Below are 61,121 nucleotides of genomic sequence, written 5' to 3'. Positions count from 1 at the left end.
CCATTTTGTTCAAAACTTGTGTTGATGACTAGTTTGTGGTAAAAATAACATTTTAAAACCATTTTTGTCAAAATATCATTTTTGGCTTGATTTTTGTGGAAATACTCATTTTTCTGGTTTTGGGCTTTTCCCACCTAGTTTTTGGAAAATTTGTAGAAAAATCATCGTAAGTCAAAATTTGGATCCAAAAATTCTGAAATTTTGGAAATTTTGTCTACTTTATTCACAATTTTTCTCATAATTTTTAATGGCTTCTAACAAGTGTGAAATTGCTCACCTTCACAGGTTGGTCCGAAATTATTTCAAATCTGATAGGCAGTTTGTAAAATTCGCCAAAAATTGTAGGAAAATCGTATGAAAACGTGAGAGTAGTCATTTTAAACGTATAAATCTGAACTTTATCCATGTAAAGCAGTTTTGAAAAATACTTCCATTAAGAGGGTCAAAACAGTTCGAGATTGGGCTAAAACTTTCCTGTCAAACGCTGATTTTTGAGTATAAGTTATAGATCTTTGAGCACAACACTCATTTTTGCTATTTTAAGTGTATAATTCCCAGATCTACAAGTTTATATGTAGTATATGTGATAAAACATACTTTTCTCAAGGTTCTTATGAAGATCCAAGTGATAAACTTCAAGTTATTAACATCTTTTTAGATTTATGAAGTAATCAACACATAATCACCAGATAATTCATGGAAAACACACATAGTCATGCATATACACATAGATCTACACAAATCAACTTGTATTATCCCCTAAAAACAATTAAAAATCAAAAACAAAGGGGTATGAACTCACCTTGGGGTGTTGGATTTGGTTTTTGGTGAAGAGATGAGAAGATCTCGACCCTAGGTGTGTTCTTGAGGAGATCTTTGAAGATGATATGATTCTAGGAGCATGAACAAGAGATTGATGATGTTTGATGAAAGATCTTAGCATAAAGATGAAGTTTAACATCCTAATTATGAAGCAACTTACCAACAGGATGAAGTTTGTTGACAACTTGTTGAATCACCCACACCACCTCACGATTTTCTTGAAGATTTAGAGGGAATTAGTGTTTGATTTGTGGGCAGAATGAAGATGGTGATGGGGGCTCCTTATGGCCGAGAATAGAAGGGGAGGGAGAGAAGTGAGAGAAGGGGCAAGATGGATACCTTGGAACATGAGATTTAGCCTAAATATATGATGGATAATTTGCATGGATATCCTCCATGCAAATATTATGTGTCATCTTAGAATTTATTCAACCTTTTCCTCTTTTTTTTGTTATTTAGGCTGAGAATTGGGCCAAAGAAGAGTGGAGATGAAATTGTTTGGGCCCTTCCTTATCTTAGCTTGAATTTATGGTGCACAATAATAATTTTCGGCCCATTGGGCCCTTGTGAGGGTTCATGGCCCAATGAAATAAAATGAATGGGTCTTACGGCCCATTGGGGCTAATTAAATCACATATGACACATCATGGTCCATTGGAGGTAGAATGAATCATTCTAGGCCCAAATGGCCCAAAATGTTATAGATTGATGAATTGATGATTTATTGGTCCCTTAGGCCCAATAAGAGAATCCTAGTCCATAATGAACTTGAGTCAGGATTACTAGGGTTTCCAACCCTTAGTTGAACATATGAGATGTATTTGAATGAGTATAGAGTATGATATTCACTTAGAATAAATGCCTTACAATAAATGAATGTTTACATGAGAATAGAATTTCTTAGCAAAATGCTAGTTGTGACATAATCATAAATGTTATAGTCATATATGTTTAAAATCATATGTGATTTATATATGTTATTGTAATGACCCAAATTTTCATTTTTGATTAACCTAGAAGTCTTTCCATAAACCATAAATTCTCAAATACAATTGTTTTTAAAATTCATATCATATACAATTTTACTTCAAATCATCAAAGTGCCCATAAAACGTCTGAGAGAGAGTGAACGTCGCGCCATCAAGCCTTGCCCTTGCCATTGGGCTCAAAAGTACCTGAAACAAATTCATAAACTGTAAGCTAATGCTTAGTGAGTTCCCCAGAGCATACCCCACACACAATCCACATATCACATATCATATTAGCTATAGAAGCCACATATATCACATAAGCTATGCATACAAACATATAAGGATGCCATGGGCTCCCCCACATGGTCTTATACCAAAGTGGCATGGGCTCCCCCATGGTCTTTAACTAACAAGCCATGGGCTCCCCCATGGTCTTTAACTAACAAGCCATGGGCTCCCCCACATGGTCTTTCATACGACTGTCATGGTCTCCCCCCATATATTATGTGCTACAATACACCAATAAGAATATAGGAAAAAAATTAAATTATTATTTAATAAAATAAAAATAGATATTAAATGATTTCCATAATTATATGTATATTAAATGATATCCATAATTATAATTCATTTTTATAGAAACTAATTAAATTCGTCATTAATATCAACAATCATATTCTTTTAGAATGAATTCACATCTAGGTTATCATGTATGGGTTCATATTTTGTTTCATAACCCACTCACTTAAAATACAACAAAGTTGCCTGGAACATAAAGAACGATAGTGTATACTAGCAGAATGAGAGTTTATTTTAGAAGAATGAGAGTATATTCTTACAAAATGAGAGTGTATTCTAGTAGACTACACTCTCCTTCTACATATTCCATACAACTTTATTGTATTTTAAGTGAGTGTGTCCATAAACAAAACACGACTCATATATGAAAACCTAGATGCGAATTTATTCTGAAAGAATGTTATTGCTGACATCAATGACGAATTTAATTAGTTTTTATAAAAAGATAATTATAATTATGGATATCATTTAATATCTATCTTTATTTACTTAAATAATCATTTATATTTATGAACAGGCACGCTTCTGTCTTCAGTTATCTTTGTTTCAAGAACATCGTTATCGATCTTGATTCGTTCGAAGACAGCATGAAGTCAACAGAGAGGAATTAGTGGGTCTGGTATTTTGGTAAGAGGAACAAAGATATGATGATTTGCGATGAACTCGATCACAACGTGAATTGATTTGTCAAAGTCTTTTGGATCTAGGGAGAACAGTTGGGTAGTGTCCCTGAGAAAGGGTTCTGATGACATAGAAGATGAAGAACCTTTCGATGATTTCTTTTTGTGTGAGGGTTTTGTGGTTTTAGGAGCAGTTTGGATGGACGCCATTGTTGTAGGTTGAGAGCTTGAAGAACACTTGAAGTGAGAGAGAAGAAGAGAGATAAGGGTTTTGAGAGTTTAACGGGTAAAGGAGGTTTCGATTGGCTTTTATACGTTCAGGAGATCAACGGGTCGGGTCTAAAAGTAATGATGATATCCATATTAGGAAACGGTTCGCATTTAATGTGTTGCCAAAAATGGGGCTGAGTTGACTTGTTTTAAGGAAAGTAACCATGATTTAATGTGAAGAATGGAAACTGCCGCTTATGACATGATGTTTGCTTTTTGCACACGTGTGCAAAAGTTGCGAGTTTCAAGGGTAAAAGGATAATTATCAATTAAGAAGTAACCGTTAAAAAAGTTTCACCTTAAAACCTTTTAGACTTCATCATGTGTTTTGATTTCGAAACAATGGGGTTCCGAAATGTTTTGAAAACGGGTTCTTATCATGAAGAGTCTGGGATGAAATTTGGTGATCTCGGGACATGAATGATTTTTGAGACTTATTCCAGAGTGAAGCATTTGAGTTAAAATGGTCCGGAGTGATTTTTGAAAATTCCAGAGTCAAAAGTCTGGAGTGAAATGTTAATGAAGTTTCGGAGAAAAAATTTATGATATTCCGAAATGAGTTTTAAAATGTTTCGGGGTGAATTTTGAAAAACTTTCAGAGTGAAACTTGAAAAACTTCCGGAGTGAAATTTGAACAACTTCTGAAGTGAAAAGAGTTCAATACCGTTCCGGACTTGAATTTTGGGATGACCTTATGAACTAAGTTCCGAGGTGAGTGTAGTACTAATCTGATTATATTGGTCATGAACATCATATGATAAGATGAGTTGTACAACTTAAAACTCCAAGAGGTGGTTAGAGAAAAAGACACGTAAAGTTACCCTATTTATTTCGCAAGGAAATAGTTCCGAGATGAAAAACAATTTGGGTTCGGAACTAATTTTCTTTCTGATGTTGCCATCAGAGAGTGCAAGCCTCTTGAAAGAATTGAGGATCAGGCATGATCATACCCATTTAGTTTAGAAAACCATTGAATTTGGTTTCGTCTAATGCCTTAGTAAAGACATCAGCAATTTCATCGTCAGATGGAACAAAAATAAGTTCGATATTACCATTCAAAACATGATCTTTAATAAAATGGTATCGTATGTCGATGTGCTTCGTCATAGAGTGATGAATTGGATTGTGCAAGATAGCAATGACACTTTGAGAATCAAAGTAGATTGGGATTTGTTGAAACCGGTAACCATAATCCAGGATCTGAGATTTCATCCAGAGAACTTGAGATGTGCAACTAGCAGCGGCAATGTATTCTGCTTCGGCAGTTGAAAGTGCAATGCGGTTGTGTTTCTTAGATGACCAGATGACCAATCGACCATCTAAAATTGTCAGGCACTAGATGTGCTTTTTCCGTCCAATTGAATACCACCATAGTTTGAATCAAAATATGCTTGAAGGAGGAAACTCTCATTTGTTGGGTACCAGATTCCAAGATTCTTTGTACCTTTGAGGTATCAGAATATTTGCTTAACAATCAATAGATGAGATATCTTTGGATTGACTTGAAATCTGGCACACAAACATGTTGAAAACATGATGTCCGTACGACTTGTTGTGAGATAGAGTAGGGATCCAATCATTCCTCTGTACTTCTTTTCATCAACGGCTACACCTGAAGGGTACGGAAAGATCTTGTGTCCGAAACCCATAGGTACCTTGGCTGAGGCATAGGTGTCCATTGAGTACTTTTTGAGAAGTTCCAAAATGTACTTCTCTTGGTGAACGAAAATTCCTCTGTTGGTTTGTTTCACTTGGATACCTAGGAAGAAGCTTAGTTCCTTATTCATACTCATTTGAAATCTACTGACCATTAACTTAGCGAAGTCAGCAACCATTGATGAATCGGTGGATCCGAAAATGATGTCGTCAACATAAATTTGGACAAGCATGAGATGTTTTCCATGACCTTCAAAACAGAGTAGGATCGAGAGTACCTCTTTGAAAACCTGAACGCTTGAGAAAGTCGGTGAGGGTCTCATACCATGCACGAGGAGCTTGCTTGAGGCCATAAACTTCTTTTCGGAGTTTGTAGCAGTAGTTTGGATATGAGATATTGAAAAAACTGGTAGGTTGTTGAAGATACACTTCAGTATCAAGTTCACCATTTAAAAAAGCACTTTTCACGTCCATTTGGTAAACCTTAAAGCCTTTGTGAGTAGCATAAGCAAAAAAGACTCTGATAGCTTCAAGACAGGCAACAGGAGCATAGGTCTCATCGTAGTCAAGCCCTTCGATCTGTGTGAATCCTTTAGCCACCAATCTTGCTTTATTCCGAATAATGACTCTTGCATTGTATAATTTGTTCCGAAACACCCATCTAGTACCAACAATGGGATGATTCTGAGGAGAGAGACGAGAGTCCAAACTTCATTTCTATCGAATTATGCCAATTCTTCTTGCATGGCTGTAATCCAATCGACATGTTGTAGTGCTTCTTTGTTGGATTTGGGTTCAACCATTGAGATAAATGCCAAAAAATGACATTGATTTTGAACATTTGTGGTAGAACGAGTTTGTACACCAACATTTGGGTTTCCAATAACTTGGTTCGGAGAATGATCCTTAGTCCAAACATATAGTCTCGGAAGTTCTTGTGCAGCAGATGATCCAATATCAACAATGAGGTTGTGTTTCTCCCCTTGAATTGTTTGAACTTGAGGATGATGCTCCCCCTGAACTTATGAACCGAATAGGTTGACATCATCATTAGGTGGGAAATCAAATAAATTTGCACCATCATTGTTGTTGATAGGATTAGAGTTGAATTCAACAGTTGCATCTTGGAATCCATCCACATTTGATTCAAGGGAAGATTGACCATTGTCCCCCTCAACGTGAGAAGGTTGAAATGGTTCGAAATCATATGGAGGAAAACTGGGTGTCGATCTAAAAACATTTTGGGAGACCGGAGCTTCGGTTGATGAGGTGTGTCTTGTTTGAGATTCCGAATCAAGAGCTATTTATGAGGGTCCGAACAAGGTTTCAAAGTTTACTTCATAGATTGTTTGATGGTTCGGAAATTCTGGCGCTGGAGCATCAGACTCCACGATGTGAGTTGTAACATGGGTTGGGCCAAAATTCCAAACGAAATTGTCATCAAAGGTAACATCAAAACTTTCTTCCAGAACGCGAGTTCTTCCGATTAAGAACTCGATAAGCCTTTGATTTAGCAGAGTATCCAAGAAATATGGCTTCATTAGCTTTGGGTTGGAACTTGGTAAGTTGATCACGATTGTTCTTAATGAAGCATCTACATCTAAAAATGTGAAGAAAATAGATACTTGGCTTCTGACCGTTCCTGGCTTCATATAATGTCTTATTGAGGCATCGATTGATGATACTCCTATTCTAAGTAAAGCATGCAATAGAAACAACTTCAGCCCAAAGATAGAGTGGAATAATTGCAAACTTAAGCATGGATCAAGCAGCTTCAACAAGTGTTTTGTTACGTCGTTAGATTACACCGTTTTGTTGTGGAGTGTATGGAGCAAAAAATTTGTGGTCAATACTCTTCTCGGTGAGGAAGTTTTCGATGGTGGAATTTGCGAATTCCAAACCATTGTCACTTTGGATTAGCCTTACTAGGAGTTTGATGAGAACTTCAATTCCTATGATAAAGTTGATGAGTTCGGATGCTGTTTCTGACTTAAGCCTTAGGAAGAAGACCCGGGTGAACCTAGTAAAGTCGTCCACAATCACATGAATGTATTTTTTGCGACGCAAACTCTATACTGTTGAGGGTCCACACAGATCAATGTGTAGAAGTTCTAATGGCTCCGAGATTGATTTTTCAATGATGACGGGATGACCCTTCTTTGACTGCTTTCCACATTCACATGCAGCACATAAATGATCATTTTTGAACTTGAGTAGTGGCAAACCTCTTACCATTTCACTGGAAACAAGATCATTCATATATCTAAAGTTTAGATGAGCAAGCCTCCTATGCCACAACCAATTGTCGTAAGTAATAACTTTTGAGAGTAAGCAAAGCTGGGGCTTGCTGATGATCATGTTATTGTCAAGAGGATACATGTTCTTGTTGCGATTTGACTTGATTAAACATTCCTTCTGGTCTTCTAACATGACATAGTTGTGTTTCTTGCAGAATTCAACTCATCGATTTGCATCAGTGAGTTGAGCCATACTTATCAAATTATGCTTCAAGTCAGCTACATATGCCACGCTTGAAACGGAGAAGTTGCCATTTGTAAGGATGACATAACCTCGGATCTGAGAATTGGAGTGGTTTCCATACGTCACATAGCTAGTATTTAGTGAAAGTTTGAGATCTCGCAAAAAATACTTATGCCTCGTCATGTGCATGGAGCAAGCACTATCAATATACCATATTGTTTCTTGCTCCGAATCACAGAGTACCTGCAAAATTAGTGAGTTGTGGATTTTTTAGGCTCCGAGTTAGGTTTTGGGACAAAGGCACGAGTCTTAGGCTTCGATTGTGACTTATGAGCAACAAATGGTTTGGAAGGTTTGTTTCGAGATTCCTTAGGAAACAAACAGAAGGCCATGGTTCTTTCACCTATCCAATAATCATACTCAATGACACGAGGATTTGGAGCAACTTTTCTTGGACACTCAACTTTCGGAGCAGTGAGAACCACTATGTCTCTCATAATTGTTGTTTCACCTTTGTGAATTTTTACTATCCACACAAAATTTTGTTTTGGAGATTTTTGTGAAACTGTTTTCTTTAAAATTTGTGCTTTGGTGAATGGTACATTTGATTTTGAAAGTTGTGGTATGAAAATTGTACCATCAGATTTGGTTATGAAAACAAATGAAGTTGTCCGAGGAGAGTTGGTTTGAGTAGATTGAGTGCCTACAATGGACTTTTGTGTATTAGGACTAACCACTTTCTAATGTTCTACAAATTTGGAAGGAATGGGAGGTCTTTTGAGAATATTAGTGGGTATGAAGGTGTTCTGACTCTTAGTTCGTGAATTGGCAGGCCGAGATACACTCTTTTTGGAGTTCTCAAGGAATCTAGAATTTTGTCTAGACTTAACTTCCATTTTGTGAGCATTCTGGGCTTCTACCTTAGGATCAACAACATCTTTCCTATTCAACATGGGTTTCCTTTTGGAATGAAGTAAAGATTTAGAGGTTTGTCCTACTGAAGGGTTGTTGAACACAGGCTTAATTGGAACTAGTTTTGTTTTGGAAATCACTTAGGGTGCAGAATCACATGAGATTGACGAATCATCGACTTCACTATCTAAAGATGCCCAAAACACTTAGAGAATTCAGGACCAGTTGTCTCCAGAAAAATTTCCTCAACAACACAGTTGTTAGGAGGGTTGTGGTTCGGATTTTGAACAACAAAGTTCAGAATACTAAAGTGTGGTTCCGAGTTCCGATTTAGGTCCAAGTTTATCAGAGGTGGAAGAGGCATGGAATCGGGACACTTGGAAACTATAGGCTTAAACTTAGGAATCAGTGGTGCAAATTGATCAGAAGTCTCAGGAAGGGGTGACAAAGGCGAGATAGGGGTGTCCGAGTGTTTGATGTTCAGAATGTTTCCCATAAAATTTAGGTTTTGTAACTCCTTCGAGGGACGAGAAATAGGTTTCGGAAACTCGCTTCCGAGACCAGGAGCTTTTGACCAAGGATGACGAAAATTGTGAGTCATCCGTTCATTTGCTTCAAGAATGTCAATGGAATTGTGCAAAGCATCTATTTTAGCATTGAGATGTTTGTTGTTAGATTTTAAAACATTTCTTTCAGAATAATTGATTTCACATTTGTCTTTAGGAATGATACATTCATCTTGTGACATTACAAGCTCTCGTTCTAAAGACTCTATTTTCAACTTCTTATCCTCAAAACATAATCTAAGACAACTTAATTCACTTTCCTTTTTCTCACTGGCTTATATGACTGACTCATAGGCTTTACAAATGATGTTCATATATGATTAGATCTGGGTTAGATATGGTTGCCATGTAGCAGTAGTTTGGCTCAACATATTCATCGTTACATTATGACCCAGACGACCAGTAGCCTTCATCACATTCTATTTCTTGTCGATCCATTAGACACATGTTCCTCCCAGTGGTTACGTCATCATCATCTCTAGATGACCAAATGACCAATACCCTTCTACATCCCTTGATACAATGGTAACAAAAGCCTTTTCACTTTTTTCCATTCTTGAGTTTGACGTGCATAGTAAGCAGGGTCCTTGATCTTGGGTTTCTGTGGGACTTCGGCTAAGCAATCTTTGGCAAAGTTATTTGCATGGCCACATTTGTGACATACAATCTTGGGTTATTCCAACTTCGGAATTTGTGATGATTCCGAGGTGTGATTTGGTGTTGGAAGGTTAGGATTGTAGGATAGTGGGTTTTCTAAAGGTTTGTTGAAAGGTTGAGGATTGTTTTGGTAAGGTTCCTGGAAATGGTTGTTTTGGTGAGAAGCATGGAAACAATTGTTATACGGCTTGTTGAAAGGACGGTTGTATTTCATGGAAAGTAAGGCAGAATCCTGTTGGAAATGGAGTTCGTAGTCCATTTCTTCAGATTTAAGGTCACCCAATTATTGATAGTTGTTAGTGGTGGGAGCAGGTATGGTTGGAGGTGAGGGTTGAACAGGAGGAATATAAGGAACAATAGCAAAGAGAGGGTCTAAAACAGCAAGGTTGGGAGTTTGTGGGTCATAGGAACTTACTAGAGCTAGATGGCCTCCAGTGAGTTCACGTACGGTTTGTGCAACATTTGATTCATGACCATAAAGCTCATCGAAAAATTAATAGAGCTTCGGCTTTTTCAGAGATCCATTACTCTGAAGACATGATTTCACATTTTCCCACCCCTTTCCGAGGTTGTTGATGAACTTGAGGTTGTACTCAAGTGGAGTTTGGACTATCCCATGAGTTGTCATGTTGTTGACAACGATTCGGTATATGTTTGAGGCTGAGACAACAGATTCACCAGGTGTTGTAGTGAAAGTGTCAAACTCATTGACAACCGAGGTTAGACGCTTATCCTTCATGTTCTCTGACCCTTCGAACAGATCTTGAAGTGTGTCCCAAATCTTTTTTTTCCGATTTACACAGTTCAATGTGCTCAAAGAGAGAAGGCGGAACACCAAACACCATTTCGGAAAAAGCAACTTGATCTGCATGCAAATTTTCAAGATCATCAGCAGTGAGCTGCTCTTGACGTTGTTCATCATGTCCCATGATAGTTGTAGTAGCATCTCTAACGATGGTTCGAACTGGAACATGAGGACTTTCTTTAACGGATCTCTAAATAGATTCACCTTTTACTTTTCCAAGTAAAAAATTTTCCATTCTGACTTTCCAGTGATCATACTCTTCAACAACTAGCAGTGGGGCACGTGTAGGGCAACCCACGCTATTTGCTATTTGCATTGAGTACATTTGTTGAGAACTAGAAGCAGCCATTGAAGTTCAGATATCTTGAGCAAAAGTGGTATGTAGAAGAAATTTTATCCTGAACACAGAAATGATCGAAATACCAAGGTAATCTCGAATCAAATATAATATGTTCTTATGGATTCAAAGGACAACCACTCAAGCTATGATACCAATTGTGAGAATGAGGAACTGATTGCGCATGGACAAGGTTTGAAAACTCAAACCTTGAGTTAATGCTTAATATCATTGTCTGCTTCTGATTATAAGTTTCAGTCAAGTCTGGCAAGACCAGTCAAGACTTGAAGATGAAGATCAACAAAGTACTCCAAGTATTAAATATGAGACTTTGAGAATAATCAAAGTAAAGACAATAGATGAACATGTAGAATGTTTGAAAGAGTTTGATTTGAGAGAAAGATGCAAGTGAAGTAAATGTGAAAATATCTATCTTTAGAGGAACAATCTGTCTACTATTTTTGTTATTAAAAGCTCCTTATATAGGAGAAGGAGTTACATCGGATAAACCAAGTTACTTAGTGTGACAACCCAAGTTGTCCCGTTACATTTCCCCGTTACCGTTAACGGAATATTCCACTGTATAAAAGTTCCGTTAATTAGAGGGCATCAATTTAGTAAACACTCCATTTGATTAACTTTAACATACAGTTAAGTCGTGATAAAAGGGAATAGAAACACAGGACACACATTTTCATTGATTTGGAAAATGTCAAGTTTTATTATTACGACCACTAAATCGGGTGCGACCAAAAGCCCCGTTTAACGGTAGTATCGGGTAAAATTTCACTGAGCCCCGACTGTGAAACCTATATATAGGTGAGTGGAGTCCGTTGGAGACTTTTTACACTCTCTCTCTATACTCTCTCTCTAGACCCGTTTTCGCCCCGAATTCGCAACCAAACGCTTCCAAATTGTAAGTCCGCTTACCCTAGCTTATTCTAAGCGTATTGATTTATGTTTAAAGCCCAAAAACCATCCAAGAAGGCATAGGATAAGGAGTTTACGGCCCAGGAACATCCTAGGGCCGTAAACCCCTAAAAAGGTGCTAAATATGCCTTTAAACTCGACCATAAGCTTAGAATCTATTAAGGGATATAGCCTAGGGGTGCTTAAACACTAAAAGGCATGGATTTAGGACTCAAAGAAGAGTTTACGGCCCAAGCACATGCTTAGGCCGTAAACTCCACAAGTCATGGTCCCAAATGTGCACCAAACTCATCCTAGGGCTTATTACATAATTTAGGGACTTATCCTCTTGAGTTTAGACCCTTGAAACACTCCAAAATGAATTAAAGAAAGGAGTTTACGGCCTATACATGATCAAGGCCGTAAACTCCCTAAATCATGCCCAAAAGTGTGATTTTGCCCCCCTAATGGCCTTAGACAATTACCATAAAATACTAGGAGGGGATCTAAGGACTTAAACCCAAGAAAATGAGGGATTTCTTGGAGTTTACGGCCCAAGCATTTATTTAGGCCGTAAACTCCCCAAAACCCCCTCAAATGTTGGTTTTAATCACCCATAATAGCATCAAACTTCATATGAAAATTCTAGAAAGGCATTAGAGGCTTGAAACTTCACAAATCACTAAGGGTGAGAGTTTACGGCCGTAAACTCCCTTGGGAGAGTTCTTAGGCCGTAAACTCCTATAAAATACCCTTAGAGGCCTCAATTCCACTCATGCCTTTTGGAAAAAGTGCTTAGAATAAATCAAGGAACAAGCTAGAAGCATCAAACACCCAAGAACATGACCTTGGGAGTTTACGGCCGTAAACTCCCTTAGGTTGTGCCGTAAACTCCTTGTTTGGTCCATATTGATGCTTTAAACCCCTTTACACACTAGATATGTGAGTATAGCAAAGTCCCACAGCTGATAGGAGACCCTTAGCACCCTTAAACGCTACCCGGGACCCCAAACACTCAACCGGGAGTGTTTTCCACTCCTTTGAGTGTGTATAATTGTTTAATTAGTATATTATATGCTAATTGTATGTGAACATATGTTATCATATGTTAAAATAGGTCCTTGTGTGTGTTCAAGTCCTTGCGTGACCCCGAACGCCTAAACGACACTTCCGTCGGACCTACTTACACCAGGTGAGTTCATACCCCTGAATGAACCTTTTAAATGCTTTTAAATGTTTTATAGGGGGGGATTACAAGTTAAACATGCCAGTTATCATATCAATCACATGTGATTGATAACCCACATGAACAAGATTTTACCACCATACACTGTTTTACCGAGTAGGACACTGTAAATGGCTTTCAAAAAGGGTTTTTAAATCGTTCAAGTTCTTACTTTCATAGCTTACCAAAGATTCATTTTCAAACTGATTTATAAAAGATTTCTAAAGGTTTTCACACCTATTTTGTCAAAGAATACAAATGCGAATTTTCCTGAGTAATAAAGTCTTCAAGGGTTTTCATGAATACTTTTAATTATTAGATACCGCTGCTTCGCCTATACTTATTTTATACTCCTACTCTGTAATGCTTTCGCTTATACCTGAAGTCGCTTATACCTGATAACACTTATACTTATTCACCCTCTTACTTAGTGATACGATCCTTCTTCGCTTATACTTGATAACAACTCTATTTCACTTATACTTGATACGCTTTCGCTTCACTTATTGTCGCCTCTACTTCATGATACGCTTATACTTGTGCGACACTTCTACTTCACTTGCGAACGCTTTACTTCACTTATTAGGCGCTACTACTTCACAAGGATCACTTCTACTTAAAACGCACTTAGTCATAATTAGATGTATGTCCGTGCTTATATAGGTATATATAAGTAATGATTGAAAGACTTAGGAAGGCTCGTCGGCCCTATTTCCTTTTCTTCGTTGAGATGTGGTCTGGTGGGATCGGGTAGCCGTCCGAAGGTCGTTTGGTTCATTAGTTAAATACTATGTATATGAGTATGGACATACAGGAAAATTCTCTAGTCAAGTCGGTTAAGAATCTCTACCTCCATTCTACACTTACTATAGAAACACACTACCCACTGTTTGAAAGTCTTTACCTCTAGAATATCACTTACATTAGAAACCCACTCCCCTCTAGAAAAACGCTATCCTCTATTTGGGATGCATCTTCGGGACGCAGCCTTCTCCGTCGTCTAGTTGGTAACCAGAGTCTCCTGTAGGGAGAGCGGACATTATGTGTATAGGCCTATATGGGATTGACACCCCCGCACCCTGACTGCTAGCTACAGTCCACGACTCACCAAGCCAAGGGGTGACAAATGTCACATTATATAGATGCTTGTAGGGCGTCTGGAACTCTAGTCAGTATGGTTACGAGTATCCTGGGTTGCCGTATAATTCATGGCTTTAAGGTAACGGTATTTCGTCAGCAAATTACACTGTATGCTGATGTCACTTTTCAGAGTCACACTGTTTCGACCTTGCTAGCTATATCTTTCATTTGATACTGTCTGGGGTCTATAGTCTCTGTTTCGACCTTGCTAGCTGTATCTTTCATTTGATACTGTCTGGGGTCTATAGTCTCTGTTTCGACCTTGCTAGCTGTATCTTTCATTTGATACTGTCTGGGGTCTATAGTCTCTGTTTCGACCTTGCTAGCTGTATCTTTCATTTGATACTGTCTGGGGTCTATAGTCTCTGTTTCGACCTTGCTAGTTGTATCTTTCATTTGATACTGTCTGGGGTCTATAGTCTCTGTTTCGACCTTGCTAGTTGTATCTTTCGTTTGATACTGTCTGGGGTCTATAGTCTCTGTTTCGACCTTGGTAGCTGTATCTTTCATTTGATACTGTCTGGGGTCTATAGTCTCTGTTTCGACCTTGCTAGCTGTATCTTTCATTTGATACTGTCTGGGGTCTATAGTCTCTGTTTCGACCTTGCTAGCTGTATCTTTCATTGGACATTGTCTGGGGTCTGTAGTCTTTTTTTTGACCATGCGAGATGTACTTTTCATTTAGTATCGTCTTCGGTCTATATTCATTGTTTTAGACCTTACCAGCTGTACCTTTCATTTGGTACCTTCTGGGGTCTATGTCTCCCTTTTGTTAGACCGAACCAGGCGTGACATTAATTCGATACCCTCCTGGAGTCTATGATTCTTTGCCTTAGTCAGCAGTCCTCACTGCTGAGGCATATATTATTCACTAATGTCTCCTGCTTTCTTGAATAATCAAATTCAGTATTTTGATAAAAATAGCAATTAAGGGAAAACTACCTCTTACCACAATACACTGAAACAGTCTTGGTAGAAGGCTGCTTTATTTAAAGAAAATATAGGATTTTCTGGAAAGAACACTGAAGCAACAAAAACACTTAAACTACTACTTATTAAAGTTATTTGACTAAATGACACTAAATGCTTATGAACTCACCAGCATTTGTAAAAATACTGATACTCGCTTTTCAAATAACTTGTAATCTCTGGTCAGCAATTAGACAGGTACATCCCCGGAGCTGCTGATGAAGATGGCTTAAGTACCTTGCTGCACTTTATATATTTTGTTGCTTGTATTACTTTGATACTATGTAATGTAACCATGTAAAATTATTACTATTAATGCAATGTTTTGTTGTACTTTGATTACTATATGCATGTGTTGTGATACTTGACATGACGTCATCCACCTCAGAACGTTTCCGCCGTTCCGGTTTTGGGGTGTGACAGATTGGTATCAGAGCATTGTTTATAGTGAGCTAAGTATATCAATTCATAAAAGATATACAACCTATAAATACAATGGGATAAAACACTCTGACCAAGAATTATACTTTAAAATATAACCATATTTTACCAAAGTATAATAACATCCAGAATCTAAACACTCGAACAAAAGTATCACAAGAAGAACAATAATAAAAGTCTTCGGATGTTGAGCACTACAGTCAAACCTGGGCAGTTATGTAATCGTAAGCTGGGATAAATGTAACCTGATCAACTACATTTATCCGAGATGCGATGAACGTGTGCTCGAGAGTGATAGTGGTGTGCAGCAGGTCTGAAACTTACCAACTAGGAATGCTAGAGCTAAACATAAAGTTAAAATACTATAGGAGTATTTTGGAACGCTAAAAGATCCACACTAATCCCAGAAGTCATATTCAGAAGATAAGAACACAAACAAGAGTTAAAATACCATATGGGTATTTTAGATTACATAAGCAACCTTGCGTGAATAACTAAAAAGATCCTTATCGATATACCTACAACTACAGAGGGTGTACTCCCAGGGTTATATATAATAAGGACCCCATAGGCTGAGAATGTGTGGTTTCGCTCTATTTCCTTTTCCTCGTTGGGATGTAGTTCTGGAGTAGTATCACATATTCGAAGGCCTATCAGGTCTAAGCTATATATGATTTGTATACCCTGTGTAATCGTAGCAGGACTCGATATGGATCATACAGTGAAATGTTAATAATCCCTTAGGATTCTTTAGACATTTCCATTCTCGCGCGAGCCCTGTAGAAAACCCTACCCACTCCAGTGCTTGACAGAAGAGTTAATTCCGACCCCGAGAAGATTCATTGAGAAGATTTCCTGTTCGGAAATGAATGAACTGGGTCGAGACTATTGAATGCATCAAGTGCCCATATCCTCTTAGGGACAGTGGTGAGAGATTCGCCTAAACTTCGGAGATTCCCAGTCATCCATCATGAAGTGATGACACCCGCAGTTGGAATCAGAAGGAAGGCGGAATAGAAGTTCAATATGTCCATACGAGAAGAGAACCCTAGGAAACTACCCGGAGGAAACCAACGCCGATTCCAGTCAAAAACACGAGGCAGACCGAGGGAGCCAGTAAATGGAACCCGGGAATTGTCTTTTCCTCGTGTTCCTCACGCTAATACACCCTTAAAATAATATAAATTAGTGAGTTAGTGTCTACACTACTCACGCTACGTGTTAGGTAAATCGTCGTTTCCCGTTGCCAGATACACGATTAGGGCGGATCCCTGCATCTCTATTGAGAGAATTTTAGCTATCTGCCCTTGTGAGCCTCTCTTTTCACGATTTCGTTCTGAACCGTTCTCAAATCTCTCCAGGCCGGAGAGTGAAACCTTTCCAAGTATAAAGGTAACTTAGTAGGAACGACTCGCATCTTATGGCCTTTTTCCGACACTCCTACTCTTACCTTGATTACCAGGACTACATCATAGGGATGTAGGTCGACGCTCAGACAACCAGTACCCGAGGCACGGGAGAAATTTATGCCTAATACGTTCAGGACAGAAATGTCCAGGGTTAACCATCGTCTCTCATTACCTTGTATTCCTTTCCGTGTAGGAAAAACCATGCCACCAAAGAAGTGTAACCAATCCGCAAGCAAGAAACCTGCCCTCCTATTCGATGAAGCTACGTTCCAAGCTGCAGTCTCGGCAGCCGTAGCAGCTGTCATGGCTCACTTGAATGCTAACAACGCCAATGTTAGCAAGGGCCCTGTCGGGATTTCCAATCCTGGCAATGGACAGCAACAACCAACACTTCCACACTCAGCCACCCAAGAACCTCCACTGAACCCACTAAAGAGAAAACTCAAGATAGAGAAGGGGAGTACCTCGGCTCCAGGACCTTCCGAAGGGCAACGAGTTGAGGTAGTCTATACCTCTGTCAATCCTTCCCTCCCGACCTCAAGAAGACCATACCTAGGAGACCTTCCCCACTGCAGCAAGTGCAGCTACCATCATCATGGTGCCTGCCGAGAACTCTATTGTGCTAGGTGCCACATGTTGGGGCATACTGCTCGCGTCTGCAGAACCCCGGTTGAGTTCATTACATCAACCACCAATGTGGCGACCCGTATAGTTTGCCACCTATGTGGTAAAATGGGACACTTCAAGAGGGACTGCCCAACCGAAGAGAAAGACAAAGACACAGAAGGAGCCTGACACTACTGCTTAGGGAGAAGCAGCAAGGAAACTCGTTAGATTTTGGTACGTCTCTCGATCTCGGATAACTAAGCTAAGAACAATAAAAGACTAATTCAAATATAAATTCTTTCCAGTAAGGCAAAAGTCGCAGCACTGTTATAAAATTTAAAATTCATTAGGTAAAACTATGATGGCTAAACATATACATTACGGCCATGCATATTTGAGATGGACAGACCTAGAGTGAGCGAATGCCGCCTCATTTCCTGTTCCTCGTTTGGTTGTGGATTTAGGGCGGAGTCGCTCAGTCAACAGTCCTCCCCACCTTAAATATACATGACTAGTATATGTGAGGCGATTATAGAAATGCCTCGTGAGAATCCATTCAAGAAAAGATACTCTATTCAGAAGCACTTAGAACTCACTATAGTTCCGCGTCGACTCTAATCGGTCTAATTACCCGCGGTAGGGATACATAGGACGAAACCCCGAGACGCCTAGAACTTGTGTGCCTGTTCGGCACATGACTCTATCAATCTTCACTTTATATCATGTCGAAGTGTGCCAACTTCGACGACTCTATTGAGCATGGTTTGACTTCGTGCAACCATGTGTACATTCGTAGTGCTGTGAGCTTTCTCCATAAGCCATATTGGCAAATAAAGGTTCTTCCGAACCCAAACCTAACACAAATAATCAAACCTAATGCGATTCGTCAACCGTCTATCTTATTTCAAACCTCCCGAAGTACCCAGGAGAGGGTACCGTTCGCTGTTGACCGACCTCTAGTAGTCAGATAGACACCGAAGTGAACAACACTGTAGATACTTCAGAAGACGACAACCATCCGAAGCATACCTCTTGGATTCCCTGCGAGATCCTCCGCATCTCGCACTTCAGGTTCGTGAACCCAGAGAATAGAACTCCGGAGGCTGATCAATATAACCAGGAATACTGCTGGCATCCATCAAGTATTGACGGTTAAGCCAAGCATGAGTTCTACCACAAACCTCTTCGCAAGACGTCTTCACTCTATTCCATAACATAGGAGTCGGAGTCAAGAGAACCACTGCGGGATGAACTAGTAAAGTCCCGAGGGATGGAGACCCTATACTCACTAGATTTGACTTAGGCCGAGAAAACTTAGAACCTTCAGAAGAGTAGTTGCAATTGATGCTCTAACTACTCAGGCACCTTGCCCACCCAATTATAGGCAGGTAGTGCTTATCATCCTCCACCCTCTCGTAAGGAGGAAATCGTCGTCGCCCTGTAGACGATGAATTATATTTTCCGAAGTAAACACTAGGATACCGAGAACCACAGGATAACCTTCGCAGCCAAGAATACTTGGACAAGTGCGAAGGTAGTTGCGTTAAATCTCATGACCCGGATCCCGAAGAGATTATAGACTCGACACCAGCCTTGGTGTTAGTTGAGGGGTTATGCAGGAGCACGCACTTTCCACGCTAGAATAAGCCACAGTCTTAGAGATTCCTTGGACTATTAGGTGTTCCACGAATACTATTTCGCGCAGAGATAGTAGAACCACCTCCCGAGATAGTCCAACACTCGTCTGGTGAAACCCTATCTCCCCGATTCTCAGGGTTTCCGTATCTCAAGCGTCGTTAGTGCAGGTCCATTTTGCACAAGCTTGAGATAGACACTCTATAGCAAACCAATGACCATAGTCGCGCAAACCACTTGACGATCTAGAAAGCCTCTATCAGCCAGATGGCAGGAAACACGAAACCAAAGACCCCTTGAGATTCCTAGGAACCAGCCCGAAGGACTACACTACCAGTACGAGAGAGAACGTTAGGAACTTCGGAATGGCGATCACGCCAGTGATGATCTTGCCATAGAAGTGCACTGTGTTCTAAGTACTGAAAGGCTCTACCCTTCCGAGAGCGTAGGACCATCCGAGAATACTCATGGAGGCTTGGTCCAACCCTTTCCAGGCTGCCACTACCTTCGGATATGCCACCAGATGCACACCCGATCGATCCACTTCTTAGACTTGATATGTGATTTCCCGACAACACTTTTCGTACCTCACTCATCTTGATAGAATCCATCGAGAACCCTGACTTCACAGATACACCAGTCGGAAACCGCTAGCTACACTAGACGGAATGCGCACCCCGTATGTGAAGATCTGTGAGAAGGACAAACACAGACTAGAGATCACTTGGGAATGCGAGGAGAACCGTATAGGAAGTACTCTCTTACCTACTCAGCCATTCATGCCTACTTCCTTGCCTAGACTTGAATTTCGGGACGAAATTCCCTCTAACGGGGGGATGATGTGACAACCCAAGTTGTCCCGTTACATTTCCCCGTTACCGTTAACGGAATATTCCACTGTATAAAAGTTCCGTTAATTAGAGCGCATCAATTTAATAAACACTCCATTTGATTACCTTTAACATGCCGTTAAGTCGTGATAAAAGGGAATAGAAACACAGGACACACATTTTCATTCATTTGGAAAATGTCAAGTTTTATTATTACGACCACTAAATCGGGTGCGACCAAAAGCCCCGTTTAACGGCAGTATCGGGTAAAATTTCACTGAGCCCCGACTGTGAAACCTATATATGGGTGAGTGGAGTCCATTGGAGACTTTTTACACTCTCTCTCTATACTCTCTCTCTAGACCCGTTTTCGCCCCGAATTCGCAACCAAACGCTTCCAAATTGTAAGTCCGCTTACCCTAGCTTATTCTAAGCATATTGATTTATGTTTAAAGCCCAAAAACCATCCAAGAAGGCATAGCATAAGGAGTTTACGGCCCAAGAACATCCTAGGGCCGTAAACCCCTAAAAAGGTGCTAAATATGCCTTTAAACTCGACCATAAGCTTAGAATCTATTAAGGGATATAGCCTAGGGGTTCTTAAACACTAAAAGGCATGGATTTAGGACTCAAAGAAGAGTTTACGGCCCAAGCACATGCTTAGGCCGTAAACTCCACAAGTCATGGTCCCAAATGTGCACCAAACTCATCCTAGGGCTTATTACATAATTTAGGGACTTATCCTCTTGAGTTTAGACCCTTGAAACACTCCAAAATGAATTAAAGAAAGGAGTTTACGGCCCAGACATGATCAAGGCCGTAAACTCCCTAAATCATGCCCAAAAGTGTGATTTTGCCCCCCTAATGGCCTTAGACAATTACCATAAAATACTAGGAGGGGATCTAAGGACTTAAACCCAAGAAAGAGAGGGATTTCTTGGAGTTTACGGCCCAAGCATTTATCTAGGCCGTAAACTCCCCAAAACCCCCTCAAATGTTGGTTTTAATCACCCATAATAGCATCAAACTTCATAAGAAAATTCTAGAAAGGCATTAGAGGCTTGAAACTTCACAAATCACTAAGGGTGAGAGTTTACGGCCGTAAACTCCCTTGGGAGAGTTCTTAGGCCGTAAACTCCTATAAAATACCCTTAGAGGCCTCAATTCCACTCATGCCTTTTGGAAAAAGTGCTTAGAATAAATCAAGGAACAAGCTAGAAGCATCAAACACCCAAGAACATGACCTTGGGAGTTTACGGCCGTAAACTCCCTTAGGTTGGGCCGTAAACTCCTTGTTTGGTCCATATTGATGCTTTAAACCCCTTTACACACTAGATATGTGAGTATAGCAAAGTCCCACAGCTGATAGGAGACCCTTAGCACCCTTAAACGCTACCCGGGACCCCAAACACTCAATCAGGAGTGTTTTCCACTCCTTTGAGTGTGTATAATTGTTTAATTAGTATATTATATGCTAATTGTATGTGAACATATGTTATCATATGTTAAAATAGGTCCTTGTGTGTGTTCAAGTCCTTGCGTGACCCCGAACGCCTAAACGACACTTCCGTCGGACCTACTTACACCAGGTGAGTTCATACCCCTGAATGAACCTTTTAAATGCTTTTAAATGTTTTATAGGGGGGGATTACAAGTTAAACATGCCAGTTATCATATCAATCACATGTGATTGATAACCCGCATGCACAAGATTTTACCACCATACACTGTTTTACCGAGTAGGACACTGTAAATGGCTTTCAAAAAGGGTTTTTAAATCGTTCAAGTTCTTACTTTCATAGCTTACCAAAGATTCATTTTCAAACTGATTTATAAAAGATTTCTAAAGGTTTTCACACCTATTTTGTCAAAGAATACAAATGCGAATTTTCCTGAGTAATAAAGTCTTCAAGGGTTTTCATGAATACTTTTAATTATTAGATACCGCTGCTTCGCCTATACTTATTTTATACTCCTACTCTGTAATGCTTTCGCTTATACCTGAAGTCACTTATACCTGATAATGCTTATACTTATTCACCCTCTTACTTAGTGATACGATCCTTCTTCGCTTATACTTGATAACAACTCTATTTAACTTATACTTGATATGCTTTCGCTTCACTCATTGTCGCCTCTACTTCATGATACGCTTATACTTGTGCGACACTTCTACTTCACTTGCGAACGCTTTACTTCACTTATTAGGCGCTACTACTTCACAAGGATCACTTCTACTTAAAACGCACTTAGTCATAATTAGATGTATGTCCGTGCTTATATAGGTATATATAAGTAATGATTGAAAGACTTAGGAAGGCTCGTCGGCCCTATTTCCTTTTCTTCGTTGAGATGTGGTCTGGTGGGATCGGGTAGCCGTCCGAAGGTCGTTTGGTTCATTAGTTAAATACTATGTATATGAGTATGGACATACAGGAAAATTCTCTAGTCAAGTCGGTTAAGAATCTCTACCTCCATTCTACACTTACTATAGAAACACACTACCCACTGTTTGAAAGTCTTTACCTCTAGAATATCACTTACATTAGAAACCCACTCCCCTCTAGAAAAACGCTATCCTCTATTTGGGATGCATCTTCGGGACGCAGCCTTCTCCGTCGTCTAGTTGGTAACCAGAGTCTCCTGTAGGGAGAGCGGACATTATGTGTATAGGCCTATATGGGATTGACACCCCTGCACCCTGACTGCTAGCTACAGTCCACGGCTCACCAAGCCAAGGGGTGACAAATGTCACATTATATAGATGCTTGTAGGGCATCTGGAACTCTAGTCAGTATGGTTACGAGTATCCTGGGTTGCCTTATAATTCATGGCTTTAAGGTAACGGTATTTCGTCAACAATTTACACTGTATGCTGATGTCACTTTTCAGAGTCACACTGTTTCGACCTTGCTAGCTGTATCTTTCATTTGATACTGTCTGGGGTCTATAGTCTCTGTTTCGACCTTGCTAGCTGTATCGTTCATTTGATACTGTCTCGGGTCTATAGTCTCTGTTTCGACCTTGCTAGCTGTATCTTTCATTGGACACTGTCTGGGGTCTGTAGTCTTTGTTTTGACCCTGCGAGATGTACTTTTCATTTAGTATCGTCTTCGGTCTATATTCACTGTTTTAGACCTTACCAGCTGTACCTTTCATTTGGTACCTTCTGGGGTCTATGTCTCCCCTTTGTTAGACCGAACCAGGCGTGACGTTAATTCGATACCCTCCTGGAGTCTATGATTCTTTGCCTTAGTCAGCAGTCCTCACTGCTGAGGCATATATTATTCCCTGATGTCTCCTGCTTTCTTGAATAATCAAATTCAGTATTTTGATAAAAATAGCAATTAAGGGAAAACTACCTCTTACCACAATACACTGAAACAGTCTTGGTAGAAGGCTGCTTTATTTAAAGAAAATATAGGATTTTCTGGAAAGAACACTGAAGCAACAAAAACACTTAAACTACTACTTATTAAAGTTATTTGACTAAATGACACTAAATACTTATGAACTCACCAGCATTTGTAAAAATGCTGATACTCGCTTTTCAAATAACTTGTAATCTCTGGTCAGCAATTAGACAGGTACATCCCCGGAGCTGCTGATGAAGATGGCTTAAGTACCTTGCTGCACTTTATATATTTTGTTGCTTGTATTACTTTGATACTATGTAATGTAACCATGTAAAATTATTACTATTAATGCAATGTTTTGTTGTACTTTGATTACTATATGCATGTGTTGTGATACTTGACAAGACGTCATCCACCCCAGAACGTTTCCGCCGTTCCGGTTTTGGGGTGTGACACTTAGGTGTTGTTTGTTTTTCCGAAGTGAAACTGTCTGAAGTCTGTGGACCACCTCTGCAGCCCTCTGCAGCAGAAGAGGTGGACCAAAGTGCTGCAGACTGTAATGAGAAGCATGTTTGTTTTTTTAACGGCTGCAGACTGCTGCAGATATTAAAAAAATTAAAATAAAATAATTTAATAAACTGATAATAGTTTTTTAATACCAAAAATTTAATAATTGTAATCTTAAAACATTGAAATAAAATTCAAACAACCAAATTAGTCTTACAATAACATTTTTAAATAAAATTCATACAACCAAACTTTAATAATTTTCATTCCATATTTTGCATCAATTGTTCGGCAATTTCATCTCTTAACTGAGTCGTATATTCACGATCCACTGCAGTACCATGTGTTGGAATCTCATCTTCATCATTATCAACGACTGCATTGTTCTTCCGAACCGAGACATTTGGTTTGTCATATCGTGCAAAAAACTCATCATGTAGTCCCTCTCTTCTTATGAAATTATGAAGCGCAATGCATGCTAGGGTAATGTTTCGTTGTGTAACCAATGAGAATGGTTTCATCCTCTTCAATATAGGGAATCGTGCTTTCAAGACACCAAAAGCACGCTCAATGACATTCCAAAGTTTTGCGTGTGCATGGTTAAATTTTTCTTTATTCGTTAATGCACGTCTTCGACGGAAATCTCCAAGCCAATACCTCACATTACGGTACGGTGCCATAAAACCTCGAATGTTTGCATAAGCGGCATCACAAAGATAATATTTATCTGTAAAAAAAAGTCATTTATTTTTTCAAGCTAAGATAAAACTATTTCAATAACCATAAATTTACATGGTGGTGGAAGCGGGAATGGTGCATGTGGATTTGCTAATGCTTCTGATAAAATTCTAGAATCGTGTGCTATCCCTTCCCAACCAGCCACAACAAACGTAAACATCATGTTGAAGTCACATATTGCCAATACGTTTTGGTAACAATCGCCTTTTCCCCTACTTCTATATAAATCCCGTTTGTTTGCAGGGAGAACATGTATCAAGGTGCCATCAAGTGCACTAACTGCTCCCTTGAACACCCGTCGTAGCCTCCTATTATGTCCTAGAATGTTTGGATTCGGATTAAAAGAAGTTGGCACTATAATGTCATGTGCGAAAAGCAACATTTTGTTCAACACTTCATGAAAAAACTTATGAACTGTTTGCTTTGAGTGTTGAAATCTCCGCTTGATAATCACATAACGTTGGTTATGACCGATCATCATCAAAAACACAGCCATCTTCTCCTCAACCGACACATGTTTGCTATCATTTAACGCGTAGTTTACTCTAAAATGAGCACATAGTCGGACAAATGATTCACGGGACATGTGTAGCACTTCAACACATTGTAGAGGATTACAGTGAAGTAACTCTAACGTAAATTCATGTCCCGTCATTTCTGAATCATTGTCCCGCACTCGTTTTACACCCCTTTTCCAAATGTAGCGGACGTACAAGTACATTAGAATTATGAGTAGTATCTTTTTGTCGTGATCCATTAGGAACCTATTAATCAACACAAGTACCAAATAACCACATACTACAAATAAAAAAATGTATAAAACTCAAGTACCAAATAACATTCAAGTATCAAATAACCACATACTACAAATAAAAAAAATATAAAACTCAAGTACCAAATAACATTCAAGTACCAAATAACCACATACTACAAATAACATCCAAGTACCAAATAACCAAAAAACATAACCACATAGTTCTAACACATGCAATTAAAACCTAAACAATTCAAATATGTAAACTTAATGGACAATCTTTTCATCCTTCAATACTCCTAAACTTGTAGCTTTCATCTCGATCCACCCTCTTAATATTTGTGGATCATTAGGCAAATTTACCCACATCTCTCTCATATTCATGGTCCCTCCAAAAATATGATAAGCAGCAAATCGTAGAGGGTCAACCGTGCCTAACTCGAGTAACTCTAGCTTCTCTAAACATTGGGGAATTGTTGGCCCTTGAGTCAAATGTCGTAGAGCTTTCTGCATCTCCAATGCTAAATCATCAGCAATAATAGAAGCTTTATGGGAGGCATTAGAAGGTGGCTCAGGTGAGGCACTAGCTCGAGGTATAGGAGTTGAGGGTTTAGCTCTTTTATTGGGGTTACCAAAAGGTGAAGCAGCAGAAGGTGGTGGCTGAGTGGTATGATTGGAAAAGATATCATCCTCATCTATGTTAATAAAAAGGGTGTCCATAAGTTGTAGTGGTGTGACATGGAAAGAAGATGATCCATGTCTCGATGGTGTTTGGGATGTGGCATAGCTGAGATTACCAGAGGCACTATTTCCATCAAAGAGTTCTGCACAAAGCTCTGGAAACAACAATGGGACAGTATTCTAAGAAGCGGCTTTCGGATGTCCCTAAACCCAATCAATGTAACAAAAGTAGTATAAGAATAAATGACAACTATATAAACAAAATACATATTAATATGTGTGTGTGTGTGTGTGTATATATATATATATATACCTTTTTAAAGTCCTCTCACTCCTCATTTGTTAGGTTAAAAGTGTTTGTTTGAGGATTGTAAAGGTTGCCAGTTTTGTTTTTCAAGTATAACCATCCCGTGTATTTGGCTTTAAGGTTGTCATAGGCACTTTTCAATTGTCTTTGACTCAAATCCACACCAAACTTTTCCTTAATGGTTGTTCCTAACTTGTTCCATGAATGTTTGTGCAAACTCAAACCTTTTCTACCCACATTTTGTACTTCTTCAATGCAAGTGTTCAGTAAGAATTTTGTTTGCTCATTGGTCCATGTATGTTTATCTACCATTGCTAATAAAAAAACCATATGGAATACATACTTTAGCACACATGACCTTATACCAATAACTTTCAGCATAATTACAACTTGTAATGATGAACATAATCAATTTCAACAAAGATTATTCATATTTCAGCAACAATTATGACACTTCAGCAACATTTTATGACATTTGAACAATATTACATGACGTTTCAGCAACAATTTGTGACATTTCAGCAACAATTTGTGACAATTCAGCAACAACTTGTGACATTTCAGCAATAATTAGTGACAATTCAGCAATATTTCATTACAATTAAGCAACAACATATGACATTTTAAGCACAAATTGAAGAAATTGGGGCAAGAACAAAGATTCAAGAACAACTATTTGATATAAGGCATGAACTATTTGATAAGATTAGCACCAACAAGCAAAATCAAAGATTCAACAACAAAAATCAAACAATTAGTATGAAGCATGAACAATGAAGTAAAACACCAATGAAGTTGCACAACAAAAATCGTTCATTGATTATTTTAAATCTGGTTCAAGTTTGATTGTTTGAGATCCCATGTTGTGATAGAGATTCTATTGACAAGCTTTAAAGGTAATCGATTCAGGTTCAAGACACAAACTAGAAAGGTTCAAGACAATCGCTGCCTTCAGCAGCCAAAAACGAAAAAAAACAAGAAAACTAACCTGGAAGGACGACCGACGGAAGAGGAGAGGCCGGTGGGGGTTGCGCCGGTGGGTGGTGGTTGCGCCGGTGATAACTGGGCTGAGAAGACGCGATGTCGAGTTGAGGTTAGAGAGCTCCTCACGATCGATTTGCTGGAAGAAAGGAGATGGCCGCTTTTTTTAGGGTTTAGTTTTGAAGAGGTTAGAAGCAATTTTCAAGTGTTGTCCCAAGCAGAGGACGAGAAGAGGTTTTTAATTTCGAAGGCTGTGAAAAAATAAACAGCTGCGGGAAAGAAAGTGTTGCGCGTGTGCTACGCCGCGCAGCACAAAGAGGTTTGAAGAGGTTTTTAATAAAGCAACTTGATCTGCATGCAAATTTTCAAGATCATCAGTAGTGAGCTGCTCTTGACGTTGTTCATCATGTCCCATGAGAGTTGCAGTAGCATCTCTAACGATGGTTCGAACTGGAACATGAGGACCTTCTTTAACGGATCTCCAGATAGATTCACCTTTTACTTTTCCAAGTAAAAAATTTTCCATTCTGACTTTCCAGTGATCATACTCTTCAACAACTAGCAGTGGGGCACGTGTAGGGCAACCCACGCTATTTGCTATTTGCATTGAGTACATTTGTTGAGAATTAGAAGCAGCCATTGAAGTTGAGATATCTTGAGCAAAAGTGGTATGTAGAAGAAATTTTATCCTGAACACATAAATGATCGAAATACCAAGGTAATCTCGAATCAACTATAATATGTTCTTATGGATTCAAAGGACAACCACTCAAGCTATGATACCAATTGTGAGAATGAGGAACTGATTGCGCATGGACAAGGTTTGAAAACTCAAACCTTGAGTTAATGCTTAATATCATTGTCTGCTTCTGATTATAAGTTCCAGTCAAGTCTGGCAAGACCAGTCAATACTTGAAGATGAAGATCAACAAAGTACTCCAAGTATTAAATATGAGACTTTGAGAATAATCAAAGTAAAGACAATAGATGAACATGTAGAATGTTTGAAAGAGTTTGATTTGAGAGAAAGATGCAAGTGAAGTAAATGTGAAAATATCTATCTTTAGAGGAAAAATATGTCTACTATTCTTGTCATTAAAAGCTCCTTATATAGGAGAAGGAGTTACATCGGATAAACCAAGTTACTTACATAGGACCGGATAAAGTGTTTACTTCTGACACTTCTGATTATCCATTTTGACAAAATAAACTAAGTCTTATGAAATGTTACATCAAGTAAAAGACAAAAATAATAAATGCAAGACGAAAAGATAAACTTTGAACAGCTTCTTCACTTCGGACATAGTCTTCCACTCTGGACACCATCAACACTTTGGACCACAAACTGATTTCGGATGCCATACCACTTCGGAACTAATACTGACTTTGGAACATACAAGGGGTAGTGATTGCTAGAGGTTCACTTTCAGGTTCCAATAGTGGGGCATGTTTTACTCATCTGGACGGGGCCCGTTATGGGAGTAAGGGTGGGGCCCGTTATGTGAATTGGGGTGGGCCCGTTTACTCATTGAGAAGGGCCCATTATGTGATATGTATATGCTTGGTATGTGGTAGTTTGGGGAACTCACTAAGCTTTGTACTTATGGTTTTCACTTTATGTTTTAGGTACTTCTGGTTCCAAGGGGAAGAGCTCGAGATGATTGCATCGCACACACCACATAGTTTCGCCTTTGTGATTTAATCTAATTTGAGATGATGTTTGATACACTTATTTTACTTTGATTTGTATTGATGATGTTTTCGAATAATGATTTTATTAAATTAAAAATGAAATTTTCGGGTCATATTTTTGGGACGTTACAATACTACTTGTTTGTTTTCTGTAAACAACACTTGAGCGTTGTAATATAAAAAATTATTTTGTTAGTTCATATTGTTATATTCATAAGTGTAATCACATTTGATGGATCCATGTTGAAAAATTATACTTAAAAAAACTTTCAATTATATGTGATTATGTTTGGTAATCACATGTGATTAATCAATGTTTAACAAGTATGTTTAATGTGATTATAATATTCATAACTTAAATCACACGTGATTGATTAATGTTGAAAAGTTATATTTAACAGAAAGTCTAATCATATGTGATTATGTTTAGTAATCACATGTGATTGATCCATGTTTAACAAGTATGTTTTAATGTGATTATTATATTCACAATTATAATCACATGTGATTGATCACTGTTGAAAAAGTATACTTAACAAGATTTTAATCATATATGATTATGTTTGATAATCACATGTGATTTATCAATTCTGAGCATGTGATTAATTAATGTGATTTTTCATAAGTGTTAATAACATATGCATAGCTTACTATTCGCTTCCTTATAAATTTGAAGAGCCATTCACCGAGAATTTCTTCATCAGATGTTAACTTTGTCTTCAAAGAAATGGCTCGTTCTTTATATGGAGACCTCCTTTTTCTACAGGATTTGTTTTTCTCTTTTTGCGAGATTCCTCCATGATATTTTCGTTCTTTGGAACTTCAGGGACGGTTTTTTTAAGCAACAATTTTAATTTTGGTTGGTTTTTAAGGTTGAATTTCTTCCACTACAACTTCCTTACCTTTGAGTTTTTGTTATTGAGTATTTTTCTATGATTTATATGTGATTATAATTGTTAAAAATATTATAATGATATGTGATTATAAATAAAATAAAATTAAATTTAAAATATAGATAATTACTTGTAATCACATGTGATTTAAAGTTTAAGAAACATTGAAATCATATGTGATTATAGTTATAAACGTATGATAGTGTACAAAACAAAAAAACAAGAAATATTACGTTTGGGGGTGTCAGCTTGCTTATCTTAAGATCATATGATGGTATGGAACTTCTCTCTTTATTTTCTTTGTATTCTATCATCGCCTTTTCGTAAATAAAAGTGACCTCATCGTCATTTAGCATTTGTGAGTCTTGGATTTGTTTTGTGTTAACAAGAATACTTGTGACAACATTTTGAATTGTTTTGTCAACAATTTTTGTATTTATATTTTCTATAAAAATCACACAAATGAAAAAAAATAGTATTCATCATCTATGGTTTTAAAAACTATACATTCGTCATATCATATATGCTTCAAAACCTATGGTTGTTTATGTGTATAGTTATATGTGATTTATGTAAGCTATATATGATCACATATGTTATAATCATATGTGATAATCACATGTGATTATAACAAAGGTTGTCACAATCATATGTGATTATAATCACATGTGATTTGTAACAAATATAATCATATGTGATTATAACATATGTAATCATGTATAATCATATGTGAATAAAATCAAAAATGATTTATAACAAAATATAATCATTGTGATTATAATATATGTAATTATATATAATCATACATGATTGATTACATATAACTATACACATATTATTAAAAACAGGTTAAGGGCTGTTTATTTTTATAATCATAGGATATCATAATCATTTGATCATTTGTTTTTATATTCATTTAATCAAATTTGATAAAATATAAATATTGATACATTTTTAAATAATTATATGTGATTATACAAAAACATATCAACTTTTGTAGACAATATTTATCATATAATTTAATCATATGTGATTATCAAATTATATCGAAAAGACTTTTAAATTTTACAACAACATAATTTGAAATTTTTAATACATAAATTACGAATGTATTCATTAATTTATAACATATTCTTCCCCTTCGCAACTGAATATTGTTATTTAATGATTTATAACACCTGATTGTAACATATTTTTCCCTTTTACAACTGAATATTACTATCTGATAATTAATACAATATTTTCGTTAGGTAATAATATTCAGTACCTTCTTCTTCTCCTACATTTTTTACCATCAATTATGTATATAAGTAATATAATGTTAATAATCATATATGATTGTATAAATATATTTTTAATAATCATACATAATTTTGAAATATATACTAATATTTACCTCCTCCAAAACATTGTACAAATATATTTTTTCTTTTTTCTTTATCAACATTCTTACCTTCTAGATTCTTCCCCTCCACACCTAAATATAATTAAAAAAAATTTATTAATCAATTGTAACTTGTAAAAAGATATTATATTGATATGTGAATATAATCACATATGATTATAACATATGTAGTCACATGTGATTACATTAGTATAAAAATGACATTTGGTTACACTTTTCCAAGACCGTCCAGCCACACTTTTTTCTAAAATTACGTCTAAAGGTTCTTCCTAAAATCTTGTCATTGTTTTAGCGACATTTTAAGTTGAATTTCATGACCATTGGTAATATAATTGAAACCTCTAGACACGCGTAAACATAAAAATTGTGACAATATTTAGGCACACTCGAACAATGTGGTCAAATGTCACAATATGTCATAGGTTTGTTAGATATATGGAAAAAATTGTGATGGGTTTTATAAAAATGATAGATTAATATATGTTCACATGAAGCAAATATTTATGTGCGTATATATTGGAGCATATATTGACATGTGAATTTAATGTAGCTAAAATGTAATATATGGCCACAATAATTTTTTTGGTGTCCATACGGTAGCATTTATTACACACTGATTAAGAGCAACGAAACAAGTTACTATAAGTATTTTATGGTCATGTTTCATTTATTATGTGTGTCTAAAAATGAATATTTGTCATGATAAAAGAGAAAATGTATAAGTATAAGTATGTTATAATCGTAGTTAAACTTGTTATGGTTGACTAAAAGGTAAATCATGTTCATGAAAAAGAAAATATGTGTGATTATAAGTAATTTGTTGTTACTTTATACAATTTGATGTATGTCTAAAAGTAAAACATAGTCATCATAAAAGAAAAAAAATAATTGTTTGTAAGAATTTAATGGTCACTAATTAAATTATTAAGTGTATAAAAGAAAAAAAATATGATTACATATAAAACATGTAACTCTGAGTATTTTGTTGTCACTTTTAAGAACACATGGTCATGATTTAATTTTTATGTGTGTTTAAAAGTAAGCAATAGTCATGATAAAAGAAAAATGATATGTTTGTTATTATTTTGTGGAAATTTATTCATTTCATAAGTGAGAGTATAAGTAAAAAAAATATTAATAATAATGATAATAAAACATGTGACCTTTAGTATTCTATGGCCACATTTTAAGGAAAAAACAACGATTATAAGTATTATATGGTTATGTTTTAATAAAAAAAACCTTGAACTACAAGTTGTTTATGGTGATGGTTTAAATTTTTATGTGCAATTAAAGTAAACAATCGTTGTGAAAAAAAGATGAAATGTATGACTATTAGTATTTCATGGTCACGGTTTAATTTTTATGTGTTAAAAATGAAGAATTTTCATTATAAAAGAAATTAAAACTTATGCATATAAGTATTTTACCATCATGTTGTACTTTATTGTGTGTCTAAAAGTGAATAATGTCTTATAATAATAATAAAAAAAACATGTGACAATAAGTACTTTTTTCCTATTGATAAGTACATTGGTATTTCTATTAAAATGATTAGTATGTGGATATTTCTATAAAAAAAATGATAAGTATGTTATAAATGATAAGATATCTTTCTACCTTTGTTATAAATGATAAGTACATTGCTATTTATGCTTAAAACTATAAGTACATTGTTATCTCTTTTCAGGTAGCGTTTGGTATATGAGACTGGACAATACTGAACGAAGTTGGATTGAACTGGATAGGATAGAACTGGACAAATAATTATTATAACGTTTGGTGATACTAGAACAGCACACAATAAAATATTTAAATTACTTAATTGTCCTTAATTGTTTACTAGGTTTTTTTTACTATATATTGTTACTATTACTTTTTACTATATAGTAATTACTTTTGAGAAATTCCATTCAATATTTAAAGTTTCACCCAAAAACTATATGGATAAAAAATTGATAAATACAAATACTTTATATAATAAAAAATAGAAAATTCTTTCATGTCTTCAAGATGTGCCCCTATAACTCATCAACCGCCACCATTATTTACTCCATCCATAAATGGTGCACTATTTCTATCCAAAAGATTATCATACCTCTATTGTTGAGCACCAATGGAAAAAATACACAAGCTTGATTAATTAGAAATGGAAAAATGATGTCTAATATCAAACCTGTGAATTATTTTTTTCTACAGTTCAAAATTTGTCTCGCCTGGGCCTTCATAATCAACTGAAATCACTTTTTATGGAGACAATGGTGATGATGAATCCCTAATGATGATGAAAAGAGAAGGGAGACAATGGTGATGATGAATAAAGAGAAAGGAGAAGTCCTCGGACATGATGAATAGGAAGAGGCGAGGTCTTATAAAAGATAAACAAGTACGTGAGTTTACAGGAATAGGGTATCGTTGTAAAAAGTAATATGTCCCAAGGAGTTCCACCCATCTAGGTGAGTTTCCAGTTCCAATCATGCCAAACGCTTCCAAAAAGAATTTTTTCTTATGTTATGTTTTGTCCAGTCCTACGTACCAAACACTACCTTAAACATGATAAGTGATTAGGGATTTACACTACAGAGAGGACAAAGGAACATGGAGGAACTGATAAAGACTCAATAACTAATTTGTTGGGGTAGATTTAGGAGAGGGGGGGGGGGGAGGGAGAAAAATATAATATTAACAAGGGAAATTGAAACTAATATTGGATATGTAAGTGAAAGTACACTGCTATTACACTTGTACAACACCAACAATTAGCATTGCAGTGAAATAGACATAACCAACAAATAATTCGACACCAATAGATCGTCAATGAAAATTTGAAACTTGATATTTTTTTTTCAATTAGTTAACTTCAAAGAATTCTCCAAAGTCAATCGTATTTGAATAAACAGTAGCAATGATTATTTCCAATACTACAAATACAATGAAAAAGCCAAATCCAACAGCACCAACCAAGCTGTGTAGAGTGTTTATGTATGAATTATACTCTAAAATTGAATCATATGCAAGAATAGTGAGTCAAGCTTGAAGAAACCACCAGATCCAGTATTAGTAGAAGCAAACAAGAAAAATAGGAGCATTCAGAAAGACTTATATATATTAGCACCTAATAGGGAATTTGTGTCATTCTTAATTTATGAAACAACAAGCATTGTTGTACTAGCCTATGACTAAAATTCAAAGTGTACATCAATTTTGGATAAAGACACTGACGAGAAGCTTTGTCATCAGTGTAGATTGATCACCAAAAAGTGTCATTTATATGGTAAATGTAACATCTCAAAAATCAGGATAAATTTTAACTTTTCAAAAACAACCCATTGACCATAAAGTGTGTACAAAATCATTGTTCCAAAAGTATAATCAAAATCAGAGTATCCCAAGATCCAATATCACAAAAACAAGAAGATGTACATGATCACGCCTTCGCTTTCCCACGATCATCTGAAGTACCTGAAAGAATAAACTGAAATCATAAACCAACGCCTAGTGAGTTCGCCAAGGTACCACCACACAACATACATGAGCCTTAAGCATGACTAGACCACCTTGCAGGCCTACAGACTATCTGGACCGCTCTCCGGGCCTTCAGCCTGACTAGACCGCCTTGCAGGCCTTCAATCTATCTGCGCTGCCCTGGGTGTCTTAGCCTTCAACACCAACTGGTCCATCTTAACCCATCAAACCATAACATGTCAACATATACAATAACAAACAATAATCAACAAACACAAGTGTCCTACAGATCTACCGGTCTAATCGCATAACCAGTGAACACATATCTCAGCATAACAATATGCAACAAAACAAGATATCTAATCCAATTGTCCAGCCTTGATGCCTTCAGCCTTGGTACCAGTCTAATCGCATAACCAGTGAACTCACCTCTCAGTCCAAACAAATAGTTGAATAGGTCTCTGCTCCGAATATCATCAATACCCGTCACCTATTAATCAAATAGTGACTAATCTTAAATACAACTCAAGTAGCCAAAATACCCTTAGGTCAAACTTGGTCAATTTCTGGTCAAATTCAAAAAGTCAAACATGGTCAACACAGCTGAGTACGCCCAACGTGCTCAGCTGGTACGCAAGGCGTATGCGAGGCTTGACCAAAACAGGTTGGTTGACATAGTACACCCGACGTACCTGGGTTGCGCCCAATATACATTGTCTTCACTCAAACCTTCCATTATAAGCTTATTCCTTAAGCTCTTTTGTCCAAATTCAAGATATAGCCCTAAACTAACGTCCTTAACCATAAAGTTGCCAAATTTATGGTCTCGTATGGCCAATAAGTGCCCAAACACAAAAACCCAAACTACTTAACCCATTAAGACCTTGTAACTCATGCATGGAAGGAATCTAACAATCAAGATTACATTTTTATGCTTCTAGATGCTTCAACACATCTGAAAGGACAACTTATATGGATTAGAGTAACCCATACTCATAATACCAAGCTTATGGGACCAAAAAAACACCACTTCATAACTAAACAAGATCTAAGAAACTCTTAATCAAGTTCAGAGCATTTTACCTCCAAATAATACCACATAATGTTGTTATTCTGGATCCAAAGAGTCCCATTCCTCCAAGATGATGTTCTCTTCTTCCTCTCTCCTTCAAGGTTACCGAAGCACACACAAAAAGCTCGAGAATACTCTAAAATGGATTAGGGTTTGCTTGGGGACGAAAGTGGGTTGGAGGCTGATGAAAGAATGTAGGTTGGGGACTTAAGGATGCTTAAATAGGGTCCAAACCCTAAAAGTTAGGGTTTGAGATTTTGGCACATACGCCTAACATACGCTATGTACGCCCAGCGTACGTGAGCTCCGCCCAATATTCACAAAATGCCAATATGGGCCATTTTGCAACACTTCTCATACATAAGGGCTAAAATACAAATAATATTCATACTTAGGGTTAATATCGGAAATACCTCATCATCGGGATGTTACGATAAATATAAGTTCTTACACTAAGTATCAGTTAACCACGAGATGTAATTAATTTGTTTGGATCAATGGATTCCAATTTGTAAATCTGGAAACAAAAAACCAATAAAGCTTCAACTATAACTACAAAAACACTACAAAGGAAATAAAATGGATTTGGGTCTAATTTATTTGATTTTAGGTATTCAAATCTAATTTTTCCCCTTATTTTTTGGATTGAATGTGCCATTGATGCCTTCCTCAATCGTGACAATAGAGGTAAGGTAGATCGGTGAAGGTTTCCAGCAAGGCGAAGCTTTGGTTAAGTGGTGGTGGGGCGTTAGACCGATGGTTGTGCATAGAACGACGAAGCAGGTTATAGGTGACTGAGAAATGCAACATAGAAGATGTGGAGCATCCATTGAGGTTTGGTGTGAGCGGGATCTAAGATCGATTTGCGGGTGGTGAGAGATTGGTCAAATTTTTGGGGGAACTTTGAAATCCAAACAATAGACAAAGTTTTGGGGGAGAGGGGTATGTTGGAAATATCCAATGGAATTAAAAATAAATGTCAAATTTTTAATTATTATTATTATTATTATTAACTTTATTATTATTTTTTTGTATTTTTATTATTTTTTATATCTGTGTAAATGTGTAAGTGTGTATATATATGTGTATGTGAATGTGTGAATATATGTGTAAGTGAAAAAAAAACGAAGCGGAAAAAACGACGTTCGTGCCAGAAAAAACAAAAAGAAGAAAAGAACCTATTAGCAAGAACTCTTTTGAGCTGGAGATGTTTTGTGATATTAAACAAAAATAGCATAGTTGAGGGAATACTCAAGCAATTGTGATATAAATATGTTATTATAAAACAAATAACAAAAAAATACTATTTTTGGAATATAATTAATAAATTTAAAACTATATTTATGATAATTTGCAACTAATAAATAAAAAACATTAATGAAATGTGTGAGTCTGTGTGTGGATGTGTATAAGGGTCTAGGTGGGAGTACGGTGATGTAGGTATAGGTATGGGTGGGTCAAAGTGGATATAAGGGGTGTTGGTGGCGATATGATTATATGTGTGAGTAGGGGTGAGGTGGGTGAATATATATGTGGATTTGGGATAGGGTAGGGTAGGGCAGGTGTTGGTGTAGGTTTGTATGTCAGGGTGTATGGTTGTGGTGGCACTTAGCATTTAGGGGTGGGTGTTGGGTGTAAGTGTAAGTAGGGGTGCTTGGGTGGGTATAAGAATATAATGTAGGGGTGCAAGTATGTGTTGATATACATATATGTAAAGGTGGGTTTGGGTACGACTGGTTGGATATAGGGATATGAGATATGGCAGGGTGTACGTGTTTGTTATAGGTGTGGATAAGAGACTTATGGCGAGCGAATTATAGTTTAAGGCTTAAGGCTTATGACATATGGTTTATGCTTTGGTCTTAGGTGTAAGGCTAATGGTTAATGGTTAAGGTCTTAAGGATTATCGATTATAACATATAAATTAGGGCTCAGGGCTTAAGACACATGACATATGACGTATCTTAGGGAACATGTGTTAATGGCTTATGACTTAAGAATTATGGTTCATGGCTTATAGTTGATGGATTAGGGCTTAAAGTTTATGACTTATGGCTTAGGGATTACGACTTATTTGAGTTATTACATAATCCATAAGTCATAAGCCATAAGCCATAAGCCATAAGCCATAAGCCAAAAGTCATAATTGTTAAGCACTAAACTATAAGTCATAAGCCATAATCCATAAGCCTTGAACCATAAGCCATTAGCCTTGAACTATAATCCATAAGCCTTATTGCTCATGGTTTAAGGCTTACCTCTCATGGATTATGTCTTACGGCTTAAGGCATATTGCTTAATGCTTAATCCATAAACCAAAAGTCATAAGCATTAAGACTTAAGCCATAAACCATAAACTTTCAAGGTTAGGTACTAGTGAATCATTACATTATACCACATGAAAAGTAGCAAGTTCATGGTGTAAATGCTTATGGCATATGGCTTATTGCTTATGGATTATAGCTTATAACTTAGGGATTTTGCCTTAGGACTTAGTTCTTAAGGAATATGACTTATGGCTTAGTTCTTAAGTCATATAACATATGGATTGAAGTTGATGGATTTTGGTTTAAGGTTGAGGGCATATGGATTAAAGAACATGGTTTATGGCTTATAACTTAGGGCTTAGTTCTTAAAACCTATATATTTTGGATTATGACATTTGACTAAAGACTTATGGTTCAAAGCTTGTGACTTAGGGCTTATGGCTCATGGGCGTATCTACTAAGGCTAAAGGTAGGTCATAGGACCTACCTAAATTTTCAATTTCATTTAGAATATATATAGCAAAAAAATTAGAAACTATCTTATAAAAAGTAAAGAACCTACCTTGAGTTTGTTTTTTTAATGTCTTAAAAAAACATTTTAAAAGTAGAAAAAAGCAAGTTACTATGGACAATTTATTATTTTAAATTATGAGATTGATAACAAAAAGTTAACCACTCTTAATCGACACTCTCAAAATATCAATAGATAAATAAATTGCCCTAATGAAAAGAAGTCCACATGCCTTAACTTTTACTGATTCTTTAACTTTTACAATCCAAAAATATAATTAAATAAACTAAAAGTGAAAAATAAAAAATCCCAATCGTGCATTTCACACATTTGTTTGCCGCTTTAGAATTGATGTAGACATAGTTAAAGACTTGCATTCTCCGTTCACCGTTTTACCAATGGAGTAATAATCCACTAATGTTTCATTAAACCATACGGGTTTTTTCTAGTTATATTTCAATCAGTTTTTAAAAAATTTTAAACGGTGGTACCTGATTGGTTTTAATCGGCTAAACTATATAGTTTTTTTTATTAAGGTAAACGACCTAATCCGACCCAAATCCCACAAGTGTTGTTGATTTTTTTTATTGGCTACACTTAATTTGGAAACATCATGATTTTTTGTCTAGATTCTCCAATGTTATAGTTTAATGTTTAAGCTTAGCATTTATGGCTTATTCCATATAGATTATTGTGACTTATTCCGTATAGATTACACAAATAATGTACATGGTTTCGTCTAACTTGTGTATTTCAATTGTCTTTTGTTTTTTTACAATCGGAACGTTCGTTATGATTTTTGTTCCTATGAAATAATTATAACTAGGAGAAGCTCCACACTTTGCGGCGGGCAAGGGAGGTCAGTGTACATATGGAACAATGTTTACCTACAAAACCATTTTATAAGTTTTTTAAAGAAAATTCGCATACATACAATCAGAGTAGGAAGTTATAAATATTTCACACTAAAACATGAAAGGATGGTATAATACAATGAACATGATAGGAAAAAAATAATGAGAAACAATGTTGCAATGAATGTTGGATAGTATAACACACTAATTAATAAGTACAAAATTGTTGATTCTTTATGTCTTCTTGCTCTTTAATCGTTGCTTTTAGGGTAAAAAAAGTTGAAAGTACAATGTTATATCCAAAAACGAAACCTTTATGCAAAAATAATCTGGTTACTAATGCACGAATTCCTTCATCTCCTATAGACTGCTCAGGCAATAAAAAAATCCTGCATTTTTATATGTGGTTAAATAATTTTAGCCAACAATCTGTTAGTATTAGTTACAAAAAAGAAAGGAATTCACTATATGCAGCCAATGTTTCATCCAATGATAAACCTCTGCAATAAAGGGGCGACTTCATCTAACAGGTACTTTGATACTGTTCAACACCAATGTAAAGTTTTTCAAAGAAAATTAAAGTTTCAACAATGAAAAAGAAAAAGATAAATAACAAAGTTGATTTATTTTGTTGATATAAAAAGATGTATTTCAACAACTAACTAATACTATAGTATACGTAAAGGAGTCTGACCTTGGAACTTGTTTCTGAAATTTTCATATAATTATTAGGGGTAAAATTGTAAAAATATCTCAAAACATATATGCTAATGTCATCTAAGTGAATCATGATATATCCATCCATTGCAGCAATTCATTCTGATGAAGTTACACACTTTTGAGAAGGAGATGGAACACAATTTAAGGCTTCTGTAGATAGGTGTCTGGTAAGATGCAACATAGCTCCTCTCTCTTGGTAATCCATGTACAGAATATCTGAAACACAAATTTGTAAAATCAATATATGAAATGACAGACACAAATTTTTAAAATCATAACTTTGCTATAAATTCAAATTGTACATGTTACCGAATTATGGTTTCTTTGGTAATCCGGAAGAGCTGAAACATAAACTTGTAAAATGAATATATGCAGACACATACTCACATACACACTTTCAGCAAATATGAACATATATGTAATAGAAACTGAAAAAAACTGATAATTTACCTTTGATTTTTTTGTCGATATTAGGATAGAGAGGTGAACCATAGAAGGTGTAAAAATTTTCATTAAAAACTGAATTTGAATAACTCGATAAATTCAAAAGGTGGGTTTCAAGCAAACGTACTGCTCCAGTCGTAGAACCTCCTGTGTTGCCATCAAATAAGCAACATAAAATGGAGATGATGGTGGAGACGGTGGTGGACTAGGCAGTGAACAGTGACGTTGTAGCCGACCGATGGCGAAATCTACGATGTCGAAACCTTTTCATGGAACAGGAGAAGAAAAAGGGGTAGAAGATTTAATGGGGGTGAGGTGGTTTTAGGGCTTTTTGATCAAAACAGACCAGGCGACGACCTCCAATCCATTTAGAAATTGATAAGGCCGAAGACGGAGAAGAAGCAACGGGAGTCTTCACACTCATCTTCGATCTCTATCTTGTATCTTTACCAAACAATCAAAAAGTTGATTTATGAAGGTGGTAAACCGTAATCAGTATTGTCATGATTTTGGGGGTAGAAGGAATGAAGAGGGAGAAAGAAAATGTCAAAATGGTATATCCTAGTGGTGAAGCCAGTGGAAAGGGTTGCATTTGCATCTTATTGGAGCTGGGGGAGGTGGGAACTACCAAAGGGAAAATACCGGTCATAGTAAAAATATGGGAGGGAATTTCAAATTTTAGGCATGAAAAATGACATTTCGGGTATAGACATGCATTCCGCGGACGACCCTCTGTGGACCTCTACGGAACAATGAAATCTTCACGGAATTTGAAATGTTGTACTTTTTTATTAATTAAATATTGGTATGTATAGATATCTCCGCGGAGACATTAAGCCATCCGCAGAGGGATTGGTTTGGTTGTTCATTAAAGCCTCCGCAGAGGAGGTGACGAGATGCTCCGCAGAGGCCTTAAATTCTCCGTGGAAAAGGTGGTTGTAAGGCTATTAGTGACGGTTTTTTGTGATATAAACGATTTTTTTTTTCATTTTTTAGACCCATTTGCGATATTAGGTCGATTTTAGTGTTAGAAATTTGTTTTCAAAGAAATTATGAGTTTTGTTATTTTATGTATGGAGGGTTTTTGGCAGATGAGTAATGAGATTAACACCTACATTAGACCAAAGTTTAACAAATTAGGTTTACTGCTTCCGTCAAATTTTCATCGTCGAATATTGTTCGATTTGGTCAAAAGTAAGGCTAATGCATTTAATAGTAATATATCATTGTCATTTCAACACCCGGTTCAAGAGTGTGTTATGAATATTGTAGCCGAAGCAGATGTTCATCAACTCATAAATGTAATTTCTGAAACAAAGAAGATTGTGCATTTGTATTTGGAGGGTGCTTGAGGGATGGGTCGAACATACATAATCGGTTGACAACATACAATGTTTATTGTATCTGATAATGTTGAAGAGTGTCCACAAGAAGAAACTATGGCAGTGAATACAGTGGAAGAAGAAAATTTATATGAGTTTGGAAGACTGCGTTACAAAACTTTGTAAGACGATGAAGAGTCAAATGAAGGCTGGTCAGAAGATGAGTTCACACACGGAAAAAAAAGCTTCAGACATCTTTTATGGTATGCCTCCCATACCTGATTTTCCTGATCTTATTCTTGAACCTGGACCATTTCACAGTTTAGGTCCAAATGATGATATGTTTTTTTTTGTCAAACATATGATAACAAACAACAACTAATATTTGCTTTGCGTCTTTAAGCAACTAGAGAAAAGTTTTAGTTTAAGACCAAACATTCTAACAAATACCGTTATGAGGGGTATTGTGAAATTGAGAACTGTACTTGGCGTTTATATGCAAAACGCATTAATCCCACAGATGAATTTGAAATCGGGACTTTGAACAACATGTACACATGTTCCTCATTACAGATACACCCAAATCATAAGCACGCAAATAAAAAATTCATGGGTACTATATTGCATGAGATTATGGGAAAAACTCGTTCCAAGGTTTGGAGGCATAATGAAATACCATACAATACATATAAATCACATACTGGGCCTTGCCCACTGCATCAGACCGAGGTCTGGAACTAGCTGCATCGGACCGAAGTCCGGAACTGACTGGGACCTTGTCCCCTGCATCGGACCAGAGTCCGGAACTAACTGCATCGGACCGAAGTCCGGAACTAACTGCATCGGACCGAAGTCCGGAACTGACTGATCATGACATAGCATAACACATAACAACTATTATAATCACATATAATGCATACTGCATCGGACCGAAGTCCGGAACACATACTCGAATATGCTTGAATCACAAAGACATCAAGCACTCTAGCTACTGCATCAGACTAAAGACCAGAACTACTGATAATTACACGGGCCGGCATTGCGGCCGTAGACCCATTCCTACTGAAGGGAAACTCACCTCGTGAACTGGCTGCTGAGTGTATGGCTCTGGAAGCTAGCTGTTGCTGCTCCGGTATCTCCCCGGCTACAAGTCCATAAACACACTCAATCAAATACTAAACACTGCACTGGGTAAAATGACTCTTTTACCCTTGGCCAAAGTCAACTCTCAGACAAAGTCAAATATCGGTCAAAGTCAACCCACAGTTGACCTGACTCGCCGAGTTGGGCCGCCAACTCGCCGAGTCCCTATTCTCACTCCTCGACCCTACCTGCTGCTACTCGTCGAGCATGGCATCGACTCGACGAGTACTCATTCGATCCAAGAACGTAGACAATCTTCATCCGACTCGCCGAGTCATATGAACAACTCGACGAGTTGTTCTTGAGCTTAAGAAGATTGCCCTGGACTCGTTGAGTTGTATGAACAACTCGCCGAGTCCCTCCATTACTGAGTCTACCCTCGAACTCGCTGAGTCCACTCCACAACTCACTGGGCCCACTCGACATCGCTCAAAAGGAAGAAATCGGGGACTCGCGACTCGACTCGCCGAGTCGTTCTTCCGACTCGCCGAGTCACCGCCATGCAACTATTCTACACTCGATTCTGCTCAAATCCAATACATACAAATGATAGATCTGGGTCCAATAAGCTGATTTACCACGTAAAGTTTCCAACTTTACGTGTACAAACACATGAACAAGGGAATAAAGGCTAAAAAGGCACTTAAAAGGGTAGATCTAGGGTTATGATGCACAATGGCTCCATAAAGACAATAGATCTGGACTCTAAAACCCCTAAATGAACAGATCTATGGATATCTCGACATACAATGGCTTCCATATCAACATAAGGCTTGAGAAAAGCATCAACTAGATCTAAAGGGGATTTTAAAGCATAAAAGGGAAGGAAATCTGAAGAATACCTCAAAGAACTCTTGCTTTCCCTTGAATCTTCGCTTGACACTTCTTCTCCTTGCTCCTTCCTTCTTCTCCTTCTTCAAGCCTTCACAATTAGCACACCAAATCACTTAGAACACTCAAGAACGAATTAGGGTTTTTCTCACAGCTTTAGAGGGTGAAGGAGGCGAGATTGGGGGCTATAAGGTGGCTTAAATAGTGAGCAACCCGGGGATTTAGGGTTTCTCCCAGACGGACAGACTCGCCGAGTCCAGAATATGGACTCGCCGAGTCGCCAGCTAACACGTGCTCGAAATCCCGACCCTACTCGGCGAGTCAGGCTATGAACTTGCCGAGTCCCTTTACAAAACTTCAAAATAAATACCAAGGAATCATCATACCGGAAACGGGTCGTTACAATTCTCCCCCACTTATCTCAGACTTCGTCCTCGAAGTCTGCTACGGCTGAATCTGCAAGTATCTCTGGGTAGTGCTCCCTCATCTCCTCCTCAGCCTCCCACGTCCACTCAGACCCCTTCCGGTGCTGCCACTTCACCTTCACTAACTGAATTACCTTGTTCCTCAAGGTCTTGGTCTTCCGGTCCAGAATCGCGACCGGCCTCTCAATATAATTCAGGTTACTATCAACCTGAATATCCTCTAGGGGAACGACTGCTGATTCATCCACCAAACACTTCCTCAACTGCGACACATGGAAAGTGTTGTGGATCTGACTAAGCTCCTCAGGAAGATCTAACTGATAAGCAACCCGACCCACTCGGGCCAAAACCCTGAAAGGACCAATAAATCTGGGGCCCAACTTGCCCCTCTTCCGGAACCTGATGACACCCTTCCAAGGTGAGACCTTCAGAAGGACCATATCCCCCACCTGGAACTCCAAGTCCGAACGCCTCCTATCGGCGTAACTTTTCTGCCGACTCTGAGCAGTCTGCAGTCTACTACGGACCTGCTGGATCAACTCGGTCGTCTTGAGCACCACCTCCATGCTCCCGATGACCCGCTGACCGACCTCGCCCCAACAAATCGGGGTCCTACACTTCCTCCCATACAACATCTCAAAGGGAGGTCGGTCAATGCTCGCATGATAACTATTGTTATACGAGAATTCCGCTAACGGAAGATACGCATCCCAACTGCCACCGAAATCTAGGACACATGCCCTAAGCATATCCTCAAGAGTCTGAATCGTCCTCTCGCTCTGCCCGTCTGTCTGAGGGTGGAAAGCGGTGCTGAAATGGAGACGAGTACCCATCTCGTCGTGGAACCGCTTCCAGAACCTGGATGTGAAACGGACATCTCGGTCAGACACCACCGATACCGGCACTCCATGATGTGCCACAATCTCTCGCACATAGATATCGGCTAACTTCTCCGCCGATATACTCTCCTGGATCGGAATAAAATGGGCACTCTTCGTCAACCGATCCACTACTACCCATATCGAATCCACTCCTCGTGCGGTCCTGGGAAGCTTGGTGACAAAATCCATGGTGATGTCCTCCCATTTCCACACGGGAATGTCTAACGGCTGCATCCTGCCATGAGGTCTCTGGTGCTCTGCCTTGACCTTCCGGCAGGTCAGGCATCTCTCGACGTACCAGGCGACGTCCCGCTTCATACAGGGCCACCAATAATCAGGTCGAAGATCTCGATACATCTTCGTCGCCCCTGGGTGGATAGAAAACCGAGACTTATGAGCCTCATCCATCAACACTTGCCGTACTCCACCCCAGTACGGTACCCACACTCTCCCGTGAAGCGTCAGCAAACCACGACTATCATAATCAAACGAGGCAACTCGGCCCACGATTCTCTCACACTTCTGTCGTTCCTCCTTGAGACCCTCTACCTGAGCCTCCTTGATCCGCTCCAACAACAGAGTGATCACTGTCATCCTCAAACATAGATTTCTGATAGGGGCCGCCGACACCTTGCGGCTCAGGGCATCGGCCACCACATTGGCCTTCCCTGGGTGGTAAAGGATCTCACAGTCGTAATCCTTTAGCACATCCAACCACCTTCTCTGCCTCATATTCAGACTCGGCTGATCCATAAGGTACCTCAAACTCTTGTGATCCGTGTAAATAGTACAACGGACCCCATAAAGGTAATGCCTCCAAATCTTGAGGGCAAACACCACTGCCCCCAGCTCCAAATCATGGGTAGGATAATTAGCCTCGTGAGGCTTCAGCTGTCTCGAGGCATAAGCTATCACATGGCCTCGCTGCATCAAAACTGCTCCCATACCTGTGATCGAGGCATCACAATAGACTACAAAGTCCTCTACTCCCTCTGGCAAGGTAAGGATCGGAGCCTCGCATAATCTCTGCCTGAGGGTCTCAAACGCTGACTGCTGCTCAGGACCCCAACGAAATACCACTGACTTCCTGGTCAGTCGGGTGAGCGGCACTGCTATCTTGGAGAAATCCTGAATAAATCTCCGATAATACCCTGCCAACCCTAGGAAGCTCCGAATCTCAGATGGAGACTTCGGGACTTCCCATTGCATCACGGCATCTATCTTGGCCGGATCTACCAGAATACCCTTCTGGTTGACGAGGTGACCAAGGAACTGCACCTCGCGCAACCAGAACTCACATTTGGAGAACTTTGCGAAAAGTCTCTCCCTCCTCAAAACCTCCAGCACCTCCCGCAGGTGCTCCTCGTGCTGCTCCTGCGTCTTGGAATATACCAAGATGTCATCTATGAACACTATCACTGACCGATCCAGCATCGGCCTACACACGCGGTTCATGAGATCCATGAACGCGGCTGGAGCATTGGTGAGCCCAAATGGCATCACCACAAACTCGTAATGACCATACCTGGTCCTGAAAGCAGTCTTCTGTACATCCTCATCTCTAACCCGCATCTGATGATATCCGGAGCGTAGATCGATCTTGGAGAACCAAGACGCTCCCTGAAGCTGATCAAACAAATCATCTATCCTCGGGAGTGGGTAACGGTTCTTCACCGTTACCTTATTCAACTCCCGATAATCTATACACATACGATGCGACCCATCCTTCTTCCTCACAAACAAGATCGGCGCTCCCCAAGGCGAACTGCTCGGCCGAATGAAACCCTTGTCTAACAGCTCCTGCAGCTGTGTAGACAACTCCTGCATCTCAGGGGGAGCTAGTCGATACGGTGCCTTGGCTATCGGAGCCGCACCAGGAATGAGGTCGATCCTGAACTCAACCTGTCTCTCAGGAGGTATCCCCGGCAAATCCTCGGGAAACACGTCCGGGTAGTCTCGAACAATAGGAACATCATCAACTGTCGACTTGCCCTTCTCCCGGACATCCAAAACGTAAGCTACAAAACCGGCGCAACCCTGCTGAACATAGCGCCTCGCCCTTGCGGCGGAACAAAAGGTCGGTCCTCGCTGTGGCCTCTCGCCCTGGATCACCAACTCTCCCCCACTGGGAGTGCGAACCCTCACTAGCTGAAGCTCACAATCAATCACCGCCCCATTGGGGCTTAGCCAATCCATACCCACAATAACCTTATTCCCTCGCAGGGGAATAGGTACCAGATCCACTGAAAACTGCTCATCAAATAACTGAAGAGAACACCCTCTATGCACTCTGCCGACCCTCACGGTTCTATCATCCGCTATCTCAACCTCTAATGGGCAATCCAGCTCCCCTGGAGCTCTACTGAATCTCTTGCTAAGCGCAAGTGATACGAATGATCGGGTAGCCCCCGAATCGAATAATACCATAGCAGAAATGCCGTTCACAGAGAACGACCCTGAATAAAACATACAATCATAAGCAATATACAATCAATAATAATAAAGAGATAAAGGGAAGATACATACCCGTCACCACATCAGGAGTCGCTCGCAACTCCTCTGCTGTCATCTGAAACGCCCTACTCTTCGCCACTGGCGCATCAGCTCGGCCCTGCCGGCCATCTGTAATCCTCAAAGTAGCAGGGGCAGGTGCAACCACCTTCCCTGCTGCAGCTAAACTCGGACACTGGGACTTTTTATGTCCCCTCTGATTGCACTGAAAGCAAATCAGATCTGATGCTGCGATAGCAGTAGCAGGGGCCGTACAATCCCTACTCAAGTGCCCAATCCAACCGCACTTGTAGCAGCCAGAACTCCCTGCCTTGCATGCTCCCTCGTGCAATCTCCCACACTTGCCACATCGACTGTGGCTCTGCTGACTCCTAGATCTGTGGTCTGAAACCTTGGGCTTTTTGCCCGAACCTCCTGAACTCGAAACCGTCTCCGGTTTCCTCTTCTTCTCCATCTCGAGATCAATCTCCCTCTCCCGAGCCCTAGCAATCATATCTTCCAGCGTTTTACAGCTGGACCGGCTCACAAACTGGCGGATATCGCTCCGCAACATCTCATGATAACGGGCCTTCTTCATTTCCTCATCAGCTACATACTGAGGAACGAGAAGAGCCCTCTCCCTGAACTTGGCGGTGATCTCCGCCACTGTCTCTGTAGTCTGGGTGAGGTCCTGAAACTCCCTAGCTAGCTGTTGCACCTCAATGACCGGTGCAAACTCCGCCCTGAACCTGGTAGAGAAATCAACCCAGGTCATGGCGTCCAATGATGCATCATCCCCAATGGCATGTCCGACCTCCTCCCACCAATCCCGTGCCCTGTCCTTCAGAAGACAGGACGCCAATCTGACCTTGTCCCCCTCGGGACATCTGCTAGTACGGAAAGCGTTGGCCACATCTGCCAACCATCTGGTGCTCGCTATGGGGTCTCGCGCCCCATGATAGTCCGGAGCTCCACATGCCCTGAACTCCCTGAAGGTAAGGGTGCGCGACCCCATCATGGCCGCCACCTCGGCACGGAAGGTGCCCAATCTCTCATCCATCAGCTCTAGAATCCCCTCCTTGATCGAACCGAAGATCACAGGAGTCTGCTCTATAATGATGTGCGTAATCTCCGAAGAAAGAAACTCTCGGGTCTGCTCATCCATGCGCTCATCCCCCGATCCTGAACCTGATGCCTCCCCGGCACCTCCGCTGCCGGCTGCTGGTCTCGAACGCAAAACCACCATTCTGAAACACATCACAACTACATCAGAAAACAGAAATATCTCGAGGGATCATTGATACTACAACTAGCTTCCTGGTCTCGTCTCAGCCTTTCTTGATTCGAGTACGGATCCTCTGCTTCCAGTAGTACGGGCCCATACTACCTTCCACATCTATCCGTACTTTCTTCAAGAACTGCCCTGACTCCACCAAGTCACTTCTACTACTACTGATCTCTGCTACCCTCATCCTAGGCTTGCCCCAGGGAAACCTCAGACTCAATTCAACTGGTCCTCAGCTGCTGCAGGTCTCCTTATAATGCTAATTAACCATCACCTGAACACCATCACATGTGACGAAGATCAGATAATCCTTCAAGTAAAAGACCCGTCCCTATAACGGTTGGACTCAAACAAGAGCTGCGCAATAGGGCCAGTTCCATCACTCTGGGATTATTCAACCCTGATCACATGTGGTGTAACGTGTTCACCTAATGGCTAACTTCCATCAATCAGAACTCCCACAAAGCACGAAGCAAGCAGCATTCGGATAAAGGAAACATACTCAAGCAAAACTATTCTCAAAATGAGAAACTGATCTAGCATACAGTGCTAAGCTCATACTATCAGGCATAACCTAAACAGGCTATCCTACTGCTGTCTACTCAATACTAGCATGCAATACTCATAAAGCTGTAACACATAAAGCAGGAACATAAGGCATCTTCCTAGATCCTTAGTCCTATACTAGCATGCTGTTCTACTGAAACTGAAACTGAACAAATAACTTGTATGGGTAATTTGGGAGTACTTACTTGAGCTCGGCTGATCGCATGCACCACACCCTTATCTTGTTTAAAAATTTCTTTCTTTCTAAGTGCTTTCAAAATTTCTTTTAGAAAACATTTTCCTTTTAAAAAAAATCTTTTTATTTCCCCTTAGTTTGAGTTCAGATACACCGGGAAGTGTATCCGAATCCCTCAAACCAGGGCTCTGATACCAACTTGAAACAACCCAAAAATTTCGTTTTTCAACATATCCAAAAACCATAATCTGAGGGTCATATCATAAACCATACATGATGTATCTCAAAATAATAATAAAAACACTGTGCGGAAAACTGTATCATATCCATGTTATATAAAAATCAAGAACCAAAATCAACTCCCAGGATAAAAGCTGAAGCTGTGGTGTGTGCGATGCCATCATCCCGAGCTCTTCTCTCTACAAGCGGAAGTACCTGAAACCAAAACTGAAACTGTAAGCACGAAGCTTAGTGAGCTCCCCCAAACTACCACATACCATACAATACATATAAATCACATACTGGGCCTTGCCCACTGCATCAGACCGAGGTCTGGAACTAGCTGCATCGGACCGAAGTCCGGAACTGACTGGGACCTTGTCCCCTGCATCGGACCAGAGTCCGGAACTAACTGCATCGGACCGAAGTCCGGAACTAACTGCATCGGACCGAAGTCCGGAACTGACTGATCATGACATAGCATAACACATAACAACTATTATAATCACATATAATGCATACTGCATCGGACCGAAGTCCGGAACACATACTCGAATATGCTTGAATCACAAAGACATCAAGCACTCTAGCTACTGCATCAGACTAAAGACCAGAACTACTGATAATTACACGGGCCGGCATTGCGGCCGTAGACCCATTCCTACTGAAGGGAAACTCACCTCGTGAACTGGCTGCTGAGTGTATGGCTCTGGAAGCTAGCTGTTGCTGCTCCGGTATCTCCCCGGCTACAAGTCCATAAACACACTCAATCAAATACTAAACACTGCACTGGGTAAAATGACTCTTTTACCCTTGGCCAAAGTCAACTCTCAGACAAAGTCAAATATCGGTCAAAGTCAACCCACAGTTGACCTGACTCGCCGAGTTGGGCCGCCAACTCGCCGAGTCCCTATTCTCACTCCTCGACCCTACCTGCTGCTACTCGTCGAGCATGGCATCGACTCGACGAGTACTCATTCGATCCAAGAACGTAGACAATCTTCATCCGACTCGCCGAGTCATATGAACAACTCGACGAGTTGTTCTTGAGCTTAAGAAGATTGCCCTGGACTCGTTGAGTTGTATGAACAACTCGCCGAGTCCCTCCATTACTGAGTCTACCCTCGAACTCGCTGAGTCCACTCCACAACTCACTGGGCCCACTCGACATCGCTCAAAAGGAAGAAATCGGGGACTCGCGACTCGACTCGCCGAGTCGTTCTTCCGACTCGCCGAGTCACCGCCATGCAACTATTCTACACTCGATTCTGCTCAAATCCAATACATACAAATGATAGATCTGGGTCCAATAAGCTGATTTACCACGTAAAGTTTCCAACTTTACGTGTACAAACACATGAACAAGGGAATAAAGGCTAAAAAGGCACTTAAAAGGGTAGATCTAGGGTTATGATGCACAATGGCTCCATAAAGACAATAGATCTGGACTCTAAAACCCCTAAATGAACAGATCTATGGATATCTCGACATACAATGGCTTCCATATCAACATAAGGCTTGAGAAAAGAATCAACTAGATCTAAAGGGGATTTTAAAGCATAAAAGGGAAGGAAATCTGAAGAATACCTCAAAGAACTCTTGCTTTCCCTTGAATCTTCGCTTGACACTTCTTCTCCTTGCTCCTTCCTTCTTCTCCTTCTTCAAGCCTTCACAATTAGCACACCAAATCACTTAGAACACTCAAGAACGAATTAGGGTTTTTCTCACAGCTTTAGAGGGTGAAGGAGGCGAGATTGGGGGCTATAAGGTGGCTTAAATAGTGAGCAACCCGGGGATTTAGGGTTTCTCCCAGACGGACAGACTCGCCGAGTCCAGAATATGGACTCGCCGAGTCGCCAGCTAACACGTGCTCGAAATCTCGACCCTACTCGGCGAGTCAGGCTATGAACTCGCCGAGTCCCTTTACAAAACTTCAAAATAAATACCAAGGAATCATCATACCGGGAACGGGTCGTTACAATCTTTATCCAAACTTCCTATTTATTTTGACAATTAGAAGAGGCATAATCCCGGTACAGTGGCCTATATACAAACAGATTCTGAAGATTGTTTCGAGTGTTGTTTTTATGCCATTGGGAGCACGGTAAATACAAAAAACTTGTTGTTATTTAATATATAATTACTTGTAAAAAATGTAGAGTGTTTATGTGTTCGATTTTAATATATTGCAGATATGAGCATTCAAACGTTTTTGTCGTAAAGTTATAATTATGGATGGTGACCATTTGAAGGGTGATTTTAAGGGAACCATATTGCATGCAATAGCTACAGATGGGAACAACCAAATAGTGCCCCTTGCGCACGGAATATGCAAAAAAGAGAGTGGTCTTACGTGGACATGGTTTCTTGAAAAGTTGTATGAATGCGTTGGTGATTGTCAAGATTTGACGTTTGTAACTGATAGGGCCGATGCAATTCGGGTTAGTATTGAAAATGTTTTCCCACATGATCATCATGACGTGTGTGCTTTTCATCTACTAGGAAACATAGTACACAGGTTTGGGAAAAATGATAAAACAAAAGTGTTGTTTTGGAGGCTTATAAGAGCTTACAAAAGAAATGTTTTTGAAGATTTGTTGTATAGATTTAGTTCTACTAGGCCGCAAGTAGCGGCGTATCTAAGTGAAATTCCACGTACTAAATGGACTAGAGCATATTCCCCGTTGAAACGGTACGATTACATGTCCTCAAACAGTACAGAGTCCATGAATGTTTTATCTGTAGATGCAAGGAAGATGCATATAATACCCCTTCTTAAGTTCTTCTGTTGTCTTTCACATGAATGGTGTAACAAGCGTCGCATCGATGAAGGTATGACTTTAATTTGGACTTTAATTATGTCGAATAATAAGTTAATTATATATATCTTCTTTATAGGGAAACGTTCAACAGTGCTAACGGAGTGGGCTAAGAAAGTAGTTAGGAAAAATAAAGAGCGTACGACAGGATGGTCCGTTTCTTGTGTTTTAGATGCAATATGTAACATCCCAACTTTCAAGACCAAAAAGTTCATTTTTAACATAACGATTTATAAAAAAAATTATAAGAAAACATCATTGAGTTACTTCTATTCATAAAACCATAGACACATGTCTCAAATCATATCATCAAAATAGTAGTAATGTCAGAGTACAATCCCATGGATCTTAAAATGTGAAATCATATGTGTGCGATCCGCTACTACCGTGCCAGCTCCTTCCCCTTCGATGAAGAGGTACCTGAAACAAAACTGAAAATTGTAAGCACAAAGCTTAGTGAGTTCCCCCATCATACCATATACCATACAACAAACATACTGTCAGGCATACCGGGGTGCCCGACCTACCCCCGCTAAGCATATTGGGGTGCTCAACCTACCCCTCGTCAGACATATCGGGGTGTCTAACCTACTCCTTCCGGTTTATCTCAACCAGGTCCGGGGACTATTTCACCCCATACTACTACATGATAACATAACATAATCATACGGTCAGGCATACCGGGGTGCCCGACCTACCCCTTTGGTCATGTGGCCGGATACGGGGTCTATTCCCCCTACTTCCACTATGATATAATATCATACCATACTAGCACATAAAACATAACAGATAGTGGCAAACCTAGATAATTATCACAAAGTCAATCATCTAACAACAACTCCTACTAGTGGGCCAACATTTTGGCCGTAGACCCACCGATACTGGAAGGTAACTCACCTCAATGTCGTGAAGTGTCTGAACTGTCCTCGATGTCGGGATCAACTCTTCTAAACTCCTCAAACTCCTACACATAACAACCTTCCTTAATTACCATTACACACCCCTAACCCTAATCAAGGGTCAACTTAGGTCAATGGTCAAGTTCAACATCATAGTCAATGTCAACTTCTGGTTGACTAAACTCGTCGAGTTGGTCCACCAACTCGCCGAGTTCCATAACTCGGAGAATCTCAACTTCGCGATCTGACTCATCGAGTTGCCCTCCAACTCGCCGAGTTTCTCCTTATGACAGATTGGGACTTTCCATTTGAATTCGTCAAGTCCTTCCTTGGACTCGTCGAGTTCATCTTCATATCAAACGGGACATTGCCTTGAACTCACCGATTTCATCCTTGAAATCGTCGAGTCCTTGATCTTCAAGTCCATATTCACGTTCATCTTGTTCAGTCCCCTTCTAGACTCAGCCAGATTCCTCAGAAACCGAAAAGGTTGGGGAACCAATACCCGACTCGCCGAGTTCCATGGACAACTCGGCGAGTCCCCCAGAGTCCATGACCAAACTGTCGATTTTTGTTGAGCTCGTTGAATCCAAAGGGTAGATCTGGCCTCCTAGGGTCGATATAACACCTAAAGTCACGAATGTTACGTCCATGCATGGGTCTTCAAGCTCAAAAGACCCAAAAATGAAGTCTACAAGGTGCATGGGGCTCCCATGGCCATAAAGTTGGCACCTTTATGCCATGAGAACCCTCCAAGGTTCAAGATTTGAAATCATCACTCTACAATACACTCTAAACCCGAAAGTGACTTAGAAATGCCCGAAAAATGACAAGATTCAAGCCCTAAAGAAGATCTAACAAATGGGGAGTCAAGGTTGAAGCTTTTTACCTTTAACAAGCTAGAAATGCAACCAATACTCTGGATCTACTGCCTTCTTCTTGAACCTCCAAGCCTTTTCTTCCGTCTCCAAGCTTCAAATCACAAAAATAACACCAAAATAGCTCAGGAACACTCACAACTGATTAGGGTTTCGAGAATGGGGTCTAAGGGTGATGGAGGTTGGAGTGGAGGCCGCTTAAGGTGTTTAAATAGGGTGAAAACCCTCAAATTTAGGGTTTCATCCAGAAAGGTCTACTCGTCGAGTCGGGGCTTCCGACTCGGTGAGTAGACTCTTCCACCCACGTCCCAAAACTCACATCTACTTGACGAGTTGGGCCTCCAACTCGTCGAGTCCCAGAGTAAAAATGAAAAACTTAATTTAAAAAAAATACATACCGGGAACCGAGCATTACAAATCTCCCCCACTTATTCTAGACTTCATCCTCGAAGTATACTGTTGCATCCGTGAAAAGCTCGCGGTAATGCTCCCTCATCTCGTCCTCCGGCTACCAAGTCCATTCTGACCCCTTGCGGTGTTGCCACCACACTTTTACCAACTCCACCCTTTTGTTCCTCAGATCCTTCGACTTCCTGTCGAGGATAGCTACTGGTTGCTCAATGTAGTTTAGGCTGTCATCAAACTGGATATCCTCAAGGGGTACCACTGCTGAATCATCCACTAAGCACTTCCGCAATTGAGAAACACGGAAAGTGTTGTGGATCTAGCTGAGCTGTGTTGGAAGGTCTAACCGGTAAGCAACCCGACCCACCCGGGCCAAAACCCTAAACGGACCGATGTACCTGGGACCCAGCTTGCCCCATTTCCTGAACCGGATGACACCTTTCCAAGGTGACACCTTCAAACGTACCATGTCGCCCACCTGGAACTCCAAATCTGAACGTCTCTTGTCGGCGTAGCTCTTTTATCGACTCTGAGCAGTTTGGATCTTGCTCCGGACCTGCTGATTCCTATCAGTAGTCTTGAGTACCACCTCGGTACTCCCCATGACTCTCTGACCGACCTTGCCCCAACATATTGGGGTTTTACACTTCCTCCCATAGAGCATCTCAAAGGGAGGTCGGTCTATGCTGGCGTGGTAACTGTATTTATACAAAAATTCCGCTAACAGAAGATACGTATCCCAACTGGCACCGAAGTCCAAAACACATGCACAAAGCATGTCCTCGAGAGTTTGAATCATCCTCTCACTCTGCCCGTCCGTCTGGGGGTGGAAAGTTGTGCTAAAATGGAGACGAGTACGCATATCGTCGTGAAACCACATCCAAAATCTAGAAGTATAACGGACATCTCGATCTGACACCACCGAGACATGCACTCCATGTCGTGCCACTACCTCACGCACGTAAATATCGGCCAACTTCTTGGCCGGTATACTCTCCTAGATCGGGATAAAATGAGCACTCTTGGTCAACCGATCCACAATGACCCATATCGAATCAACTCCACGGGCGGTCCTGGGAAGCTTTTTAATGAAATCCATGGTGATACCTTCCCATTTCCACATGGGAACATCTAGTGGTTGCATCTTGCCATGTGGCCTCTGGTGCTCAGCCTTGACCTTCCTGCAGGTCAAGCACCGCTCTACATACTATGCTACATCCCGCTTCATGCCGGGCCACCAATAATCAGGGCGAAGATCCTAATACATCTTCGTTGCCCCAGGATGGGTAGAGAAACTCGACTTATGGGCCTCATCCATCAGAATATGTCGTACTCAGTCCCAATACGGGACCCATACCCTCTTATGCAGGGATAATAACCCACGACTGTCATAGTCAAAAGAGGCCACCTGGCCTATGATCCGCTCACACTTCCGCCGCTCTTCCTTTATGCCCTCTACATGTACCTCTCGGATCTTCTCCAGAAGTGGAGTAATCACTGTCATCCTCAGACAAATATCCCATATCATAGACGTTACCGATTTGCGGCTCAGGGCATCGGCCACCACATTGGCCTTGCCTGGGTGGCAAAGGATCTCACAATCATAATCATTCACCACATCCAACCACCAACGTTGTATCATGTTCATATTCGACTGATCCATGAGATACCTCAAAGTCTTGTGGTCTGTGTAGATAGTATAACGAACACCATAGAGTTAATGTCGCCAAATCTTGAGGGCGAAAACTACAGCCCCCAGCTCCAAATCGTGTGTGGGATAGTTTGCCTCGTGAGGCTTCAACTGCCTCGAAGCGTAGGCGATGACATACCCATCTACATCAATACCACGCCCAAGCCTAAAATGGAAGCGTCGCAGTATACCATAAAATCCTCTACGTCCACTGGCAGGGCTAGAATCGGTGCCTCGCACAACCTCTGTCTCAGTGTCTCGAATGTTTCCTGCTGCCTAGGCCCCCAGCGAAAGACCACAGCCTTCTTCATCAACCGGGTCAAAGGTACGTCTATCTTGGAGAAGTCTTGAATGAATCTTCGGTAATAGCCTGCCAATCCAAGGAAACTCCGAATCTCAGATGGAGACTTCGGAACCTCCTATCTCATCACGACCTCTACTTTGTCCGGATCGACCAAAATCTTGTTCTGGTTGACAAGGTGCCCTAGAAACTGCACCTCGCAACCAGAACTCGCACTTGGAGAACTTGGCATACAAGTTCTCCCTCTTCAGGTTATCTAACACCTTCCGTAAGTGCTCCTCATGTTGCTCCTGCGTCTTGTAGTAAACCAAGATGTCATCAATGAAAACTATCACAGACCGATCTAGCATCGGTCTACATACGCGGTTCATGAGGTCTATGAATGTGGCAGGAGCATTGATGAGCCCGAAGGGCATCACCACGACCTCATAGTGGCCATAGCGAGTCTGAAAAGCAGTCTTTTGTACATCCTCATCTCTGACTCTCATCTGATGGTAGCCTGAACGCAAATCTATCATTGAAAACCAAGATGCTCCCTGCAACTGGTCGAATAGATCATCAATCATTGGGAGTGGGTAACGGTTCTTCACCATTACCTTATTCAGCTCCTGGTAATCTATACACATCTGATGCGACCCATCCTTCTTCTTTACGAACAGAATTGGGGCTCCCTAGGGTGAACTGCTCGGTCTGATGAACCCCTTGTCTAACAGCTCCTACAGTTCTATAGACAACTCCTGCATATCAGGAGGAGTCAACCGATACGGTGTCTTGGTTATCGGAGTTGCACTAGGGACCAGGTCGATCCTAAACTCCACCTGCCTCTCCGGAGGTATCCCATGCAACTCCTCTGGAAACATATATGGGTACTCTCGCACCACTGGCACATCGCTCACAGTCGCCTTGCCCGCATCCCGGGTATCCATGATGTAGGCGACATATCCGGCGCAACCTTGCCAAAGGTAGTGTCAAACCCTCGCTGCTGAGTATAAAGCTGGTCGACCTTGTGGCCTCTCGCCCTGAATTACCAGCTCTCCCCCACTTGGGGTCCTGACATGTACCAATTACTGTGCGCAGTCGATCACAGCCTCATTAGGGCTCAACCAGTCCATACCAATGATAACCATGTTCCCACGCAATGGTATGGGAACCAAATCTACCAGATAACGCTCCTCGAACAACCTCAAAACACAATCTCTGAAAACCTTTGATGCTCGTACTGATCGGTCATCAGCAATCTTGACCTCTAGAGGGCAATCCAACATGCTCGAAGACTCAGGGAACCTCTTGCTAAGCACAAGAGAGACAAATGATCGGGTAGCACCCGAATCGAACTATACCTGAACTGGAATATTGTTCACATGGAACGATCCTAAACAAAACACATAACATGGCACATAAATATCATAAGCAACATATAATAAAAGCTTGGGAGAAGAAATCATACCCACACCACATCGGGTGCGGCGTGTGCCTCCTCGGTAGTCAACTGGAAGGCTCGAATTCTCACCACTGGAGCCTTTGTCTTGCCCTGCCAGCCATCAGTGATCCACAGGGTCGCTGGCACTGGCACCACTACTGGCGTTGCTGTTGCTGTCAATCTCGGGCAATTGGCCTTCTTGTGGCCCTTCTGATTGCAATAGAAGCAAATCAGATCTGATGTTTGGAATGTGGGGGTAGGGGTTGTACAATCCCTGCTGAAGTGTCTAGTCTTGCCACACTTATAGCAACCCGATACCCCAGCCCTGCATACTCCCTCGTCTGGCTTGCCGCACTTTCGCAGTGGCTCCGGCCCTAATGGCCCTTCGACCTGGCGTCAAATCCCTTGGGGTTCTTCCCCGAAACCCCAGTAACTTGTTCTGTCTCTGCCTTCTTCTTCCTAAGGTGCTCTAAATCGATCTCCCTCTCCCTTTCCTTGACAATCATGGAATCCAGGGTCGGGCATGCTGAGTAGCTGACATGCTCCCGAATATCAGCTCTCAAAATGTCATAATAGCGGGTCTTCCACATCTCCTCATCTCCGGCATACTGAGGTACCAATAAGACCCTCTCCCGAAACTTAGCGATAATCTCTGCCACCATCTCAGTAGTCTGTCTCATGTCAAGAAACTCCTTGGCGCACCACAACCCCTGAATTCCTTAAAGGACAGTGTGTGCGCCCCTGACTGGCTAGACGCCCAGTCACTCCTAAACGCCCTGAGGCGATCCTCCATCAACTCGATAATCCCTTCCTTGATCGACCCGAAAATCATTGGGGTTGACTCAAGGATGCCTCTCGTGATCTTAGACGCGATGAACTCGCATAGTCCCTCATCCACAGACTCGGATCCCGAACCCAAACCTGATCCTGGCCCTGATCCCGATCCTCCTGCTTTGTGACGCGTAATCACCACCATTCTGAAACAAAATACATAAATGTCAGGGTCATATATAATCTCGAGATGTCTAACACACTCTACCAGTTCCATGGTTCTATCTCGACCCTCCTTGATTCGAGTACGGATCCTCTGCTTTCAGTAGTACGGGCTCATACTACCTTCCACATCTATCCGTACTTTCTTCAAGGATTGCTTCGACTTCACCAAATCCCTTCTACTACTGCTGCACTCTGTACCAATCTCATCCTAGGCTTACCCTAGGGTAACTCCTCCAACCCACTCTCTCCCATCAGCATCATAAGAAATCCCTGCTACTTTTACCTAACTGGCTTGCGAATACCATTACCTATTACTTAGACCAGATAATTCTTCGAATGCGGGGCCCTATACTACAACGGTTGGACTCAAACAAGAGCTGCGAAGTAGGGCTAGACCTAACCTTCAGAAATTATTTAGTCTTCCTAATATGTAACTTAACATATTCTTTTACTAGTTAACCAAAGATAACTAGGACTCCTAAAAGCACGAAGCAAGCAGCATTCGAGCATTGAGTAACCCAAATCAAGCATATCCTATCCAGGTTATCATATGACTGACTAATCAGTTCTAGCATAAGCACATACAACAGGCACATAAGGCATCTTCCTAGATCCTTAACCCTAATCTAGTATGCAGTTCTCATAGTCATATCATATCATAACATAAAATGTATGTGTATCTTCGGGAAAACTTATTTGAGCTCAGCCGGTCGCACGCATCACACATCTTGTTCTTTCTCAAAACTTTTTACTTTAACTTTTAGCAAAACTATTTTCTTGTGAAAATCTTTCAAACCCTCGATTTGAGTCCAGACACCCCCGAAGGTGTGTCTGAATCCCTCAAACCAAGGCTCTGATACCAACTTGTAACATCCCAAATTTCAAGACCAAAAATTCCATTTTTAACATAACGATTTATAAAAACAATTTATAAGAAACATCATTGAGTTACTTCTATTCATAAAACCATAGAAACATGTCTCAAATCATATCATCAAAATAGTAGTAATGTCATAGTACAATCCCATGGATCTCACAATGCGGAATCATATGTGTGCGATGCGCTACTACCGTGCCGACTCCTTCCCCTTCGATGAAGAGGTACCTGAAACAAAACTGAAAATTGTAAGCACGAAGCTTAGTGAGTTCCCTAATCATACCATATACCATACAACAAACATACTGTCAGGCATACCGAGGTGTCCGACCTACCCCCGTTGAGCATACTGGGGTGCTCAACCTACCCTTCGTCAGACATACTGGGGTGTCTGACCTACCCCTTCCGGTTTATCTCAACCGGTTTTGGGGACTATTTCACCTCCTATTACTAATACATGATAACATAACATAATCATACTGTCAGTCATACCGGGGTGCCCGACCTACCCCTTTGGTCATGTGGCCGGATACGGGGACTATTCCCCCTACTTCCACTATCATATAATATCATACCATACTAGCACATAAAATATAACAGATAATGGAAAACCTAGATAATTATCACAAAGTCAATCATCTAACAACAACTCCTACTAGTGGGCCGACATTTTGGCCGTAGACCCACCGCTACTAGAAGGTAATTCACCTCAATGTCGTGAAGTGTCTGAACTGTCCTCGATGACGGGATCAACTCTTCTCAACTCCTCAAACTCCTACAATTAACAACCTTCCTTAATTACCATTACATACCCCTAACCCTAATCAAGGGTCAACTCAGGTCAATGGTTAAGGTCAACATCATAATCAAAGTCAACTTTTTGTTGACTCAACTCGTCGAGTTCCATAAATCAAAGAATCTCAACTTTGCGATCTGACTCGTCGAGTTGCCCTCCAACTCGTCGAGTTTCTCCTTATGACAGAATCGAGACTTTCCATTTGAACTCGTCGA

General features: G+C 39.9%; 1 protein-coding gene and 1 long non-coding RNA gene across 2 annotated transcripts; both read right to left on the bottom strand.

Moving 5' to 3' along the window:
- Nucleotides 1-23,966: 23,966 nt before the first annotated feature.
- On the bottom strand, nt 23,967-25,096 carry LOC111913370 (uncharacterized). Its single transcript, XM_023909091.2, has 2 exons — nt 24,496-25,096; nt 23,967-24,430 (listed from the first exon to the last, which is right to left on the bottom strand). Exons 1-2 carry the CDS (start codon nt 25,094-25,096, stop codon nt 23,967-23,969), a joined length of 1,065 nt encoding a protein of 354 aa, XP_023764859.2.
- Nucleotides 25,097-39,396: 14,300 nt separating this feature from the next.
- On the bottom strand, nt 39,397-41,078 carry LOC111913352 (uncharacterized). Its single transcript, XR_006188252.1, has 2 exons — nt 40,494-41,078; nt 39,397-40,384 (listed from the first exon to the last, which is right to left on the bottom strand). It is a non-coding gene; the product is annotated as an uncharacterized LOC111913352 (long non-coding RNA).
- Nucleotides 41,079-61,121: the final 20,043 nt, after the last annotated feature.

Source organism: Lactuca sativa, chromosome 2 (assembly GCF_002870075.4).
Source record: "Lactuca sativa cultivar Salinas chromosome 2, Lsat_Salinas_v11, whole genome shotgun sequence".
Classification (NCBI taxonomy): Eukaryota; Viridiplantae; Streptophyta; class Magnoliopsida; order Asterales; family Asteraceae; genus Lactuca; species Lactuca sativa.
Note: the sequence above shows the minus strand (reverse complement) of the source record. Positions and strands in the feature narration are given on the sequence as shown.

Coding starts and splice junctions, on each gene's coding strand:
- LOC111913370 (XM_023909091.2), bottom strand. CDS start 25,096: ATGACGGGACATGAATTTACGTTAGAGTTACTTCACTGTAATCCTCTA. Junction 24,431..24,495: donor ATTCCCGCTTCCACCACCAT/GTAAATTTATGG, acceptor TTTTTTTTACAG/ATAAATATTATCTTTGTGAT.